Raw genomic sequence first — 64,229 nt, 5'->3', positions numbered from 1 at the left:
GGTTCAGTGGGTTTTGACTGGACTTTTTTCCCTTTTTTAGTGGAAGAGGACAATAATACAATAGAAAATATGAGAATGTAATTTTTTGACCTTTTTATTAAAGTGTGACATACATCCAGGGAAGTGTAAAAACATGCACATCTTACAAAGATGAATATGCCCAGCACCCAGATCAAGAAACAGAGCATATATAATGGGCATCTAGACAGAACTCCACATTTAATTTTTTAAGTAAGTGTTATGTTAATCTAGCATGCCCTTCATCCTCAGGATTTATTTCTAACTCTCTGATAACCCTCCTCCCTCCCCAAATGCACAATGATGGAGAGTTCTTTCTGCATTTACAGGTAGTAAAGGGGTTTTTCTTGTGACATCTTTTTGTTCCATTAAATATACACATGTGCTCTGCTCCTTGATAGTAAATCTATTTCTGTAGGTCACAGTCAAAAACTTGCGCTCCCAAAAACCCCTGCTCCGGCTTGACAGCATTGTGGAGGCTGTGATTCAGGCCAGGTGAGAGCGCGGGGGAGCAGCCAGGGTATTATGACATCAGCGCTTCTCCAACTTCAGTGTCATTCAGCAACCAAGGGTCCTGGGGATCTTGTTGAAACGCGTATTCTGATTCAGCAAGTACAGAAGAGGATGCTAAGATTCTACATTTCTATGAAGCTTGTATACTTTGAATAGCAAGGCTTTGGACCCAGAGATTTTCTTTTTTTTTTTTTTTTAAGATCTTATTTATTTATTTGACAGAGAGAAAGAGATCACAAGTAGGCAGAGAGCCAGGCGGGGGTGGGGGTGGGGGGGTGGGGGGGCAGGCTCCCTGCTGAGCAGAGAGCCGGACGCGGGGCTCCATCCCAAGACCCTGAGATCCTGACCTGAGCAGAAGGCAGAGGCCCAACCCACTGAGCCACCCAGGCGCTCCCCCCCACCTTTTTTTTTTTTTAAGAATTTTATTTATTTATTTATTTATTTGTCAGAGAAAGAGAGCACAGGCAGGCAGAGGCGGAGGGAGAAGCAGGCTCCCTGCCAAGCAAGGAGCCCGATGTGAAACTTGATCCCAGGACGCTGGGATCATGACCTGAGCCAAAGGCAGATGCTTACTCGACTGAGCCACCCAGGCGTGCGGGACCCAGAGATTTTTTATAATGCTGCTCATGAGAATCACATGAGAAGCTTTTTTTTTTTTTTTTTAAAGATTTTACTTATTTACTTGACAGAAATCACAAGTAGGCAGAGAGGCAGAGAGAGAGAGAGGAGGAAGCAGGCTCCCCGCTGAGCAGAGAGCCCGATGCGGGGCTGGATCCCAGGACCCTGGGATCACGACCTGAGCCGAAGGCAGAGGCTTTAACCCACTGAGCCACCCAGGTGCCCCAACATGAGAAGCTTTTAAAAAACACTGATGCCCAGGGGCGCCTGGCTGGCTCGGGGGAGGGAGGGGGTCTGTCCATCGGTAGAGCACGTGACTCTTAATCTCAGGGTCATGAGTTCAAGCCCCCCATTGGGTGTGGAGCCTACTCAAAACAAAAAACAAAACTAAAACACAGATGCCCAGGCTCTACTCCAGAGTCATTAAATTCTCATCTCTGGGGTGAGGCTCAGCATCCACAGTTTTCAAACATTGCTCAGTGATTCCAGGAGGCCACCAGAAAAGGCAGCTGCTTGATCTCCTGCACAGCCCCAGTGCCTAGGAGAAAGCTTGAGCTGAGGGAGGAGGGGAGTGAGGTGTGGGGTCACGACTGGTATCCAAGCAAATAATTCAATTTGACAAAGGGCAGAAGATTCCTTAGTCAGGAAGGGACCATCTGTCTCTTAGTGGAGGTGAGGAGAGGGATTTCTGAAGGAATTCTGAGGCATGAGGCTATCTGCTAACCCAGGCCACATCCTCCCAGGACTAAGAACATACCGTGCCTTTACCCTATCAGGCAAGTCAGAGCTCCCTGGAACTGCTCAGATGGGCGGGGCTCATGTAGCCCCAGGCAAGTCAGAGTTTCAAAACCTTACTGGGGCACTGGGAGGAGTGCTGCCAGCTGCTCCCACGCGCCTGCCCCTTCTGCCCAGCCACAGAAAAGGCCAAATGAGCCAACAGGTTTCCAACCCTCCATCAACAGTGGCTATTCACAACGGAGCACCGCAGCCCTGGGTTCTGACGCCCCCTGGTGGACACGTAGAATTAAAGTTTAGTAACCAACAAATGGACCCGTGGGTACAGGTCACTCACAATTTATCCTGTGCCCAGCCAGTGCCCCACACAGTTGTGTAAGACATGGCCCCATGGCATAATCCAGAAACTGCTACTGACTGGGCATATGAAAGACTGGCTCCTTTTATGCTCTACTACTCCTTTACGCCCCTGAAATCTGAATTCCACCCCTGGAATTCACTGTCCTAAGTTTAGAAATGAGAAGCTGTCAGGGTTTACCCTTAAATGGCAAGAGATTTTACCACTTTTGCATCTCTCTCCTTCTTTGTTCAGATCGCTCCACTGGTAGTGTAGACACAGCACAGTCCTTTGCTGCCTGTTCTCTCCTTCTGCTCCAACGATGACCATCCCGGAGAAACCCCTTCCAGCTGCTTTTTGAGACACCCTCTCAGCTTGGTAAACTCACGTCCACTAACCCACACACATCCGGGTTAATGAGGCCTGCATGGACAGAGCCTCCCGCATCTGCGGCTGCCGCCGGAGGGACAAGTGACGATGTTCACTGACTCCCAGACACTTAGATTTGGTCACACTGCTCCGAGGAAGTAGCAACGGAATGCAAACTCAAATTCAGCTCTGTCTCCCTTACTCCCCTAGAAACTTGCCCAGAAACCAGACTCAGGTCTTTGGCAACCTCTTTACCCATCCGGTCCATCACCACTCTCTGCAGATCCCCAACATTGTAGGGTTCCACCATCCCTCCTGCCTCCTCTCCTAGCTTCCTCTCAGCCACCACCTCAGTGCTGTTAGGGAGAACCTGGGCCCAGGGCCCACCTTCTTCATTTAAGTGATAATCAAGGACCCAGACATCTACCTACACATTGAATTCCCTGTGAGGTGAACAATTGCTTTCCTCAGTGGGCCTCTGTTTCTCCCTTCCCTGGAAGAGCGTATGGATTCAACAAGATGATACTGTGATATGTGTATCCCGTGGATGGTGTTTTACTGCAAATGTCCTTTCATGACCTTACCGACTTCAGTCTCTTTGCCTCCGTGTTAATTCTCTATTAATGTTTCTAAAATACCTGTTAATCATATTACTCCCTTACTCAAGAACTTTTCATTGCTCCCCGGTTCCCCCTAAGTAGTCTGCAAATCACAGCAGGTGATTCATCCTGGTAACAATGAGAAATTGGGTACAGATGGGCCAACAGGCTGAAACTAGAGGTCAAGACAGTTCTGCGGGTTAGAACACAAGAAAATTCTGTTTCCAGAAGACAAGGCGGTCAGCATGTTGGAAGTGAGAGGTGCAGCTAGAACAGCAGATACAAGTCGCCAGCCAGCTAAGACACTAACCTATAACTCCTACAACAGTGGGCTTGTCCACAGTAAAAGGGCAAGTCCTAGAACATTAGTTTTAGTTGTCTAAGACACCTCAGTATCAACAGCCTCAAAGGAGGTGATCAGATGGTGAGGCAAGGGGAACCCCCAACACACCTGGACAGGTGCCCGAGATAGCCTACAAGATAAGTTCAGATTAACACAGTCCCATCAATAGCACAACTGTACTCCTGGGAAGGGGAAGAAAGGATTATAATGGTACCCTTAAAGGAAAGAACTAAATCTGGGGTTGAAAGAGGAAATGCACATTCTCAGTGGGAGAAGGATTTTATGTGAGAGCTAGAAAGGCTATCAGAGAACATCAGGCCTCACCCCCGAAGTGAGGGAACTGAGGGGCATAGCAGGTCACCCAAGGACACCCAACAATTTAAGAGTGATAACTCCACTTGGATTAGAATTTCCATGACCCAGATACCAACTCTAATTTTCTTTCATCTGACTCCCTAGCCCCTCTAGCACATATATGTATGCCATGCCAAAGCTGAGTTGCAAAAACAAAGCTAAGAGAGTGAAAATATTTTAGTGGAGGAGCACCTGGGTGGCTCAGTCAGCTAGGCACCTGACTCCTGGTTTTGGCTCAGGTCATGATCTCGGGGTCGTGAGATTGAGCCCTGTGTCAGGCTCCACACTTATGATTCTCTCCTCCTCCCTCTATACCCCCTGACCCCCCACCACTGGCTTGTGTGCACTCTCCCCTTCTGAAAAATATAAAAAACAAAAAATAAATAAAATAAAATAAAAATATTTTAATGGAGCTGAGGACTTATATATAAGGATTAAATATGGTGGCCTGGTCTCTATACACTTGGTTGGGAGTGTTGAAAAAGCACTTTAAGGGATTTGTTGAAGGGACCAGCTGGATATCAAGAGAGGCTAGGACTGGATTCTAGCACAGGGACCGGTAAGAACATTAGGACCTCCCTGTTACCCTCCAACTTGCACATACATGAACATACCCACATACACTCTCTTCTTGAATACTGGTAGCCGACATAGATAAGAGTCACAGTTTGAGCTGATGAGGTTCCTGGTCCTTGGTGTGGGCACTTGTGTAGGACAGACTATTCAGCAGGGAAAGGAACAGGAAACAGGCAGCAAGTACAGAGAAAAGGAGGAGCCAGGGGAGTGATACTGTATCAAAAGCTACTATAAAGCCTCTTTAGGTATTAAGGAAATACTTTTTATTTACGTATTAAGGAAATACTTTTTATTTAGGTATTAAGAAAATACTTTTTATCAGTTTGTCAATTACCTTAGGATTGGTTTATGCTGTTTCTTGGCCATGCAACCATAATTTGTATAAAATTGGTTTATCCATCTTTGCCCACAATGCACCTGTTTTGGCTTTGTTTTTTTTTGTTTTTTTTAAAGTCCGTTTTGTCTGATAATAATATAGCCACCCAGCTCAGTGGGTTAAAGCCTCTGCCTTCGGCTCAGGTCATGGTCCCAGGGTCCTGGGATCGAGCCCCGCATCGGGCTCTCTGCTCAGCAGGGAGCCTGCTTCCTTCTCTCTCTCTGCCTGACTCTCTGCTTACTTGTGATCTCTGTCTGTCAAATAAATAAATAAAATCTTTAAAAAATAATAATAATATAGTCACCCAGTTTTCTTTTGGTTACAATTTACGTAGATTATCTTTTCCCATTCTTTTACTTTCAACTTTTTTGTGTCTTTACATCTAAAGGAAGTCTTTTGTAGATGGCATATAGATGGATCCTGTTTTTTTATTCCAATCTGCCGATCCTGCCTTTTGATGAGAGTTTAATCTACTTACGTTTCATGTTATTACTGATAAAATAGGATTTTCTTCTGCCATGTATCCTGTACTTGGTTTCTGTATGTGCTTTATGATTTTTTGTTCCTCAATTCCCCTATTTCTGCCCTTTTTTGTATTTATTTTCTGTACTGTGACATTCTAATTCCCTTCTTTCCTTTTCTGTATATTTTTAAATTATTTGTTTAAAATGTTATCTATTTATTTGAAAGAGAGGGCATGCACAAGTGGGTATAGGGGCATAGGGGGTGGGACAAGCAGAGTTCTCACTGAGCAGGGAGCCTGACCCTGGACCCTGAGTTCATGACCTGAGCCAAGGTAGATGCTTAACCAACTGAGCCAAGGTAGATGCTTAACCAACTGAGCCACGCAGGCACCCTTTAAATTATTTTCTTAATGGTTAGCTTAGGGATTACAATTAACATCTTAAATTTAGGACAACCTAGTTTGAATACCAATTTAGTTTCAATAGGATACAAACACTCTGCTCCTATACATTTCCAGCCTTCCCTCTTTATACTGTTGTTGTCACAGATTACACCTTTATATATTGTATGTCCATTAACATAGATATATAATTATTGTTTCATGCATTTGCATACTAAAACATGTAGGGAGAGAAATTACATACCATACCAGAAGCACAAGAATACTGGCGTTTATGTTTACCTAGTTACCTTTACCAGGGTCCTATATTTTTCCTCATGTCTCTCTGTTATTGTCTAGTGTTCTATCATTTCAGTCTCAGTGTGTCCCTTTAGCGTTTCTTGAACATCAGGTCTATTGATAATGAACTCCCTCAGTTTTCATATGTAATGTCTTTTTTTTAAAAGATTTAATTATTTATTAAGAGAGAATAATAATTTATTATTTATAAATAATTATTTATAGAGAGAATAAATATTGAGAGAGAGAGACCATGAGCAGGGGAAGGGGTAGAGGGAGAAGCAGACTACCTGCTGTGCCGGGAGTCTAATGCAGGGCTCCATCCCACGACCCAGGAATCATGACCTGAGCAGACACTTAACCGACTGAGCCACCCAGGCACCTTACCTGCAATGTGTTAATTTCTCTTTCATTCTTGAAAAAAAAAGAAGTCTTGCCAGACAGAATTCTTGGTTGATAGTTCTTTCAGGACTTTAAATATGCCATCCCATTACCTTCTGGCCTTCATAGCTTCCAGAGGGTAATCAGCTGTTAATTTTATTGAGGTTTTCTGGTATGAGAGGAGTTACTTCTCTTGCTGCTTTCAAACTTCTCCCTTTTTCTTCTGGTTGCGAAAATTTAAATATAATGTGTCATCTTTTGGAGTTTATCTTTTTTGAATTTCACTGAACTTGGATATGGAGATTTATGTCTTTCCTCAAATTTGGAAAAGGTTTTTGTTGTTGTTGTTTTGTTTTGTTTTTTGTTTGTGTGTTTGTTTAAGATTTTTAAGTAATTTCTACACCCAGCGGGGGACTCAAACTTACAACCCAGAGTCCAAGAGTCACATGGTCTACCAACTGAGTCTGCCAGGCACCTCAGGCTTGGTAAGTTTTAAACCATCATTTCTTCAAATGTGTTTTCTGCTGCATATGTCTCTCTTCTCCTGGGACTCCCATAATGCCTATGTTGGTACATTTGATGGTGTCCCATGGGTCCCTCGGGCTCTGTTCATTTTTCTTCATCTTTTTTCTTCCTGCTCCTCATACTGGATAATTTCAATTGTCTTGTCTTTTAAGTTCACAGATCCTTTCTTCTACCTGCTCAAATTTGCCACTGAAGACCTCTCATGAGTTTTTCATTTCAGTTATTTTACCTCTCAGCTTCAGAATGTTTAGTTCCTTTTTATAATTTCTATCTCTTTACTGATACTCTCATTTGTTCTACAGTTTTCCTGATTTCCTTTAGGTCTTTGACCATGGTTTCTTTAGCTCATTCAACATATTTAAAGTAGTCATTTTTAACATCATTATGCCCCAGTGTGGCTGTACTTTCTTTTTCCTGTTTTTTTTTTTAATTGAGAAATCGACATTCTGAGCATGATGTAGTGATTCCGAAAATCTAATTCTCCTCAAGGATTGTTAAATCTTGCTTGTTGAGAACTAGAGCTGTGTGTTTGTGATGTTTCCAAAATAGTTTTGCAAAGTGTGAATTGCTTGTTGTGTCATTCAAGTTTCTGTTCTGTTATTTCTGCAGCCAGCCAGTGACCTGACACAAATTTCCTTAAATGTCTGGTTCCCAAAGAGAAATATTGTCTTTTTAAATCCCTTGTAAGTCACTTCAGCCCATAGGGGTGCAAACAATCGAAAGTGATCAGGAGCAGGGGTGCCTGGGAGGCTCAGTCAGTTAAGTGACTAACTCTTGGTTACAGCTCAGGTCATCTCATGGGTCATGGGATTGAGCTCCATGCTCAGCAGGGAGTCTGCTTGAGATTCTCTCCCTCTGCACCCCCGTGCACATGCTCTCTCTAAAATAAATTAAGTCTTTTTTAAAAAGTGGTCAGTGGAACACCTGGGTGACTCAGTTAGTTAAGCCTCTGCCTTCAGCTCAGGTCATGATCTCAGGGTCCTGGGATGGAGTCCTGCATCATCAGTCCTGTGAGCAAGGAGCCTGCTTCTCCCTGCCTGCCATTCTCCCTGCTTGTGCTTGTTCTCTGTCTCTGTCTCTCTCTCTCTCTGACAAATAAATAAAATCTTTGGTTTAGAGGACAAGATCTTTATTGCCAATTCTGTCTCCAGGAAGCTTCACAAGGAATGTGGGCCACTGTCTCTCCTTCCAATTGCTTGTTGAGGCTGGAAAGTAGGGGATGGTAGCCACTATGTGAAAGGCCAATATTAACTAGAATTTACTGAAATATACTAGCCTCTTAATCAAAGTCTACCCTGGCCATTGCGAATGTTCAACTAGATTCGAGTTCCAAAAGTTACTTTAGACAGTTCTTGCCAGTTTGATAGCTACTGAGGCGAAGGAATGGCTTCCAACTCTGCCATCTTCTGGGATATTACTTCATTCCAGTCCTTTTTATTGCCAAATAATATCCCATTGTATGCTTATACCACATTTTGTTTATTCATTCATCAGGTAATGAACACTTGGGTTTTTATTTTTTTACTATTATGAATAATGCTATGATCTTTCATGTATAAATTTTTGCATGGACATATGTTTTCATGACACTGCTGCATACATTGATTTTGGAGTATTAACCCTACTTCTTGGAATAAATCTTACTTGGTCATGATATATTATCCTTTTATACATTGTTTTCAATTTGCTGGTATTGATGAGGATTTTAGCGTCTGTATTCATTGTAATATTGGTCTGCAGTTTTTGTAACATGTTAGCCTTTGCAATGTTGTATTAGCCTCAACAGTTTCCTTTTCCTGTTTCCTGAAAAAGTTTGTGTAAGATTGGTGGTATTCCTTCCTTGAATGTTTGGTAGGATTCACCAGTGAAACTGAGTCTTAAGTTTCCTTTTTGGAAAGTTTTGATACTTTTATTTGCTATAGGGCCATTCAAATTTCCTGATTTTTCTTATGTTTTGGTTAAAATGAATTATATATTTGCTGACTTTGTGTAAGTGGTCTAATTTGTTGGCGTAAGTTGTTCATGGTATACCTTTATTTTCCTTTAATGTCCATAGGACTTGTGATAACCTCTTTTTCATTTCTTTTTTTTTTTAAGATTTTATTTATTGGAGAGAGAGAGAGAGAGAGCACAGGCAGACAGAGTGGCAGGCAGAGGCAGAGGGTGAAGCAGGCTCCCTGCCGAGCAAGGGGCCCGATGTGGGACTCGATCCCAGGACGCCGGGATCATGACCTGAGCCGAAGGCAGCTGCTTAACCAACTGAGCCACCCAGGCGTCCCCTTTTTCATTTCTGATAGTAGGTTGTTTCATACATTTTTCTTGATCAGTCTAGCTAAGGGTTTTTCAGTTGTGATTTTCATGCCAAATAATCAGATTTTGGCTTTGTTATCTATTGTCTGATTTCTACTTTGATTTTTGCTATTATCTTTTTTTTTCTATTTCATTTGGGCTTACTTTGCTTTTCCTTCTCTACCTTGTTCAGATAGAAACTGAGGTCATTAAGATTTCTTTCTTTTCTAATATAAATATGTAAAACTAATTTTTGCTCTAAGCCATGACTAACAGGAGTTTCTACAGTGATGGAAATATCCTATTTTCTGCTGTCCAGTTCAGTGGCCACTAGCCACACATGCCTACTGGGCACTTGAAATGTAGCCAATGTGTCTGAGGAATTGGAACTTTTAATTCTAATTAAATCTAATCACATGTGGCTAGTGGCTACTGCATTGGGCAGTGCATCTCTAAGCACAGCTTCACCTGCATCAACAAATCTTTTATCATTAAATTCAGATTTGTCTAATTCCTCTTGTGATCTCATCTTTGGCCCATACATTACTTATGTGGGTTTAATATGTGGTTTAATATCCTAATGTTTTGGGGGTTCCTGGCTATCATGTAACAGATTCCTCATTCCATTGTGGTCAGAAAATACACTGTGTTTAATTTTAATATTTTTGTTAACACTTGCTTTACAGCCCAGGATATGTTCTATCTTGATGAATATGCCATGCATACCTGGAAAAAAAAGTATTTTTTGCAGTTGTTGGAGGTAGTACTCTATAAATGTCAAGTAGATTGAGAAAGCTGATAAAGCGGTTTAAGTCTTTTGTCCTCATTTGTTTAGTTGTTCTAGTAACTGTTCAGTGGGTGTTAAAAATCTACCACAGCAGGGTGCTGGCTGGGTCCATCAGTAGAGCTTGACTCCTGATCTCAGGGTCACATTGGGTGTAAAGCCTATTTTTTAAAAAATTTTAAATTTATGGCAAAATTGTCAGTTTATTCAGTTTCTTCATGTACTCTAAGGCTGTTAGGTACATACACATTTAGGCTTGTACTATCGTCCCAAGAATTGTCCCTGTTACCATTGTGAAATGCTCCTCATTTTTCCTATGGCAATAACCTTTGAAGTCTATTTTATCTGGGATTTATATAGCCACTCTAGTCTTTTGCTCATTTGCATGTTCTATTTTTTTCCATCTTTTGACTTTAAACTCATCTATAAAGTGTTCCTTATAGATAGCATATAAATGAGCTTTTCCCTAACCCAGTCATTTTTTAAATTAGAATGTTCCTAGGTCAATAATACATAATTATCGATATGGTTGGACTTTGGTATACCATTATTCAATTAGTTTTTTGTCTCCTCTATTTGTTCTTGCCAAACACTTCACGTTTTACTCCCCTACAGTCTGTTCGCCTTTGTTTACTTTTAAAAGCCCCTGAGTGGTTTTCTTTTTCTTTTTCTTTTTTTTCTATTTTAACCAGTTTTATCATTGTAAGCAGTGGTAGGTTGGGTTGTAGGGTTTGAGTTGTGATAATGGAACCAAACTCCCCATGAGTGCTTTCATGAAGGTTTCACGGACATTTTCACTTATGAAAATATACATAAGAAATTGAAAGTATACATAAGAAATTGGTGGCTGAGGGGAAAAAAAGAAATTGGTTATTGTGAATATAGGGAGAAATTGTGAAAAACAAGAGGAAAAGCTTATTTTTTTCATTACAGACCCCTCTGCACTTTGACCATTAGCACGCACATATTTTCAAAAAAGGTATTAACTAGTCAAAGCAGTCCATGTGGGATGGATTAAACATTAGACAGTTTAAAGGACAGATGTAGCAAACAGCTCTAACTTGATCACCTAAAGAAGTAAACCTATTGGTAGCCACAAGGAAGATATTGGTACCTGATGTGTTATATTCCAAGTGAAAGTGTTCTTACAGATAAACATGTCTTCAAATATCTGTTTAGGACTGCTGCCTGGCCCACCATCTTTCACATAGACACTATCCCCTGTAGAATACAGCAGTATAGTTTTTTTAAAAAGATTTTTATTTATATGACAGAGAGAGATCACAAGTAGGCAAAGAGGCAGGCAGAGAGAGGGGTAAGCAGGCTCCTGCTGAGCAGAGAGCCCGATGCGGGGCTCGATCCCAGGACCCTGAGATCATGACCTGAGCTGAAGGCAGATGCTTAACTGACTGAGCCACCCAGGCGCCCCAGCAGTTTAGTTCTTATCATGCTTCTCAGGAGTGGGCATGCAGCTACTCATTCTCACAGGAGCAAGCTTGGGCAAAGGTAAAGCAATTAAAAAGCTTCCCTATTCTAGGGAGGGCAATTCCTGTAATCCTACTGAAGAACCCTAGTTGGTACTTGTAGTGAGATTAAATAATAAAATTTTGATAACTGTGTAGAAAACCTGTTTAAAGAAACAAAACACAGGGGGCTCGGGGGTGGCTCGGTTCATTAAGCGTCCGCCTTCAGCTCATGTCATGATCCTAGGGTCCTGGGATCAAGTCCTGCATCCGGCTCCTTGCTCAGCAGGGAGTCTGCTTCTGCCTCTGCCTGCTTGTGCTGACAAATAAAATCTTAAAAAAAAAAAAAAAAAGGGACACCTAGGTGGCTCAGTGGGTTAAGCAGCTGCCTTCAGGTCAGGTCATGATCCCAGCATTCTGGGGTCAAGTCCCACATCAGGCTCCTTACTCGGTGGGGAGCCTGCTTCTCCTTCTGCCTGCCTGTGCTCTCTCTATCTCTCTGAAAAGTAAAATCTTTAAAAAACAAAAAACAACAAAAACAAACTTTACCAATCATGCCTTTCATTATATAGCGGCAGGGTCCACTAACCATAAGTAGCCATGAAGCACTTGAAATGTGGGTATTCCAAACTGAGATGTGCTAGAAATACAACAGATTTTGAAGCTTTACCCTGAAAAAAGAAATATAAAATATCTTGGCAACAGTTTTTAATGCATACATGTTGAAATGATAGTATTTGGGGTATATGGAGTTAAATATAGAAAAATTTCACCTGTCTCTTCTTAGTTTTTTAATGTGGCTTTAAGGACATTTAAAATTACATACATGGCTCATATTCCTGGGGGGAGTGTCTTACTAGAGTATTAACAAAAACTCAAGACCATTTGGATATCCACATGTTAAAGAAATGAAATCTAGACACAGACCATACACCCTTTACAAAAATGAGCTCAAAATGGATCACAGACCTAAATGTAAAATGCAAAACTTATTATAGAACTCCTAGAAGATAATGCAGGAGAAAATCTAGATGATGCTTGGTTTGGTGGTGACTTTCAAAAGCACGATGCGTGAGAGAAAGATAAGCTGGATTTCATTAAAATTAAAAATTTCTGCTCTGTAAAAGACATTGTCAAGAAAATGAGAAGCCAGAGACCAGGCAAAAATATTTGTAAAACACATTATCTAACATAAGACAGTTATCCAAAATATATAAAAATTTCTTAAAACAGTAATACCCAATTAGTAAAGGGGGCAAAAGACCTAACAGACACGTCACCAAAGATATACACTTGATAAACACATGAAAAGATGTTCAACATGTTATCAGCGAAATGGAAATTAGAACAAGATACCACTACAAGTACACCTATTAGAATGGCTAAAATCCCAAACACTTGACACCACCAGATGCTGGCAAGTATGCAAGGCAACAGGAACTCATTCATTGCTATAGAAATTCAAATGGGACAGGCACTTTGGAATAGAGTTTGACAGTTTCCTACACAACTAAACATACTGGGGCACCTGGGTGGCTCAGTGGGTTAAAGCCTCTGCCTTCGGCTCAGGTCATGGTCCCAGGGTCCTGGGATCGAGTCCCGCACTGGGCTCTCTGCTCAGCGGGGAGCCTGCTTCCCTTTCTCTCTCTCTGCCTACTTGTGATCTGTCAAATAAGTAAATAAAATCTTGAAAAAAGAAAACCCAAACTAAAAACTAAACATACTATTACTTGTATGATCCAGGATCTGCACTCCACATATCTTTATAGGAGCCTTATTCATCAACTGCCAAAATTTGGGAGCAATGAAGAGGTCATTCAGTAGATGACTGGATAAACAAGCTAAGTTACATCCAGACAACGTAAAATTCAGCACTCAACAGAAGTGAGCTATCAAGCCATAAAAATATATGGAGAAATCTTATGTGCATATTACTACTAAGTGAAAGCAGCCAACTTGAAAAGGCAAAAGTATGAAAGACAGTTAAAAAGACCAGTGCTCCCCAGGGATTAGGGAGAGGGAAGATGAAGAGGAGGAGAGCAGAGGATTTTCAAGGCAGTATAACTATACTATATTGTATTAAAAATGGTGGATACCTTTCATTACAGATTCGTCCAAACTCACAGAATATATAACACTGCAAGTAAACTTTGATGTAAACTATGGGCTTTGGGCAATAATGTGGTATCAATGTATATTCATCAATTATAACTTGTGTCCTACTCCGGTGGGGGATATTGATCGTGGGGGAAGTTGGGCCAGTGGGAAGCAGGCAGAGGGTATATGGGAACTCTATACATTCTGCTCAATTTTGCTATGAACCCAAAACTGCTCTCAAAAAATAAAATCTGGGCACCTGGGTGGCTCAGTGGGTTAAGTCTCTGCCTTCAGCTCAGGTCATGATCTCAGGGTCCTGGGATCGAGGTCCACATTGGGCTCTCTGCTCAGCGGGGAGCCTGCTTCCCCCCATCCCCCGCCTGCCTGTCTCTTTGCCTCCTTGTGATCTCTCTCTGTCAAACAAATAAATAAAATCTTTTAAAAAAAAATAAAATCTATTAAAAAAATGACAACTCAGTGTTCAAGCATTTTATTAAATCAGATGAGGAACTTCCACACTGTTGCACATACCAGCTCGGACACAATTTTAAGGGCATATCACTTGTTTACAAAGATATAGATGAGCAGTAAGTTGGCAACTAATTAAGCCATGTTTAGCCAACTGAAATTTCAAGAACATTCGAAGAGAAAACAGTAAAGGTCATACAAGTTCTAAAACAGTGAGTCACGATAGAGCTCACTTCTTTTATCCTTTACCTTCAAAATGCGCTTGACATCTATAACCAGATAGAATCTTATTACGTCCAGCAGGCTGTTGCTAGTCAGACACACATTTCATTCAGGAATAGCAAGCCTCTTACGACTTACTGGCTTTTTTGATTAGAAGTAACTGAATCCCCACCATAGAAAAGAGGTTTTTGAAGAGATTTACTGCTGTAAATAGATGCCCATTATTCATATTATGTCTTGAAGTTACTGAGCTTTCACTGAAGTATGATAAAGTGTGATACCTGACCCAGGAATCCAGCTATGACCTTTTCACTCAGCTACACTAAATACCAGTTGAAAAGAAAATGCTGTTAAGACTAAACAGACTGAGCAGTGAAGCAATTCAGTGAGGCTGTAAGCATCTAGATCTAGGTTAACTTAGGCAGGTGACACTAAGTTTAAGAACCTTAAAAGACCCTATGGACTTTTTCTTAGGTGTTGGTTTTAGGGTGAACTACCCTATGACAAACAGCTGATTATCAGGTTTATAATGATGGCTGACAAGAAAATAAAATTCTTTATTCATGCAGCTTCAAATTTATTTGTTCCCATCTATATTTAACAGAAAACTACCACATACTAATGGGTAGGTAGTCATGATCAAAGATCCTTTTGCAAGCTTCGCTTCGCTACACCTTTCACTCCCCCCTCCCCCTGAGGCTCCCTAGGCAGTTTCCCCTGATTTAAGCTAAAAGGTCAATTCTGGATTCAAACTTGTAGAATTAAGTTTACAGGAGAGAACATGCAAATAAGGGGATAAAGTTAAATTCATCTGTCAACGGCAAACATTATAAATGTATACTACTATCCCACTAAACAGAAGACCTGGAGAAACCACAAATATAACGAAATACTACATTAGGTTTAAAAACAAAGAATCTTGAAGAAGTAATTTTATTTTGTAGTGGTTGAATGCACCCACCAAATGCCTAATGACCATAATATGTTTCTGCAACTAAAACTAAAAGAGAATTATAGGGAGCTGGGAATACATGTTAGATACTAACGATCTTCAAGCTTTGAAGATGTCATTGCATGAAGAAAATTATGGGAAACACTGTTCCCGATAATTACGTACACCCTTAGTGTAACATATGGAGATCACTGTCTCCGATATAGACACTGTGGTAGGCAAAAACTACCTTGTTCTTTATACATTATGGAAGACACTGCTCCCGATAATGTGAGTTAGGTTTGTGACAAAGGTACTGGAAATTTTGCAAAATTCGAATTAAAGTTACACCTTGGGTAAACTGAGCTGTAAAACTTCACACACATCAGTACTATCACAGCCTTTAAGTGACATTAATTTATAACTTGGTTGCAATTCCTTCCCTTTAGGAGAACTGCCATTTTTATCTGGTTGGCTAAACAAAAGTCTAACTTGATTTGCAACCCCCAATTAAATGGAATTCTTCAGATATTTAGCTTTAAAATTTTATTTGGCTTGTGGCTGTTTTCTAAAACCCTCGAGTGTTGGCCATAAATGCAAAACTTCCAGTATCTGTTGGGTTTTATTAGCAGATGCTGCTTTTATTAAAAAAAAACGACAGTATAACTGTCATAATTATGGAAGGCACTGCTTCCGATAATTATCTTCTATAAAAAAAACACCATTTATAGTGAACTCTGTCACTGATAAATAAACAATAAATATCTCAGTGCCAAAATGACAGAAAGCTTTTCCCAAAAAATTAACACTTTGGCCAAAATTTGGCAGTGTGTTCTTTAACATCTGACAAACTGAGTTTGAAATTAAACACCTGAAGCTGGTTCTCTTTCAAAATACTTTGGGAAACACAAGAACGACAAAAAATAAAGGCTTACCGGGAAAGGGCAGATTAAAAGAAAACATAGGTCTTTGGCTTCTGGTCTCCTCTTTTCATAAATAATCTTGAGGTTAACACATTAAGGCCTTACTCCTGTGATAAACAGTTGAATCTTATTTTATCCAGCTGAAGGACCTCTGTTTCAGACCTCATGAGCAAGAAAACAAGTCCCTTCCGAAAGTTAACTGTTTCATTCAGGGATGTGGAAACCAGCTAAATCCTTAAAGAAGGCATGCATCTCATTTAGAGAATGAGGTCTTGCTACCTGGTATCTCCTATCCAGCATCAACTGAAGGCAGAGGTTCACACCAAGCTACTACTTTCAACCTTCAGCAGATAGCGCCCTCCTCCCTCCCTCTCAGAAGATACCAGTTCATGTCCTTAGGATTTAGAGCAATAATTCATGTAACTGGTTCTAACTTTTTCATAACTAACAAGAAAAAGGCAGTTACCATACAAAGCATTTAAAATTTTAGAGATGATCTGAGAAAAGATTCTATCATGAACATTTTTAAGTGGTTATTCACTTTAACTTGAAGTGCAGGTATCTACCCTGTATTAAAAGCTGCTGCCTAAAGACATCTAGGAGTACCAAGACGGTTGGGTAGAATTTTAACAATATTAGGTTTTGTAGCCCTATGAGAAATTTAGCACAACCAGCACAAGTCTAGAAATCACACTACCCTGATGTTCTTACAGAAGTTATGGACATCACATTTAAAGCTCATTGTCAATGTCCCATATATCACCAGAGAGGGCATTTGCAGCTCCTTGAATAGTCCAAGTTGCTAGAGCCAACTGGTTTCTCAACAGTGTTTCATTAAAAGCACTGTTATTTTTCTGACGCAGCTTCAAATGCTCTAGTAAAGCTGACAGAGTGTGAGAGCCAGAGCCCCAGAAGATATGCCGGAAAGGAGAATCTCTTGGAGATACGTAGGGTGAGAGGAAGTGATATTCCACCTATGGAAACAAAAACATGCGAGAATTTACACTGCTGGGACTTTCGCTTTGAGGGGAGGACCTGATGTAGTCGAACAACTGTCATTCTCTCACTTGAAATGTTAAAATTCCCCAAATTTGAGAATATGGAGAACCAGGCTATAATCTTCTAACATTAACATTATAAAGTAAACTGTCAATTCCTTTGTAAAAGTGGTATTGGTCTTTTTTAGTTGCAGCCTGATTATGGAAGATTTGTAAGTTCCCACTGTGATCAAGTCTCCTGCCTCTTCCAAGCAGATTAAGATAAAAGCAGCTAAGGGCTGAATTAGGAAAGGGAATACAGAGAAAATGACAGCTAAAAATCATTAATGATCCCTTCCTAAAATGTTTTTAAAACCTCAAAGTGTTAATACCAGGTCAAAAGCCTTTAGAACTTCCAGTTTGGATACGCCAGTTCTAGGTCTTGCTAATTAGAGTTAAAACTCTGGGCTCAATTCTAAAGCAACAAAGGATTCTAGGCTCCTGGAATTACTACTCTACTTTTTAGAAGTTTTACCAATGAAAAAGTAACATACTTCAGTTCTTTCTTTTTCAGACATGTACTTACTTTCATGATACGGTCATTGATCTCCCTCATGACATATCTGTTTGTTCTCTCCGCGTTCTTATAATCTGTTGTTAGTCTGGAGGTGGCGCGGAAAAAGTCCCCACGAGCAGAATACAGCCACTGTAGGTTCAGACCCATCTCCTGAAGCAGAAAGACATGAAACTCCCTATTAGATGTTCTATTTCTAAGGATATTACTCTACGTTTCTAATTTAGTGGTAGCAGATGAGATGGTTCTGATAAAAGGGGGTGACTCGCGGACAGAGAAATGCTAGACTTAGGCACCTTGCCCAGGAGGTCCCAGGCTTTATGAACTAGAGTAATACACTCACATCTGAAACCAGCAGATGGCAGTCAGCCATTCTTAATCTCCCAAGGAAGCCATCCTCATTGAGAATTTAAGGAGATTAACAGTCCCGTGTAATATAGGGTTTCCAGGCCAATCTGCTGATGGAAAATCTTAACCGTTTTGTCTCAGTGAACTTCAGTCTAGAGATTTTTCTCAAAAGTCCCATTTTCTGATCAGTTATAATTAGTTTCAAGTTTTGAGAAAGCCATAATCATTAAGATTTATCAGTGATTACTTCATTTAAGGGATCTGTTGACTTCTAGTACCGCAAAACCAATTAGAAACCACATATTGTTAATTTGACTTTATTAAGCATTTGAATACTAGACACGCAGGAACACTAAGACTGTAACTACCGGCTATGTTCTCTCTCCATCCGTGACATCCCTGAAAGGCATATATGATATACAGCACAAACTCACAGGTCCAACCAAGTCATGGTTGAGATCTTTATATTCTCTGGAACCTCTTTACAGGTTGCTTGGAATTACATAAATGTAACATATCTTAGGCTAATTATATTCTGAAATACTTGCTCTGTTATATCCTGGCTTTATAACCCACAGCCTCAACTTTCCTTCCAAATGAGTTATAAATTCTAAGAAAAATTATACATTAGTTCACTTTAAAATGTACTTTGGCTACCAATCATGTCCTTTGGAACAGTTAAACATTATTCTTCAAACTATTTCAGTAGTTAAGAACCTGGTATTAATTAGTACTCACCTTTATGTCTGTTCTGAATCGGTTCATATCCCTCACAAATGAAAGTATTTTGTCATTATACATCTCATAGTTCAGGTTCAATTCAAGATCATAGGTAAGTTTCATTATGAGCTGAGCAGCGACTTCTGCTGCTCCACGTGCCATTTTGCTCAACTGAGGAATTTTCTTTTCCAGTTCCTCATAGACATCCATGGTAGTACCCAAATAAGGATAATCTGTGTCCTGAAAAACAAAGCTAGGTAAATGTACTAACCAGTGGATCCTAAGAGCAGGAGCCACACATTCATTTTACAATCAAGGTTAATAGTAGTACCAATTCTTCCCTTGCTTCTAATGTATTTCTACTCTGATTTTATCTCCCATCCACTACTTTGGTACCGCTTTTGCTACTTCCTCTGAACCTAACGTCCTAGAATAACTTCTTTCTTCTAGGTCCTAGAGAATCCCTGTTCTATTGCATCATATACCCTGAAGAGAAGTCTAGCCAGATTTCTTGAGGTTGTATCCTTATTTTCCTCTCTCTGCTAAGTTTGACCCATTAGATCATGCATGAAGTGTGCTTTTGATATAGTGTCACACTTAAACTAAAATTGACCTCCTTTCTAATGATTCAGCACTCAATTCATTCATACATGCTACCCTTTCTAACAAAAGTTCCCTCTACCTTCATTAGACAATTTAAGTTAACTATTTCTTCAACTCGATTTCCTACCTTTGTCCTCGGTGATAATCTCACTGACAATCCTTTGATCTGACCTCATTCTTTACTTTTGGACTATATAATTCCGTATTACCCGCTAGGTTTCTAGTATCTTAAAAAGTCAGTAAGAAGTTTTTTAAAAACCTTCTGGAGGTCAACAGAAATCATCCTTAAATCTCAACCCTAGAACCAGACATTCAGTTCTTTCTAATGTACTAAACAAATACTGTGACCAACTATTTCAATGCCATCCATACTGCTGTTCTAGCAGGTCAAGAGAATTCCAGCTAGGTTAATCTCCAAATCCAGATCTTACTTACATCAGTCCCTTGCTTCAGACCTTTCCCCTCCTAGTCCCAGGCCGAACAACCAGGGATAAAAAATCACGTGAGGACCTGTCCTCCATGGGATCAATGATTTGATGTCAAAGTCAACAGCTCCCAGCCTGACCTCCTATACTAAAAACTCTACGATCTTCTCATCCCTTGGAGAGCCCATTCCAGGGCTGGCTTTCCAACTTCACCACTTCAGCACAGAGGCCTTCATCCTTCTATTTACTCAGAGTAGCCTTCGGTGCCTTCTAACTGGCTCCTGAAACCAGTCAATCTTACTTTCCTACAATTTGGTCTGTTCAAAGTTCAGTCTCGAAACAACCTAACATCTGGTTTTGTGCTTTTACCCATAATCCCTGTTTAAGAGATTAACATCTCTAGACAAACGTCGAGAACCATATCTTAACAGGTATCAAGTACAGCAATGTCCAGGTGAACCTTCTGTTTGGTGGAAATTTTCTTACTTGCACTGTCCAATAGGTAGCCTTGTTACTAAAACTCATCGTGTCAAATTGAAGATATTTTAGCAAATAAATTCACCTGCTAATTAAGCTAATTGAGAAAATTTCTATGTTAAGACTGATAATAAGGGAGTATGCAATAACTGCATGTGTATAACTTCTTAAAACATTTTAAGTACTCTAGGTCTCAAAATTGATGAAAGAAGATCGAAAATATGACTTCAGAGTTCAGACTTACCTCACAAAAACAGAAAGAAACTGCTGGGATTCCAGAATACGCAAGGAAAGGGAGAGCAGCATTATCCAAAGAAAATTCCTCGCTGAAAGGAAAGCAATAATGTGTCTCTAGAAAGTTTTCTAACAAGCAGACTGTGCTATCATGCAACCCTACCCCTATCCCCAAATAAATTCTTAAATTGACCCTAAGTATAGGTAAGCTCACTACAAGGTTAGGTTTACATTTCTACCATAGTAGGTGTCACTGGATAATTCTGCTTTTCTATAAGCTGTTCATTCATTTTTCTCAACTTACACTTTGTTGAACCAGTTGCTGTCCCGATAAAGAGACTGCCCAGTAACTGGATGTTTTACCTGTAAAATAAAGTTAATGTCACTAAAATGAATCTTTCTGAACACAGTTATTCAGCCTGGTCACAAACATTTAGATCTATATACATTTATTTTAAAAAATTTATTGTTATCTTCTTGAAAAAATTTAAGACTGGTAAAACAATCTCAAATTTCTAAAGTTATTCCTATTAGGCTCATGCTGTCATAGTTCCTTCAGTTACTGCGAGAAAAAAATATTCTCCTCCTTAAACCATTTTAAAGGTGGCTTCACCACAATTTTATTTTTTTTAAAATATTTTGTTTATTTATTTGATAGAGATCACAAGTAGTCAGAGAGCAGGCAGAGAGAGAGGAGGAAGCAGGCTCCCCACTGAGCAGAGAGCCTGATGTGGGGCTTGATCCCAGGACCCTGAGACCATGACCTGAGTCAAAAGCAGAGGCTCTAACCCACTGAGCCACCCAGGTGCCCAACTTCACCACAATTTTAAAAGCCCGCTGTAACCTTCATTATAGGCCTGCCTTGTTTCTGGTCCTTCTAGCTCATTTTATACTACTGCAGCCTAACCTGCAAACACATTACTGTCTTGCTGGAGACTCTACGGCAATTCCCAGTTTCCCATAGGATCAAGGCCAAGTTCTCTTGACCCTTGTTCTTTCTATCTTTAATCATTCTGAGGGTGCCTGAGTGGCTCAGCTGGTTAAGCGTCTACCTTTGGCTCAGGTCATGATCTCAGGGTCCTCAGAAGGGAGTCTGATTCTCTGTGCTCTCTTTCAAGTAAAATAAAATCTTTAAAAAAATTATTCTGATATATATGACCTCTAAGCCCATTAGCCAAATCTTATTCCTCCCTATAGCAAAACTGTGGTCATTCACATGTCTGTATTTACTCAATGAATATTTCATTTGGTCTTTTTATTTACATATTAGGTATATTTCAAGTTCTTTTTTTTTTTTAATTTTTAAGAGTTTAATTTTAAGTAATCTCTACATCCAACATGGGGCTCGAACTCACAACCCTGAGATTAAGAGTTGCACACTCTACCAAGTGAGCCAGGCAGGTGCCCCCTCCAGTTAATTTAAAGCTTCCTTAACATTCTGACTCTACAGACAACCCCCATTGGACACCCACAGTACAGCTTAGGCCTCAGGAAATTCTGCAGTATTCCCAAAAAGACTACCTATTTTTTGAGATCAGAGCCTTTCATATACCACATCCCTCACCTTGTATTTACTAAGTAAATAGTTTACCCTCACCTCACATGTTCAATAGGCAGAGCAAATAAGCCAGGAGCAGAACTTAAATAATGCTGCTATAGAATTTAAATTCTAAATTTAAATTCTAAATCTAAATTCCTCTAATTGGCTACTTATGATGGTTTAAATATTGTTTTCCATCTTACTGTAAATTAGATAAAAAACTAAGTTATGGAATTTGTAATTAGGTATACACTCACATCTTTCATCGTTTTCTCAATAAGCGAATACAACAGGGGGCTGGCAGAAACCTTGAAGCTGTTGGTACCTGCAAAGAGATTATTTTAACATTGCCCCTTCTCTAGTCAAGTAATTTTTACATGGCTACTTCTACAACCAAAAGTATTTGACATAAAGGGAAGACAACAACCTAGATAAGTGGCCAAATATAATTACCCTCTTTAAGAACTAGACAAAGGTGATTAAGAGTCAACTTCTTTAGTAACTGCTAACCCTAATTTGACTCAACTGATGCTCATACCCCCTCAGCTGGCAGAGTTTATTATTTGTTTTTTGGTATCTTTCTAGTTCACCTAATTAGGACAATCACCTGCTAGCTACCATCTACTTGCTACACTCCAAACATTCTGCTGTACAGGTAAGACAGCAATAATGATGAATCTAATAAAAATTTAGCTCAATTTTATTTAACTCCTTCCTCTTTCCAATGAGATACTTTACTATTCAATTCATCCACTGGCTACATCTGCACTTTTAACAACACTCAAACTCTTTTAGAATTTGATTATCTGGTATTTCTATTCATGATGCCACCATCTAGCTCGATGTGAATTAGTCTCTAGAAGTACCATTCTATATGGTACGGTTTAGTTCCTTTTGGTCTAAAAAAATAGTCCAGACTCATGGTTCTCAGACTTTAGTGCATCAGAATCACCCGGAGTGCTTGTTAAAACAAAGTATGCTGGACTTATGCTTCAGTTTCAGACTCAAAAGGTCTAAAATTTTACATTGCTAATAGTTCCCAAGTGATCCTAATACTGCTAACTGAGGGCCACACTGGGAACCATTGCACTGAAAAAGGCAATCTGTACCCATTCTATAATTTAATGGATTACTAAGACAAAGCTGCAGTCAGTCTTGATTAGGGAATGATATAAATTGTAAAAAAAATAATGAATGTTGCTGTGAAAGACTTTCTTCTGTTTTACAAGTTTATCTAAATTCATAAACAGCTAATAAAAAGGATACTTACCAAGAACAGCTTTATCTAGATTAATGTAAGTGAAAGCCTTTAAATGCAAGGAGGAAAGGTATCCCTAGAAGAGAAGGAAAAATACTAAATGTACTAACATATATTAATCTGTCACATGGAGCAGCTATTATTAGGGACATCTTTTTAAATTTAGTCTTTTGAGACTAAAAATACAAAGGCAAAAATGATATACAGTTGACTCCCCTAACGTGGGGGTTGGGGCACTGACCTCCTCCCACACAACTGAAAACCCACATATAATTTTTGACCCCCCAAAACTGAACTACATAACTTAAAGCTACGGGAAGCTTTACCAATAACATAAACAGTTGATTAACACGTATTTTGTAGGTTCTATGCATCATATATTGTGTTCTTACAATAAAGCTAGAGAAAAGAAAATGCTAAGAAAATCATAAAAGAAAATACTTAGAGAATGTACTAATATATATTTACATATATTGTATTTATAAATACATTGTATTTATTTTTTTTAAAAGCCACATATATGTGGACCTGCACAGCTCAAACCTGTGTTGTTCAGGATCAACTGTAATCAAATCTAAAAAGCATGGTTTCTGGAGGACAAATTAAGCCCATAAGTTCAGCTGCCCATTCTGGGTTATGGGTGATGTACAGTAATACCTCTAGCCATTCAGTGGCACCAACTGCTCCAAAGTCTCCAGCACTCCAGCTGGCAAAGACAATGCTTCTGCTGGGTCTAAAGCCATCTAAAGGATAACAAAAAGTTAGTTTTATCTTAGGACAGGTTAGAGATAGGCAACTGACATAAGATGAAACCAGAAATTTCTAATTCAAGACAGCAGATTAAAAAATATTTCTCTTCTGAGGCCCCAAGTCAAAGAACAAAAATAAAAATAATTTTTTAAAAGTAATCTACAAAGAACAGGGTAGGAGATCATTTGCAAGATTTCAAATACACGGCAGGGACCAATTTTTATAGGAAGTCACTTTTTTCCAACTCTATTCTTTGAGCCCCTTAACTTCTAGACCAAAGAATACTTGAGATTATGGTGTAGCTATAATGTGTACCTTCTCTGAAAACAATCTGCATAGAGGTCAGTCACTTAAAACACTGGGTTACTTTACAAACCAGTTATGAAATAGAAAAATTCAGGGGCGCCTGGGTGGCTCAGTGGGTTAAAGCCTCTGCCTTCAGCTCAGGTCATGATCCCAAGGTCCTGGGATCGAGCCCCACATCGGGCTCTCTGCTCAGCGGGGAGCCTGCTTCCCCATCTCTCTCTGGCTGCATCTCTGCCTACTTGTGATCTCTGTCAGTCAAATAAATAAATAAAATCTTTAAAAAAAAAATTCACACATTTAAGTTATAGAGTTTTCAGAGAAATTACATTAATGACAGCTCCTTTTGTGACTATGTGCTGCTGCCCTCCATTCCTCCCCTTTCCTTGTGTATGTATTTTTCTGTATATGTACTTCTGCATAAAAGTTAAGCATTGCAACTTACCCTATGACCCAAAGATTCAAGAAGGTAATGGGGGTTTGTTTGTGTGGGGGTATGTGCAGAGAAATGGCAGCAAGTACCAAGGGAGAAAGGCTTGAAAGTGTTTACATATTATAAACGTATAGGAACATATCTAGTACTCTAAGTATAATACAAAATTACATATTATAACTTTTTTAAAGATTTTATTTATTTGGGGGCACCTGGGGGGCTCTGTGGGTCAAAGCCACTGCCTTCGGCTCAGGTCATGATCTCAGGGTCCTGGGATCGAGCCCGACATCGGGCTCTCTGCTTGGTGGGGAGCCTGCATCCCCTTCTCTCTCTGCCTGCCTGTCTACTTGTGATCTCTGTCAAATAAATAAATAAAATCTTTTTAAAAAAAAAAAGATTTTATTTATTTGACAGAAAGAGACACAGCGAGAAAGGGAACACAGGCAAGGGGAGTGGGAGAGGAAGAAGAAGCAGGCTTCCCACTGAGCAGGGAGCCCAATGCGGGGCTCAATCCCAGGACGCTGGGATTATGACCTGAGCCAAAGGCAGACGCTGATGACTGAGCCACCCAGGCACCCCTACATATTATAATTTTATTTTATTTTATTATTCTTTTAAAAATTTTACTTATTTATTTGACAGACAGATCACAAGTAGGCAGAGGCAGGCAGAGACAGAGGGGGAAGCAGGCTCCCTGCTCAACAAAGAGCCCAATGTGGGGCTCAATCCCAGGACGCTGAGATCATGACCTGAGCCGAAAGCAGAGGCTTAACCCACTGAGCAATCCAGGCGCCCCTAAAATTTTATAACAAAATTACAGAAAATTAGTACAGAGGTATATTATATACCACTGCTTCCTTTAAAATAGATTCCTTAGGGACCATGCTAGATTTGCCATATCATTCTGAATATGTCAAACTAAGAATTGGGGTCCAATACATTTTTTTGGTGTCTCAAAAGAATTGATTCCCAGTGCGATGAAGACACTGCATGGAAAGCTGTTTCAAAGTCAAAAGCAGATCCAATAAAAGTCGATCTGCTTTGCACCTAAGAACTCAAGAGTCTGGCACAATTGAACAATAATATAGGCAAAAATAAGAAAGCACATAATATTTAGAAATATATATAGCACATAGATATTCAAGTTCTCAAAATTTGTACTCTACCTTTTAAGACCATATCAGAAAATATCTGGGCAAGCTCCAATAGGAGAGTTGTTCCTACACTAGACTTCGCAGCTCCAGGACCCCAGGCATCCCTCTGAGCCCCTATTACAACATAGCGATCTTAAAAAAAAAAAAAAAAGATAAATTATACAATAACTTTTAAACTGTTTTCTAATATTGAACTCTACAATAATCATGTTAGTCAAAAGAGTAAAAATACAATATATGCTCTAAGAGTAAGCTATTTCATCTCTGACTTAGGACTCTGGGAATTAAAAGTTCATGTGACAATACTAATCTTTTTCCTTATTAGTATTGCTACTCTTTCCACATTACCAATTAAGTTTACCTATCAGCCACCTATTAGTGCCCACTAACTGTTTAATAAGCAACCAAAGTCCAAGGGCTTTCCTTACTAAATGAAAGGACTATTAGATTTCACTTAACTAGATGGCCTATTCAAGGGGTCAGTAGTAAATCACAGCCTATGTGCACATTTATTACATATCATTCATGGCTGTTTTCATGCTGCAATGTTGTTGGAGTTAAAAGTAGTTGCAACAGAGACTGATAGCCTGCCACATGTTTATTATCTGCCCCCTTCAAGAAGCAGATGTGCTTATGGCTGATCTATTCAGTAACTTAAGAGAGATTTTCTAGTCATAATGGTCAGTTTTGACAAGTTAGTTTCCTAGGGTCTTATTATCTCCCAATAAAACTGTCACCTTAAATAAACAGCTTTAGGACAGACAGACAGGAGTTAGCACTCTACAAAATCAAGCCAAAGCCAGCCTTCCCGCATTGCCTCTTCTTGGCCACATTCTGAAGAACTAGGAAAACACAAACAAAACAAAAACAAGGGTCTTTACCAGGTTCTTCAAAACCTTTAATAACTCCAAAAACGTTAAAAATTCTTATCTCTTTCAGCACATTATTCACAGTGAGCTTCACATTCCTGTTCTGGGAAGTCTCCAGCCTGCACGAGGAGTCTATTTCCCAGGCAGAAGGACAGTCTCCTTCCATATTTCTGGAAGAAAACAGACATCAGAGTTACTTTTGCTTCCCGCAGGCTTTCAAAATCAGTCTTCCTTCCCAAAATCAGGGAAGGTCTAGGCTAAGAGGACATATGAAGAAAACATATACAAAATTTGCTCCTTGGTGGCCAACCATTTCTGTCTTACTCTGACCTGTAGGCAATCATTTGCAAATCAGTTACCTCCAAGTTTAACCAATGTTTAAAATCTTCTATCTATTCTCATCTGACCCGTGCCTTTCTGCCAGAGACAGTTATAACTTACATTTTAAGTAGATACCAAGATGGACTCAGAATGAAGTTCTTACATACAAGCCCATTAGATTCCCATGTTTCCTCACTCTCTCTACTAATCAGTATACATTCTTATCTTAGTTATAAAAGAACATTTTCATGCTGCTGAGAGGGGAAGATTCCTATTGAATTCCTCATGTTATCCAAACAATGCTCTACTTATAGAAGTATGTCAAAACATTATTACCCCCCCACTACACAAGGATAAGATAGGGGGCTGGTTTGATAGGTTAGGGAAGACTTGTAAGTGGTGATAAGAACATTAAAATTGCCTATTAAAAATGCCTCGCAGATAGCATGGTTAATAGTCACATAGTATTATACAGGTCCCCTTACATGTAGATGCTCTTCATTTGAAATGAATCACCCTGTTAAGTAGAATATATTTCAACTATCCAAGTCAGAGAAACATGATCAGTGGGGTTAGAGTAACTTGTTCTACATCACACAGCAAATAAATGCTCACGTAAGTGTCTGAGACTAGATCGATATATCCTATGCCAATACCAGGTGGGAAATATGTCCAGCTCAAGATAAAAATTAATGACAAGTACTCTAATCAGACTGGGTTCTATTATTAAAGAGGGATACTACTACATTAGGGAGGATATCCAGAACTAATCATGACTGTAAAGCATCTGGGAACTATCATGAGAACTAAAGATAATCAATCTACAGACTAGAAAATTGGAATTGTTCTGTTGCTAAGAAGAAAATCTAGAAGTAATGCATGCTAAAGGGAATAAGATTTCAGCTCAACAACAATTTCAACAGATCTACTCCAATAATTGAATGGGTTGCCACAGGCAGCAAAGTGCTTTACCTCAGGAAGTCCTCAAGCAGAAGGCAGGCCAGGAATAGTATAAAGGAATTCACTGGGTACACTGAACAAGGACTGGCTGAGTTTATAAATCCAATGTCTAATTATTAAGATCACTTTATGGAGGAAAAAATTCATGTTTATCTATAAGTTAACCACCCCACAATATGCCAAATATGGAAAATTATAGCCAATTGTTTTAAATGTTATCAAATTAAAATGATTATTATTCCTTTTTATTCATAAAACCGGTTTTCAAATAAGAGCTTTCCAATAAGAACTTACTCAAACAACTTTTCTGCAGCAGCTCTGGAAATTGTTTGGACAGGAATGCTGGGCAATCCTGACGACTGGGATGGTGGAAACTGAGTGTGATTGAAAGAAGGGAATCCAGGTGTGTACGGGTCACCTGTTCCCAAGTGAGCCTGGTAAAACAAAATAATGCGCTCTGTCAGGCATTTGTTCAAGAAATCCCTAGAAGATTCAGATTTAGTATGAGGGTAAAGCTTAAATTTAGTTTAATGCCTCAAAGCCTAATGGTCTGAGTGGCCTACAACATGTGACTCTTGTCTTTATATGGCATGTGCCGAATTCCCAATTCAAGTCACTGTTGAGAAGGTTCCATTAGCAATTAATAACTAGGTCTCAAAAGTCACATCCATCTTCTTGTTAGTGCTACTTTCACAGAAAAGAAGAGCATTTAAGGAAGGCATGTTGTACTTCTACTAATGCAGACAGAACCCAGCAACAATTTGTAGAACCCAAAAACTCATTACTTAAGAAAAAACTCACATGGCCAAAGGCTGGAGTCTTTGCATTAATAATGGGAAATCTAGACTGGTCCATGTATATCAAGACACCAATTGCATTGAATCTTTGAGCATTTGCAACCTAAAGGAAAACATGCAAAGATCAGAAAATGAAGAGGTAATCACACAAAATCAGAAGATATGTATTGGGCTTTATGCTAAGACAAAGGGTTACAGAGGACAGCACCAGAACTCCCCAAAATGTTTCAAAAAGCTTATACATTGAGACAAAATTCTTGCCTCAACTAACTCATCAAGGAGTTTCTTTTCTTTTTTTTTTTTTCATCAAGGAGTTTCAAAGACAAATAATAAAAACCCATCCAACACAACCACTGTCTTTTGCTATGTTCCATTCTAGGCTCTTATGGGGCTTTGACTTTTAATTTTCCTTGTAAAACATAGTTATAACTGAATTCTCTATATACATAAAACTTGGTTATACAGAATGTAACAAAGCACCTTAATTTAACAATTTAACAATCCTATATAACAGAATATTGTTATTTTAAATTTAAACTCCCTTCACTTAAGCATTTCTGATTACTTCTTTTTCACTGAAAGAATGACTGCAGAATACTCCAAGTGGCTATGCCATAGTTTTACAAGTGTCCTACAGTTTAGAGAATTACAACTCATTTAATTTGTTGAACACTTTAATAAATTATTAGGTATGAGTTTAAGACTGACAGTTTTCAGAATGTAAAAAAAAAATCAATACTATTTAGATGAAAAACAGTATACCAATTTATTCAAGAACTTAAACTCACCTTTTCAGCAAAAGTGATTTTCCCTGCTCTAACGATCACTAAAGATCCATTCACAGGAGAGTTTAAATTTTCAAAGTCTTTTTTTGTGCCAAAATTAGCATGGACCAGTCTACCCTAGAATAAAGACATTAGAGTTAACAAGCATTAGGGTAATTAGAACAACCACAGAGTCTAAGACAGGATGATTTTACAGATGAAACCCAAGAGAGAAAACAAGAGACAAAAAAGGATGCCCAAGCCTAGAAAGGATGTAAGAGATTTCTAGTTGAACTGGTCACGGTTATCTGGAGTGAATCAAGACTTCTGGCCCCCTGTATACACGTCTTGTATCATCGCACGCTGCCTTTAATTTGCACTGACTTACTGACATTTAATATCTTTTACATCGCTTCCAATATCTGGGGGAAGAGAAAAGCTAACAGAATATGATAAACAAAGAGACAACCAATATAAATACTGTAGGCTAGCCCTGGCAGCACCAATTACATAAAGTTCCTAACAAGTGAATGCTAGATAATTAAGGACATACATAGGAACGGGTCTTAACCAAAAGTTCTGATAATAAACCTGTGTGAAAACTGTTAAATACTATTACAATAAAGTGACTTCCATAGATCAACTTTTCGGTGTTTATAAAAGCTGTCTCATAATGTTCCTAAATTCTATCAGAGCCATCAACTGACTTTGACAACCAAATATCCAAATACGAGACAGCCTGCGGGTGAACTAAAACCCTCAATGTTCTTTTCTCTTTTTAATTAATTTGAGAGAGAGAGAGAGAAGGGGGAGGTGGGAGGAGGGGGAGAGGGAGAGAGAGTGACAAGCGGACTCCATGCTCAGTGTGGAACCCCACATGGGGCTCAATCTCACCAGTCTGAGATTGAGATTAAGACCTGAGCGGAAACCAAGAGTTGGATGCTTAACTGACTGTAACCTCAAAATCTCAATGTTCTTTGCCAGAAGTGCACCCATCTCCAACCCCTAGCTTGTAGGCAGCCAGGGAAAGTGATATGGCACAGGTAAGACTTCATCTGGCTTGGAAGGCACCCACTAGATAGACTCCTGACATACAAACATATGTTTTCTCACCTGAAAAACCTAGATAGATCTGTTTTGTAATTTCTGTAGTAGTTTGGCCATATTTGCCTAAATTTAAAAAATGATCAAGCATTAAAGAGTCAAGCTAAGACTAGACTCTAGCCAAAATGGTTACTTTTATCTGTCCCCACACAGCATCTTGATTATCCACATTCATTCAGCATACACCACTATGTCAGGCACTGTCCAGGGCTTTGTGACATAGCAGTACAGAAAGCCAACCTCTAGCTCTCTGTGTAGCTTACATTCTAGTGTGGAAACAAGTGTCAGGTGTGTTAAGTTCCATGAAGAAAAATAAAGCAGAATAAGGGGAATTGATTGAAGGAAGGCCATTTTTACCAAGATAAATAAGGAAGACACTTCCTAAAGAGGTAACAGTGGAGAAGAGACTTACACAAAATGAAGAAGAGGCCATGTTGGTTTTTAAAGGGAAGCGTGGGGCTGACAGAAGGAAAAGTAAGTTTTATAAAGGCCTTGAGGTGGAAGCATGCCTGTGTTTTAGAGTTTGAGGAACACCAGGGAAGCTGGGGTGGCCAGAGCACAGTGAAGGAGGAAAAGAGCAGTTGGGTAACTTAGGGCCCTTGCTGTCCTATTTGAGAACCTGGGATTTTACTTTCACTGTAGCATAGGAGGGTTGAGAACAATAGTATCTCACGATCAGGGACATTTTACAAGTAATTTACACCAAAATTCCTACAAAAGTAACAGTGAGTTTCTGAGCTATTCGGCAGGGAAAACAATTTCATGTACTGTTTTGCCTTACTTACTGTAACAGTCGCTGCCTTACTGTATGCCACGTAACCCTCAGGACTCTCCACCAGGTATACCACAGCACTGTCTGTGCCCATTATGGTCACCGAGTTCTGAGCACTGCTAAAAAGATTAAGTTAAAGTGAAACTAAAGGTAAGGACAACCTTGGGGGAAAAAATTAAATGGTTTTAATACATTTAGTATTTGACATGCATTATTTACTTTGAAAGTCTCTGCTATATTAGCAAACCTGAAAATAGTTACTTATATAAAATCAGTTTACCATCTTTCAACATACCTGCTTTTGACCTGAATCTTAACAAAATGTTCATCACGCCAAATTTTGCTAAGTAGAAATGCACGGAATTGATTCTCAATGAAAAAAGCAAGGCTTTCATCTTTTTGAGATCCCGCCTCACGAGGGACATACGTATTTTCATTCAGCAGCCTAGAGGAAAAACCATCACTGTTAAATGAACTGAAATTTAATTGAAAATAAACAGTGAGGGGCGCCTGGGTGGCTCAGTGGTTTAAGCCTCTGCCTTTGGCTCGGGTCATGATCCCAGCGTCCTGGGATCAAGCCCCGCATCGGGCTCTCTGCTCAGTGGGGAGCCTGCTTCCTCCTCTCTCTGTCTCTGCCTGCCTCTCTGCCTACTTGTGATCTGTCTGTCAAATAAATAAATAAAAAATCTTTAAAAAAAAAAAAAAGAAAATTAAACAGTGAACTCAAATATCAAGCAAATTGTTTTAAAAGCATAACTCAATACTAGTCATAGCTAGGATAAATTAACTGTGACCCAAAATTTCTGGATTGACTAAAGGAAAACTTAGGGAAATAAATGGCCAAATATCTGAAGGTATTTAGGTCTTCAGCTTGTTAAAACCTCTTTATCCAAGTAAAGTGGTCCTTCAGGAGCTCCATCCTAAAGGGGTACCTGCTTAGGGTAGCTTTAGGGGAAATGAGTAGTTTCCAAGAAATCTGTTGTAAGTAAGCAAAATGAAAGATAGTGTTTCTGTTGCTGAACTCAAGTACAGCTTTAATTTTCACCTACTTTGAAGCAAAACTACTCCTTGTGCTTATCTCCTATGTCTCATTGTAAATATATGTAGATCATATAGATTTTTTTCTTTTGTAAACTACACTCTCATTTTATCTCTAAGGCCTGGTATACAGTATACACTAAAGTATTCACTAGATGAAGTAAAAATGCCAAGATTCCTAACCTAAGATTAAGAGAATTACTCTATCACTGAAACTGTAGGAAGCAAGCTAAAAGGTAAAGGATGAATATATCCTTTACAGAGAGTTAGATAAGTTTCTAAGGAAGATCTTAAAAACCAAAGGACAGGAACCTTAAGGACACTTCTTAGGTTTATTAATGAGAACCAGAAGAAATCAAGGAGTACTAAAGACATGATATGTCTCTGTATCAAGTCAGGAAGTCAAATTAGTCCTGATCTCAAAAATAAAGGCTACTGATACCTTTGTGGATAGTAGCAAAGCACAGCATGACTTACAAGGGGTTAAGATGCAAAATCAAAGCAGAAGAAAGTCTGACACAAGGAACAGACTATAAAGAGAGCCAGATGACAAAAAGATCAAAGACCTACGAATTTTTTTTAAAGGAAAAGGGAGTGTCTTCACAAAAGTTCTTTTTCCCATCTGAGGGTTTGAATTCCTTACTAATTGCTTACCCTCCAGCTGAACACAGAGGGAGGCCTGCCCTAACTCTAAGGCTTTCCTCCCAGATTGTCACATTTGTTTTGTTGAACTGTTCTGAGTAATTGATATTTGTTTAGATACTGAGATTAAATTTGTGAAGTAGCTCAAGCTTACCTCATGGTGGTGAGGAACTCTGTGTTATGCAGTCTCTCTAACAACTTTTCTTTGAGGTCCGCCCAAAATAAGCGAGAAGGTGTTTCAGGGAAGTACTCTTCTGCCTCTGAAGGTTCTGTTCCCTCTGTCTCCAGAGACTCCGTTCCTGATGGTCTCTCACATTCAGCTTTTGGTTCCACACGCTTACAATAGCCCAAGTAGCCAATCATAAATCCTACGGATAAAGTTTCACAGCTGAACTCGGAATTTCCTTTATAATATATTCCTATAGGAACTGTTGATATTTTCAGCTAAGCCTTGAAAATACAGGTTTATTCAAACTGTAAGCAAACAGTTTGAAAGTAAATAATGAAATCTCAGTTTTATATGTTTTAAACTAGACAATCTAATAAATCATATAGTTGACTCTTGAACAATGTTGGGGGTGGTTTAGGGTGTAGACCCCCCCACAGTGAAAAATATGCATATAATTTCTGACTCTCTAAAAAACGTTAATTGCTATTAGTATATTGTTGCCCAGAAGCCTTATGATGACATAATTAACACATATTCTGTACATACACGTTATATACATGCATACATACGTGAATACAGTATATTCTTACAATACCTATCTTTTTCTTAACTTTTTCAGTATTTCTAGGCTATGCAGTTGGTAAATTCTTTCAAATTGTCACAAATCTCCAAAAAATTTCCCAATATATTCATTGAAAAAAATCTGCATGTAAGTGGACCTACACAGTTCAAGCCCATGTTGTTCAAGAGTCAAATGTGTAAGAACTTTAAATAGTTAGCTTTTAATTTTTTTTTCATTTAAGTAATCTCCACACCCAACATAGGGCTTGAACTCATCACCCCAAAATCAAGTCACATGCTTTACTGACTGAGCCAGCCACATGTCCCTAAATAATTACCTTTTTAAGACATAGGTAACTTTTCTTCCCAGAAGCCTTCCTTAAAACCTTAGGGCAAGCTTGTATGCTACAAATATCCTGTGTGTATTTCTAGTATAACACTGGCACATTTCAATGTAATGATTCCTGTGTCTCACCCCCCCACACAAGGCTCAACTCAAGGCAGGCTTAGAATCTCAGTCATCATTGTATTCCTTTTGCCTAGCATAATGGCACATAAGAAGGTACAAAATATATGTTTCTTAGCTGAATTAACAGACTTCCTAGAGTCAGTGACAAGGAACATTTAAGTTTAGAATGGCCACTCTTACCAATCAAGAAAAAGAGGACTACAGCAATAGTCCCATAGCAGATAAATCCATTCAACCTTTTTGGTTTTGTGACACTGGCATGATTACCCCTCACGTTATTGTCAACATTTTCTTCTTCATCTGCAGCTAGTTTCATCTCCACATGACTGTTATCACCATCTACTTGCCGTGCCAGACTAAACCGGGTATAGGACAATGGTTCTCCACCAAACTGAGATTTGAAAAAAAGAGAGAAAGAAAGCATTATGAAAGAGAAGAAAGGGAAGAGGAACATTTACAAGAAGTTTGGTTAGGTACTATACTTATTATTGGGCCATTATTGGGACTTGCTATATATTCTTAAGGAAAAAGAAGTTCCTCTTTCAAAGCTACATTCTTCCCTATGCCCTGTTCTGTCCATGGCAGATGAGGGCTAGATCACACACTGGCCTTTATATCATTCAGCCTTTTCATTCGGGGTGTCTATTATGTATGTCTAACATAGGTATACATGTTATACAGTGCTTTCTTCAGTTCCTCTCATCTACTTGGCTGTTCCTCTCGTACCACACTCAAAAAATACCCTGAAAGTTCTTTAAGAAATTTTCAAGTTCACTCTACTCAAGACTGAATATACCCTTCCTTTGCGGGAGCAGTTACATCTCAAGACTACCACTTCAAGATAAACAAATACTTTATGATACCTTTGGATATGACTTCATGATTACTGGGTAAGAGTCATTCTTGTATACTTCATATTCTCACAAAATGGTGACAAGAAATACAACTTAAAATATCTTACCAAGGTAGAGAACGCTGATCTGGCTTGATCCATCATTCTGAGCTGCCACACAGAAGAGCCTAGTATTAAAATAGAAAATTAATGTGAAATAGATACCACTGTATTATTATACATCAAATTTACTTTTAAATATATTATCACCTTTCTAGAAAGGGTCTTTAACAAAGACACTTAGTTTATAGGACAACTAAATTTAGTGTAATCTTTGATTAGATCCTGAATTGAGGTAGGGGGTGGGGTGGGGAAAGGGACAAACTATATCATTGGGAGAAATAAATCTAAATACAGACTATATACTGGATAACAATACTGTATCAGTGTTAGATTTGGAGAGTACAATAATGGTATTCTGTTTTTGGAGGAGAAAGCCCTTGTTTTTAGGAAATTAATACTGAAGATTTTAAGAATGAAGTATCAGGGAGCCTGGCTGGCTCAGCTGGAAGAGCATGCAACTCTTGATCTCAGGGTTGTGAGTTCAAGACCTATGTTGGATGTAAAAATTACTAAAATAATAATAATAAAGAATGAAGTATCATAATGTCTATTTTTATTTTTTTTTACATATTTTATTTACTTATTTGATAGAGAGAAAAAGAACACAAGCAGGGGGAGCAGTAGAGGGAGAGGGAGAAGCAGGTTCCCCACTGAGCAGGGACCTCAACCCAGAGCTCAATCCCAGGACCCTGGGATCCCGACCTGAGCCGAAGCCAGATGCTCAACTATTTGAACCACCCAGATACCCCACATCATAACTTCTATAATTTACTCTCAAACAGTTCAGTTTTAAAAAGTGTGTAAGAAATAAAGCAAATGTGGCAACTATTAGCAACTGGTGAATCAGAGTAAAAGGTACATGGATATATACTGTACTCTTCAATTTTTCCTGTAGGCTTGAAAATTTTCAAACTTAAAAATATGGGGGGGGGGCACTTGGATGGCTCAGTGGGTAAAGTGTCTGACTCTTGGTTTCAGCTCAAGTCATAATCTCAGGGTCATGGGATTGAGCCCCGTGGCAGGATCTACACTCTGCGCGTCTGCTTGAAATTCTCTTCCTCTTGCTCTGCTCCTCACCTCCCCACCAAAAATAAATAAGTAAATCTTAAAAAGCATGTGGGGAAAATCAGTTAGAATGTCACCCATGTTAAGCAGATTTAAGTAACTGAATTTAGTAGTCAAAAGAACAAATACACAACATAACAGACTAGCACCTGAAAAAAGAACAAAACTAAAGCAGAATTAAGCCAAGAATGGTCATGCTACAAAGGCCCATAACAAAGCATCTGCAATGAAAATGACCAAAAACCTGATCCTTCTGATTAAATGAACAGTTCTTACAAATTATCTAGCAGATCTTTGATGCAAAAATAGACCAAAAAAAAGAAAAACACAGTATGCAGACAAAGAAACCAATTATCCGAGATGTTAAGTGTCTTGTTCAAGGCTGAAAACTGATCATCTAAAACTGAAGTTCAATGGGTTACTGGGTTATAAAAATTGTGTTCTCATCTCCAGAAATTTAAAAAATTAATCTTAACCCTTGAATCACTATGTTGAATGCCTGAAACTAATATAATATGGTATGTCCACTATATATCAGTATATCAATTAAAATAAATTTTAAAATAATTCAATGACAACAGCTTAGTAGTTTTTTTTTTTTTTAGTTTTTTCCCCCCCAGTAATCTCTACAGCCAACATGGGGCTTAAACTTACAACCCTGAGGGTCAAGAGTTAACATGCTCTACCAACCGACTGAGCCAGCCAGGCCCCCTGACAGCCACTTCAAGAGTAAAAAACGGGGTGCGTGGGTGGCTCAGTGGGTTAAGCCTCTGCCTTCGGCTCAGGTCATGATCTCAGGGTCCTGGGATTGAGTCCCACATGGGGCTCTCTGCTTGGCAGGGAGCCTGCTTCCTCCTCTCTCTCTCTCTGCCTGCCTCTCTGCCTACTTGTTATCTCTCTGTCGAATAAACAAATAAATTCTTAAAAAGAAAAAAAAAAGAAGAGTAAAAAACACCTCTGTAACCAAGAGAATCCTATATTAAGTGACAGTACAGGTATTAACTGAAATCTGGATTTTCTAATTAATTTGGTTTGAATGCATCTAGATGTTTGAAAATGGTATTATGTTGAAATAAATAAAATGGTCACTTAATTCATACTATCTATTTTAAGGCTTTTCCTATATTATAATTACACTTAAAACACATTTAACACCCACATACCACAAAGCAAACTGTGAGATATATGAAGATTGTAAAAGACATTATATAAACTGGCATTAGAAAAGTCTCCTATCAAAATCTATTAACAACAACAAAAATTTAATTACCAAGCTTTAAAGCCCAGAGCTAAGAAGTGTGAGATCGTTTTCTAAGAAGCAGTCTCTTGCCCTATCTGGTACAAAAAGTTTATCACTATCACTGCACCAGAACGGTAGAAACCCAATCACTAAAACCAGAACTAGAAGACTCCACCCTGCACCAATTTTAATCACCCTTTTCTAGGAAAGAGCAGCTTTCAAGTTTAATATTCTTCTGAACCAGCCATTCCTCAAGGTTTCTAGTTTTAAATTAATTTTTAGACTAAAGGGACAACACTTTTAAATTCTAAGTAAAGGATTTATATAAATGACGAGATTAAGTGATTCCGAGTCTGAGTAAACAAAGACATTCATTAATAGAAGTAATTATTTTATATAATTAAAATCTAAATACATTTTTATTGAGAAAACCAGTATTTCTATTTCAATACCCAGACACAAAATATTATAACATAAAAGAAATAAAGTTGGAGGAAAAACTGTGACCTAGGCAATTCCCATTTTAATCTCATAATTTAACCCCACACCTATGAAGAATACAATTGTAGATATCTATGTTATTCCTTGTTTTATATATAACAAATTGAATCAAAATGACCTCACACACAGTAAAGCTCTGTATGTAAAAGAACCCCTTAATAAATTTTCTTCCAATTGAAATCACTCTAACTTATGTGCTCTAAAAGCATGGGAGAACTTTCCATACCAGTTATAACTGTCTATAAGCAGGCAGTTATGTTAAAAGACAGCATCTCAACGCCAAACAACTTTTATATGGCTTATTTCAAGACATCACCACTGCTGATAATTTATAACAAGAGACAAACCAAACATCACCTTGATTTTTATACATATTAGCACCTTGTATATACTTAGTCCTCTCAGATAACTGGAAAACCTGTTCAGTTTCTCACATTAATAATGAAAATTAAGGTAAGTAAAACAGAGCCCGTTCATGTTTAGGAACATAAAATGGAAGGAGGATCTGAAATGTCTTCTAATTGAGCCATGGGATAGAAGACAGGAGGTAGGTAGGCAAAGGTACTAGCTAGACTACAGTCCTAAACTTTACAATTCAAATCATTTTATTCCTACTTTCTGGAAATGTGGCATTGATTTTTATTTAATTTCTTAAAATACAGTAATTACTTTGAGGTCTTAAGCTACTTTGGGGTGTCTCAAAACCAAGAGTCTGTACACAATACATATAGATAAACAGGGCTGAGCGGATCATGTACCAAAATACACTGTCATCTATGTCTAAAGATGCCCAAGGCTGTTACTCCATTTTACCTGAAATAACAGTAAGCCACTTTTTTGTTATTATTGACAAGCTCAATTCCACTTAGAAAATGGACCACAGTTTCAAGTTCTTAGAGTTCACATAAAAGGAATTTCCTCTACCTGTTTTTGAGGCTCTGTTCTACAGGACTTCATTACCTAATAACCACTGTCCTCTACTTTCTCCATCCCAAATGGGACAGAATCCAGACCCTGCCTCTACTAACATTCTTCCTTTGTTCTGGTTTGACACTTTTCTTCCTGACTCAGTTCAGGGAACATCTTTTTGGAGCCTTCTCTGATTTCCCTGCCCTACTCTTAATACAGAATGTATGAAGGATAAGGGATGCCTGGGTGGCTCAGTCAGTTAAGTATCTGCCTTTGGCTCAGGTCACAATCTCAAGGTCCAGGGATCAAGTCCCCCATCTAGCTCCCCGCTTGGCAGGAAGTCTGCTTCTCCCTCTACCTCCTCCCCTTGGCCTGTGTTCTCTCTTTCGCTCATGCTCTCTCTCAAATAAATAAATAAATAAAATCTTTAAAAATAATTCACAAAGAGTAATTAAGAATAAAGATATTATATTTCTTAACAGTAGTGGGACATGCTTAATGTATATGAAGTTCATTTTTCTTATCATTTGGAAATTACATAGAGAATATAATGAAAACCTTAGACCTGGAATCTTCTCCCATCCCTGGCACTTTTCTGGTTTATCCTGTAATCACTGGGCAAAGCATGGATAGTAGGGAGATTTTATTTATTTTTTTTTTAAAGATTTTTTATTTATTTATTTGACAGAGAGAGATCACAAGTAGGCAGAGAGGCAGGCAGAGAGAGTGAGAGTGAAGCAGGCTCCCTGCCGAGCAGAGAGCCCGATGCGGGACTCGATCCCAGGACCCTGAGATCATGACCTGAGCCGAAGGCAGCGGCTTAAACCACTGAGCCACCCAGGTGCCCCAGTAGGGAGATTTTAAAAAGCAGAAAAACTTTAGGGGCGCCTGGGTGGCTCAGTCAGTTGGGCCTCTGGCACTTGGTTTCGGCTAAGGTCATGATCTCAGAGTCGTGGGATTGCAAAGAACATCCAGCAGTGGATCTCTTGACCTCTGCCAAAGAGTTGGCTTGAGATTCTTTCCTCCTTCTCCCTCTGCTCCTGCCCCCACTCATGTGCATTCTTTCTCAAATAAATAAAATCTTTAAAAAAAAAAAAAAGGGCAGAAAAACTTTAAAGGTTACCTGGTAGGGCTCCAAGTTCTTAAGCAATTGATTATGGATACCCATTTTGCAAACTGTTTCCCTACTCATTTGCAGGGGAAAATGAAAAGGTTACATGAATACAAAACTTCTGCAGAGCCCTCAGGACACATAACTGTGTACACCTAGTATGACTTGTAAAGAGATGGTCAAAGTCTTTCCTAGCTTTAAGGGTCTAAAATAAAAGGGCTGTGAAGTGCTTGGGTGGTGGCTCAGTCACTTGGGCGCCTGACTCTTAGTTTCGGCTCAGGTCATGATCTCAAGGGTGGTGAGATCCAGCCAAGAACAGACTCTGCACTCAGCTGGAAGCTGCTTGAAAATTCTCTCCCTCTGCCCCTCCCCTCAAATAATCTTTTCAAAAAATACAAAAATGAAAAGGCCGTGGTGGAAAACAAGGAGAATCTTCATTCCCATTCAGCTTTCTGTAAAAAGATTGCCCTACTCAAAGGTCAGGACCACTTGAAGTCATTGCTATCTATCTGTATGGTGTTCATCTGAGAGAGCACACAAGCAGCACAGAGAAGAGCTCCAAAATGTCTCAGAGGATCACTTTTAACTAGCTTTCACTGATTCAAGTTCCACCAGGAACCATGCTCCATTATAGACAAGTACATTATCAGAGGCAAATAACAGCCACCAACTTAGGGCAGAGTTAGTAGAGTTATTGTCTCTACCTAACGATCTTCAGCACAGGCTAATTTCACCATTACTTACCAAAAACATTCCATTAAAGAAAAGATCAAGGGTGCTACGCTATATAAACCTTTAGAAAATATTTCATTATCGATAAAATGTTTTAAATTCTAGATCTTCTTGTGAAGTATATTGAGTTTATTATAATCCAAAAGGGAGAAAAAAGCCCAGCAGGGCCAACAAGTACTGTAGATAGTCTCACTTGAGTTTTGCAATAGAAACCAACTTCTGGAAATTACCTTAAATGTCTTTGTCAATAAGGTCAAATCCCCCAGCTCAGCAGCAACTGAGTAAGCATCTAGTATTCCAACTCGTATCTAAGCCGTGAATAAAGGTATCAGGTATCCAAATACTTCTTTAAGAGGACAACTATTTCCTACTTCAATTCTCTTCCCCAACCTCCCAGAAAAGAAAACAGAAGCAGTTAAGGTCCCTGGTCTACCCAAGGTCGCTGAAAGCAAAGGAAAAATGTTAACGGAAGAGCCAAGTCACAAAACATTATTTTCTTACTCACCCTACCCACTACTACCTTAGAAAGCCATCCACCAGAAACAGTAATACAATGGGTCTCTAAGACATTTATCAATATAGCACAGCCTTTTAGCCATATCACTAATTTCCTGAAAGCAAAAGCCAATTCCAATCCGAACAGCTTTCACTTAGCCTCCAGACCATAGCTTCACAAACCAGAAGTCATTCCTGCGTCTCCCACCTTCCAACAAGGAGAGCCTAGCAATCAGAATATTCTTTCAGTCAATACCCGCGGTGTTCAAGCGGCTTCTGCCTGGGGAACACTGAGAACCCATACGCAAGGCCAGCGGCAACGCTAGAAGATCAGGGTGTACCAGGGTTCACACTCAGGGCTTACAGAAACTCCCATCAAATTCCCAAGGCACAGTCGTAACCGAGTCGAAGACAGCTCTGACCCTTTCAGCAGTGAGACCAGGGCCCGAGTAGGCCCTGGGAACGAAGGGCTACAAGCTCAAGGTCACCCATGTACCCCGACAGCAGTTCCCCGAGGACACTTCTCGGAGCAGCCACGTGCTCTCAGCAGAGCAGGTCGCCGCTGCGGCAGCGTGGCTCGCACTCCCGCGCCCGCGGCCTAAGGCTGTTCCACGAGCTCCGCATCTTTTAAGGACGAGCTAGGGAGGACAAGGGATCCGGGTGGCCCGAAGAACCGGAAGCAGAATGGCGGGGCTCAGAGCTACAGTGGGTACCCCTCATTTCGCCCTCCATGCCCTAACGGAAAAACCATTTGCCGCTCCGTGACCGAGACAAGGCGCAGAAAGGCAAAGAGGACAGCCTTTTGCCCAGCGGCTCCAGCTCGCTGCACCTGCAGCCAGCTCCCCGCGCCGCCGCGGCCCCTTCCTGACCCACAAGCGGACCCCGCTCCATCCCCCTCGCCCCTCTCAGAAGCCGCCGGAGCCTCCCCGCGCCCCCTGCGGCTCCCGGACACTGCTGGACAGCACCCACGGGGCCGCCGCGGAGACCACTCGGACCCGCCCTGCAGGGTGAGGAGAGGCCCGGAGGGCCGGCAGTGTTCTAGCATCGGCGCGACACTCACACGGACACCCCCTCCGGCCGCTACCTCCACAGCCGCCGCAGGCCGAAGCTGACGCTCTCTGGGAGATGTTCGCCCCCAACCGGCTGTTTATAGCTTGGCTCCACCCTCTTCCAAACCCCCCCCCGGCTTTGCGTCACTTCCTGTCTCACGTACACCCAAGAGGTGCCCTGGCTGTGGACTGCCTGGGGCGAGCGGTGCGCACGCACAGGGACGCGGACCCTCGGCTAAGTGTGCGAGGCGGGGCGGGGAGGGGCGGGGCGTGGTCGGACAGAAAAGGCGCCAAGACTGCAGGTGCCGGGAGGAGCGGTGGGATCCGCGTACTAGCTTATTTCTTATTCGCCGCTTTCTGCTGCGGCACGCGCGGGCCGCATTCCGGCTCGGTGGATCCAGCAGTCTAACCTTGACCGACCTCCAGGCCCTGCAGTGCAAAGGCAAATGGTGTTGGCGTTCACTCCTAAATGCTGGATACACACGCGGAAATAATTCCTTAAAGTGTATGTTCTTGTTAAATATTAGGGAGCCACTAACGCCATATTGTGTATATTTTGCAACCTCAGAAATATTTAGGATAAGCAAAAAGGAAAAACATTTAAAAGCAAAATACAATTTTGTACTTAGGATGCGTAAAAGCTGCACATGGACCCAAACTGCCACAGTGCTTTGCATAATGTTTAATGCAAGAAGAAACGAAAGGGAAAACAGAAACAAGTGAGACTTATTAGGGGGATAGGATTGTAGATGAACTTTTATACTCATCGCCATTATTGTTATTACAGACTTGCGCAGTGTATAACAAGATAGGATTCTGGTCGCTTTTTAAACTCATCACATCCACAACCTCTCCCCACCTCTAGGCGGTAATTTGCAATCGGGGGAGGGAGATTAGAGGAGTTTACAAACAGCTACAACGCGAGAAAGGGAGCCAGGGCCATAAAAGGGTTACAGATAAAGCGCTTTCCAGGTCAGTCCCGAGGGACGCAGAGCAGTTCTTTTAAAATGCAAATCTGTTTCCTGGCTTCGGGATCCCGCTCTTTCCCCTACTCTGCGATATTTTAGAGGAAATAGCACGGGGTTTGCACGCCGCCCTTTACTTTGGCCCCGTTCTTTAAAAATCTCTCCGCAGGGAGAAGTATTCTTAAATCTTGTAATCAGGAGCTTCGCTGCATCTCAGTGGATCCACACAGGAAAAAGTGAAATCGAGGAACGGGGTGGATATGGATTAGCTGTGGAGGGTCTTGAAATTCAGACAATGGGGGAGCTGAGTCTCTTCTTTTCCTGGACTGATGGGATCTTAACAATGCTAGGATCCAGGTGAAAATCTTATAACCATATGAAGAAATGGGCTTAGGAGAACAGGGTCAGGAGGAAACCTATGAAAATTCAAATTAAAGAATTTACATTCCCCGGTGCAATCACGTAGAGAAGAGTATGGGGGTTCCTCAAAAAATTAAAAATAGAACTACCCTAGAGCCCAGTAATGGCACTACTGTTATTTACCAAAAACTATAAAAATATTAATTCAAAGGGCTACACCCACCCCTATGTTTATTGCAGCATTATTTACATTATTTACAATAGCCATATTATGGAAGCAGCCCAAGTGTCCACTGATAGTTAAATGAGTGAGGAAGATGTGGTGTATATATACACTGGGATATTTTTCAGCTATAAAGTGGAATCTTGCCATTTACAACAACACTGATTGAGCTAGAGAGTATAATGCTAAGCAAAATAAGTCAGAGAAAGACAAATACCATCTGATCTCACTCACATGTGAAATTTAAATGCAAAATGAATGAGCGAAGGGAAAAAGACAAACCAGGTCTCTTAACTATAGAGAACAAACTGTCGGTTACCAGAGGGGAGGTGGGGTAATGGGGGACAGCGGATGGGGATTAAAGAGTACACTCACCATGATGAAAAAACTAAAATGAAAAAAAAAAAAAAACTAAAATGAAAAAAAAATTTACTTCACTAAAATGAAACAAAAAAGAAGACACTAAAGAGCATGTCAATTAAATTTTTAATTTCCTACCTCTTATTAATAGTAATGGACACCATAATTAAATTCCCTTTCCTATCCCTTTCTCCCCAGAAGCTTTGCAGGATCTCCCTCTTCCGCGATTTCAAGTAGATGAACATAAATTTCTCTTCCTTTGCTGCAGAATCTAAGCATACTGAGAGACCATTCTGCTTTGTCTGCTATTCCATACAAATGTTCAAATATTTTATTTTTTTATTCTGATCTTCATTGTGGCCATTGTTATTACCATTATTACATAGCATTATCTCCCGCTTCTGGAGACCCAATAATTTGGATGCTTGCAATGAAATACGTTTCTGGTAACTAACCTTTATTTAAACTCTCTGGCACAACTGAAATGGCTATTATTCAAGTTTCAACCCTCCTCAGAATGTTACATAAAACTTACACTAGAACTAACATTCTTGCTGCTTGGGGGAAGGAACATTTTTTCCTCTATCCTTCTAGGTTCTTTGGCTGTTAAGTTGATATAAAACAGTTTAACCAGAGAAAAAACAAATGTAATTACAGATATACGGGAGCCCCATAAGAATTTGAGACCCAAGGGCAAGCTGGACAATTGAGGCTTATTTACCATCGGGAGCTAAGGAATAGGATAGGGGCCTGGGGCTTTAAAAGGGAGAAGGATAATTCACAGGACTATAAGAAGAGCAGATGTTTAGTAATTAAATGTTTGCCCTGCCATACAGATGGGTAATTCAGACAAAATTTTCTCTGGTAATAACTCCTATTCTGGGGGTACCTGGGTGGCTCAGTGGGTTAAAGCCTCTGCCTTCCGCTCAGGGTCCTGGGATTGAGCCCACATCGGGCTCTCTGCTCAGCAGGGAGCCTGCTTCCCCCCACTCGGTCTGTCTGCCTCTCAGCCTGCTTGTAATCCCCTCCTGTCAAATAAATAAAATCTTTAAAAAAAAAACAAAAACCCACAACTCCTATTCTGGGTAAGAGCCCCAGTTTAGATTCTTCACGGTACTTAGGGGAGCGGCAAACCTATCTCTTGAGCTTGCAGGTCTCAATTGCCTTCAGCTCAAAATAATCCACAAGCCCAAATAGTATATTTTGGGGTCACATATCTGCTTCCCTTCACATTCTTCGAAAAGATACATAGAAATGTTTTCTTAAGTCATGTATATGAGAATTTTGTATAAAGGAAACTGGAGGTTGGAGAAGAATGTACAATGTACTTAAAAAAAAAAAAAAAACCCTTGGGGTCTGGGGGGAAGAGCAGAGTCAAGGAACAGGAGTTTTCAACTTTCATGAGCCTGGGTATCGGTATTAAATGGAATTGGGGTGCCAGTTGGTTAAGTGACTGACTCTTGATTTCTGCTGAAGCAGTGATCTCGGGGGTATGGGATTGAGCCTCCTTCTCCCTTTGCCCCTCTCCTGCTCTCTGTCGCTCTGTCTGTCTCTCTGTCTCTCTCTCCCTCTCTCTCGCTGTCTCTTTTTAATAAATAAATAAACATTTAAAATGGGATTAAAAATACCTGTCTTGCAGATTTTCTGTGGGTTTAAGTGCAATAAGACAGTTGCAAGCCCCAGGGCGCCTAGGTGGCTCAGTCGTTATGATGAAGTTCTAGAACCTGGGTGAGGTTCGGTGGGCTGAGGTCCGGAGCCGATGACCAAGAAAGAATTCTTGAGACATCTTTGGTGCAAAATGGTGGTTTATTAAAGCACGGGGACAGGACCCGTGGGCAGGAAGAGCTGCTGCTCCGGGTTGTGAGGGATGGCAGGTTATGTACCCTGCGGTTGGGGGAAGGTGAGGGAAAAGGGGGAGGTTTCAACGGAGCTTTCATATGCTAAAGGAGGCCTCCAAGGCGCAGGGATACCAGAGGCTTGATCAATGCTGTCTTTTGGCAAGCCATTAACATCAAGATGGTTGGGAGATTCCTGGTGGAATGTCATAATCCTGCTATCAAGCATCTTTGTTAGTGAGATTTAGGTATAGAAGAAACTTAACTTCACTTACATTTCCTTCTACCCCAGCCTCCTTCAGTTTTGTTTATGGAAGGGAGGGTGACATTAAGGCTTGAGGAACTGAGTCATTTGCCTCTGGAAATTGTGCTATTGATAATGTAACTTCTTTGTTCAACCAAGGGAGACTCCTGTCTTGCGGGATTGTGATCTCAGCAAGTTAACTATTTGTTTTGGCAGTCAGGGGTACCTGAGGAATGCCACACACATCACCGAGGGGAGCGGATGGAGATGGGGTGCAAGGTGCCAGCTTTTGCTTTGTCCTCAGCCAGCCTCCCGCTCCCTCATCAGTTATAAGTGTCTGCCTTTGGCTCACCTCAAGATCCCAGGGTCCCAGGGATTGAGCCCCGCACAGAGCCCTGCATCGGGCTCCCTGCTCAGCTCTCTCTCCCTCTGTCTCCCGGCCCATGCTCTTACTCTCATTCTCTCTCTAGCTCAAATAAAATCGTTAAAAAAAAAAAAAGGACAGTCGCAAGCCCCTAAAAACACACAGGAAACTGGCACATTGGTTGAGTCTACCTGGATGGGATGGAGCAGAGTCTGGCAGGAAAGTAACATGGAAGATGTCTGCAGACCAGTGTAGGATTTTAGGTTAATGAAGAGGAAGAAATAAGACCTTCACCCTAGGAGAATGGCTTCCCTGAAGACTTCGAAATGAGAATGAGCCTGTGGCATGCCATAGTTAAAATATTCTACTCTACAGAAATACCTGACAGCTACTTCCAGCAAGTTACTGGTGGAAGAAGGGGTACAGGAGTCATTGGCTGTAAAATTCTCCCCCTTTCCCTTTATTCTTCACCTGGAGATAAAAGCCAAAGTTGTGCTATTTGCTGAGGGAGAAACTGCAGGCAAAAAGAAACCAGAAAACCCATCTCAGCCTAGAAGTCAGCAACGGGCCTCGGGGTAGTTACTAATTGTGATGCAGAAACCGTGGGCTTAATTGCCTCAATTTCCCCACTGGCTACATGGAGATAACAGCCTTTTATTTCCTTCGCCAGTAAATGAAAAAGTAGAAAAGTTCCTGAACCCACATGGTTAGGCAAATATAAGGTGCAGCTAGTTCAGAGCCCAAGCCAAGTGAGTAAATGTGGCCAGAGGGGGAGAAGCCTGGAAACGTAAAGTTCTAAGTAGCTATTGCTTAAGAAAAGGAAAACTGTCTTTAACGGCTTTCAGTGCCCTGATTCCAGAAAAAAAATGACTCATTATTAATAATGGTTGAGAAGAAAAGGTCATTAATTACCATCATTAATAATGGTTGAGAAAGAAAAGGTCATTAATTACCATCATTATTGACATTTATTGTAGTGTTGTGTGTCAGGCAGAGGCGTGTAGGCAGATATGAAACAAATCTATACCCTTGAAAAGACAAGGTAGCTGGGGAAACAGTTTATACTTAAAGGACAGAGAACAAGGATGCAAATGTTAAATACAAGTAAAAATAAAAGTAGAACTATTTTTTAATAATCAATTTTTAATGTAAAATTACAATTGCATGTAAACACATTCTCCTCCCTAACTCAGACCCAGGTGCAAGAGGGAACTTAGGCTGCTTGGCCCACAAGATCAAAGTCAAAACATACACCTCTCACCTTAGTTACAGATCAGGATCCTAGGAAGAAGAAAAAAAAAAAGGTGAGTAGGGGAACGGGGTGGGGGGAGGCTGGGGGGGAGGCATTGTAAACCTAAACCTACAAGATGATGCAATTTGGAGGTGGGAGGTTTTTAGTTTTTGTATTATGTTCCTTCCATTTAAAAACATTGATCTGGGCGCCTGGGTGGCTCAGTGGGTTAAAGCCTCTGCCTTCAGCTCGGGTCATGATCCCAGGGTCCTGGGATGGAGCCCCACATGGGGCTCTCTGCTCAGCGGGGAGCCTGCTTCCCCCCTTTCACTCTGCCTGCCTCTCTGCCTACTTGATCTCTGTCTGTCAAATAAATAAATAAAATCTTTTTAAAAAGTAAATAAAAATAAAAACATTGATCTGTTTATGTTATGTATATTTTGTTATGTTATGTATATTTTGTCACAATTAAAAAACACACATTAATATGCCAACTCAGTAATAGAAGATCTAAAATCATTTGCTCTTCCTGGAGTCCTATCTGTGGTCCAAATGCTAAATGGGGTCTCTTACGGTCAAATATTTTTGATAGCACTCGATGGTAAAACAGCCATTTTACTCCACAACTCAGTATATGTGTGTATATGCATGTGTGTGTGTGTGTGTGTGTGTGTGTGTGTACTCACATGAAACAAGAGTTTCATGAAATAATATATTTGCCATGTGCAAAACACTCTGGAATTTTCCATTTAATTTTTAAAATGCTGATTTCAACCCATTCAATTGATTTCTCAATGGGCTGTGAACTGTGTTGGAAAACTACAGTTGGAGGCCATCTCCTGTCTCAGAGCACAATTCTTGTTAGTGAACAGGACAAATGACTTGCTCAAAGTTAAATTTCAACTCCCAAGGTTTCTCCCTGTTACTTTGCCCACTGTTTCAACTTCTAACACCCTACACTTCAGCAAATATTGATTGAGGTTTTATGAGTTGGGAGGTAGAGTTAGAAAACACAGATAACATCTTTTCACATGCTGGCCAATCCTGGCACACACTTCGGTCAGTCACAGCAGAACTCTGCCTGTCACATAGTAGGTCCTCACAGCAACCGCCACAGAAGCCACTGGACCCCCACATTCAACTCTGACCGCAACTCCCATTTGACAGACTGTATCCATTTTCTTTACCTTGGAATCCCTAAGGCTAGGGCGATCACTTTAGGACCAGAATCATAAACTAAACATGTGGACCTCTGCACATTGAAACAGGATGCTTTCCACAGAATGGAGGTGGACTGTCAGCTCACATATTTGAGGTTGGTACTATTTTCCCTTTTCTTTTGCATTTTTTTTCTTTTAAAAAATGTACTTGGGAACCTTCAGTTTCCTGTCCTAATACTGCTGACTAAATTATTTTTGGTTTCCCCTGTACTAAAAGGAAGCTTACACCGGAGAACATTGAAAAGGAGCAGTATTGAAAGAAGTTGCAAGAGTTTGCCCCTAATTTATAGCAAGTTGGCAAAAGTTACTCATGGCAAGGAAAGAAACATAATTAATTTTTAATTAATTAAAATTAATTTAAAATTTAAATTATTGTAAACTTTAAGATTTAAATTATTTTAAAATTTAAAATAATTTAAATTAATTAAAATTAATAAGTAAGGATCCTTATGCCAATGAGTACAATTGTCTTAGTTGGAGTTTTGAGCAGGATATGAGGTTCTATTTCGTTTCATCTGGACAAAATAAACCTCAAAGTTTATATATATATACACATGTATATATATGTATGTACATGTATATACATATACATGTATATGTATGTGTGTGTGTGTGTGTGTGTGTGTGTATACACACACACACATATATATCTCAAAATTTGGAAGGAACTTTAACTCTTATACCATCCCTGCCCTGTAACAGATGTTCAGTAAATTTACGTTGAATTCACTGAATGAAATCCCTCTACTTCACCCTACCAAGTGCTTATCTAACTTCTCCTTAACCTTTCCAAGGAGAGCAAATCAATCGCTTCCCAAAGCAGAGAGCTTTGAATAGTTCGGATGGTTAGAAAGCTTTTCCTTGTATTATTAAGCTGAATTCTTTCTACCTCTCCTTTATGAGTTTGTTATTGCTTGAAGATTGCGCTCCTGTCCACAGCTGTCTTCTCTTCTTTGACTAAACGTGCTAATCCCTTGTAAGGACTACCACAGGACAATTCCACATCTCCCCACCCACTGGTCACTTTTGGAAGCGTGGTTTGTCCAATCTAGGTGGAACTCGGTCACATTCTTCTGTTCTGGAGGCTCCAGCCTTTACAAACGCCATCTATCTGCCACCCCATCCACTACCCTAACAGTCACTGCACATTGTCACCTAATGTTGAACTTTCAACAGGGTTCAATAGGAATGGATTGGCCATTGGGGCAGAAAGACCTGAGTTCAAAATCTAGGTTTGCCGTATACTAGCTGATTAGTAGGCTGTATTTCCATGGATAATGTGATATCCAGATGTTGTTGCAGTCTGATACACTGTGCATAGACTGTGTCCCAGGTTATCACCAGGCTAGCCAGCTCATGATGAAAAAGAGTCTCACCGGCTTGGCTGGGAACACCCTTGCCATTAGCACTAAATGATAACAGAAGATAACCGCTAAGATTTACTGAGTATCTACCTAGGCTGGGAACAATTCTAATCCTTTTACAGTATTAGTTCCTGTGATCCCCACAACAATCCTTAAAAATAAGAATTAATATTATCCTTATTTTCCAGGTGTGAAAATTGGCATTATACAGAAGTTTAAAAATTTGCCCTAGGTCATAATGGCTAATAAGTGGTGATAACCTAGCCAATCTAGCTTCTGAGTCCAGTCCAAAAAACCCCACTCTACTATCTCTTTATGAATCTAATCATGGCACATACTGACTATCATGTGGCACTGCAGACTTCTACCTAAGGCAGAATCTTTATTAAAAAAGGTTCAGAGGCGGGACACCTGGGTGGCTCAGTTGGTTAAGCAGCTGCCTTCGGCTCAGGTCATGATCCCGGCGTCCTGGGATCGAGTCCCACATCGGGCTCCTTGCCCCGCAGGGAGCCTGCTTCTCCCTCTGCCACTCTGTCTGCCTATGCTCGCTCGCGCTCTCTCTCTCTCTGACAAATAAATAAATAAAATCTTTAAAAAAAAAAAAAAAAAGGTTCAGAGGGGCACCTGGGTGGCTCAGTTGGTTAAGCGTCTGCCTTCAGCTCAGGTCATGATCTGGGGGGGGGGTCCTGGGATCGAGCCCTGCATCAGGCTCCCTGCTCTGCGGGAAGCCTGCTTCTTCCGCTGCCTGCCTCTCTACTTGTGTTCTCTCTCTATCTCTCTGTCAAATAAATAAATAAAATCTTTTTTAAAAAGATATTATTTACTTGACAGAGAGAGAGCTCAAGCAGGAGGAGTGGCAGGCAGCGGGAGAAGTAGGCTCCCTACTGAGCAGGGAGCGTGATGCGGGGCTTGATCCCAAGATCCTGGGATCATGACCTAAGCCGAAGGCAGCCGCTTAACTGACTGAGCCACCCAGGCCCCCCAGTAAATAAAATCTCAGAATGAAATAAAAGTTCTGAGACTGTCCACGTAGCACAATTTGAGAAGATTCAGTTGAGGGGGGATCCATTTATTTTTCATTTCAGCTTTAATTACATTTCAAAATTTGGATTCATATTCAGGTTGAGAAAGAAATCTCAGATATTCTAAACATGATATTTTGTAGTATAACTGCTTCTCCAGACAATCAGGTACATGTTTAACAGAACAGCAGTGTGCTCACCCACTGTCCTTCCAAGATCCTGGTTTCTTTCTTCCCTCTTTCCTTCCTTCCTTCTTTCCTTTCTTTCTTTCTTCCTTCTCCCCTTCCCTTCTTTCCTTTCTTCCCTCTTTCCTTCCTTCCTTCTTTCCTTTCTTTCTTTCTTCCTTCTCCCCTTCCCTTCTTTCCTTTCTTCCCTCCTTCCTTCTTTCTTTCTCTTTTTTTCTCTTTCCTCCTTCCTTCCTTCCCTATTCTTTCTTTCTTCCTTTCTTCCCTTCTTCCTTCCTACTTCCCTCCTTTCTTCCTTCCTTTCTAAGATTTTATTTATTCATTTGACAGAGAGAGAGCACAAGCAGGGGGAGCAACATGCAGAGGGAGAAGCAGACTCCTGGCTAAGCAGGGAGCCTGATGCGATGTGGGGCTCCATCCCAGGACCCTGGGATCATGACCTGAGCAGAAGACGGACGCTTAACTGACTAAGCCCACCCAGGCGCCCCAATCCTGGTTTCTTTAAATTCTCTCAATATATACTACCTTCGATGAGGAGAGTTAGTGAATTAAAAGAATTATATTAACTTTGTTTCCAAAATATCAGTGAGTCCGTTTAGTTTTTCTTATTTCCATCTTCCTCTTTTCAACATCTGTAGTTTGCAATTCTTTCACACGTGTTTGAGTTTCTCTTCCTCTCTGGCATACATCTGGCATCTTGGACAATAATACTTCTGATAAACTGTATCCCATAGGGCCAACATTGCCTAAATTGAGGATTTTTTTTTAAAAGGCTAAAAAGAGATCTCTGAAAGAACATCATGTGTACTCGTTGGCCACTGACGTAAATAGGGGGAATGAACATGTGTGTAAAGAAAGCGCTTGCAATCAGACGATTCAGTCTAAATCCCAAGACAGCAAATCCAGAGTTTGGGAAAAGTGCCATATCATCAGAAACTCTTTGGTTTCTTCAGCCTAATAGACACAAGTAGACAAGTGTGCCCTTGGTTTGGAAAACGTCTCTTCCAAAATTTTTATTTCTCGTACATGGAAATGTGGTCAAGGAGGTAACCTTTCGGTGGTTATAATGAAGGATCTTCGGGAGAAAGGCAGGCAAGGACAAGGGCCCCCTGTCCTAAGAGGAAACTACCCTTAAAAGGAAAAAGAGCCCATCCTGTTATTCTAGGCTTTACTCAGTGCCCCAGCTTTAAGCCTTCTTACTGGGAAGACTTACAGAAAACTTGAATGTGACAGAAAGGAATGGAATGGTCTTGGGTGTCCTAACCTAGGCTGGGTGGGGTGGTGGGGGGTGTTGGAGAGCTCAACAGCCAGTGGGATCTTTAAACAAAGAGCTTTGGGTGCCCGGGTGGCTCAGTGTGTTAAAGCCCCTTCCTGCGGCTCAGGTCAAGATCCCAGGGTCCTGGGATCCAGCCCCTGCTTCCTCTCTGCCCCTTCTCTCTCTCTGCCTGACTCTCAGCCTACTTGTGATTTGTCAAATAAACAAATAAAATCTTTTAAAATTTAAAAAAAGAAAGGAATTATATTTAAAAAACAAACAAAGAGCTTGATCTCGTGGCCTGCTGGCATGCCTTAAGGCATGGCAGCCACCGCCCCTTATATCCCGCTATAAAACACCACCCAGAAAAAAGCCTTCTACCCTTCCCCCTTCCCCACCTAGGGGTAGATGACAAAAAGCTGATGGAGTGACAGGCTCAGGGAGGGTTAATCAGATTAAAACAGCCACGCAAAGAGCCCATAAAACCCTTTAGATTTAAGTGCCACATTGGCAGCCCTCGGGGGTCCCCTCCCTCTACAGGACCTTTGCACTATCACCCAGTAAACTCTGCTTTGCTGCCCACCAGTCTTTGTCGGGTCTACCTCTTCATTCTTCCAAGTGGCGTGACCAAGAACCACAGGCACTAAGGAAGAGAAATCCCACAACAGTTACACCTGTGAAGGCTGGCCTGGCTTTCCCCAGTTCATCTCACAGTCTCCTAAATGGTAGGGAAGCTGTGTCCCCAAGCCAGGACTCCAGAGCTCCACGTGTCTGTCAGTCTACTGGCATTCACTGAGCCCAGGGCCCGTCCAGGGGCTGGGCTGGGGGCTTATGCTGTGTCACCATATCTCAGCCTCCCAAGGATCCTGTGAAATACACACCAAACCCATTTTGTTGGTGAACAAGCGGAAGTGCGAAGAGTACAGAACAACTGTCTTCAAGTGCCAGACATGTTATCGTTATTATTATTTAAGATTTTATTTATTTTTTAAAAATATTTTATTTATTTACTTGACAGATAGAGATCACAAGTAGGCAGAGAGGCAGACAGAGGGAGGAGGGAGCAGGACCCCCGCTGAGCAGAGAGCCCGATGGGGCTCGATCCCAGGACCCTGGGATCATGACCCGAGCTGAAGGCAGAGGCTTTAACCCACTGAGCCACCCAGGTGCCCCTAAGATTTTATTTTTAAATAATGCTCTACACCCAACTTGCGGCTCAGACTCACCACCCCAAGATCAAGAGTCACATGATCCCCAGACTCAGGCGCCCCAGAGTGCCCCAGTGTTTAAATGGCATAGCTTAGCTTGAGATCTTTGAGGTCTGCCAGCTTAAAACCACCTTTCACTACATCTCAGGTTGGAATTTTGAAATACAGTCCAGCAGGCAGCTGGTTGAAGCTTTGCGCCCCGAATTATTTATCGCCAGGCTCCAGCCTGGACTTTACAACCATACCCATCTTTGGAAGGTTTGAGTCCAGTTTATAATTGAATTTGATGTTACTGGCACAAAATAAAAGACCCCCAAAAATTTTTTTAAAGATTTTATTTATTTATTTATTTGAGAGAGAGAGCGATAGTAAGAGAGCGCAAGCAGGGAGAGGGAGAAGCAGGCTCCCCACTGAGCAGGGAGCCCGATGTGGGACTTGATCCTAGGACCCCAGGATCATGACCTGAGCCGAAGGCGGATGCTTAACCATCTGAGCCACCCAGGTGCCCAGATCACTGCTTCTGAGATGGGATTCAAACAAAGACGCATCTGAAGGGACCCAGTGTTTTGTGTAATTAAGTCCAACACAGGACTCCAAGGTAAGCAACGGCAGCGGCAGCGGAGAGCTCCAAAGGCAAACAGAAGCTGGGGAACAGGAGGCATTCCTGCTGAGCCCAGGGCTATCCACATTTCAGGCAGAGATCCAAGGTCCTGCCTTGACTTTATGAAAGGAAAAGGCAGGTTCCCTGCAGGTGCTGAGATGAATTGAACTCTATCCTGGGGCTTCTGAGACCTTAAAGTGCAGAGGACTCTCCTCCCGGAGGGTCTTTTAAAATGCAGATTCTGACTCAGAAGGTCCCAGTGGGGGGGCCGTGACTTGGCTGTGTATTTCTAACAAGCTCCCTGATGATGCCCAGGCGCAGGGTTTTAGAGCACATTGGAGTAGATGGTAGAGGAAAGAGAGGTTTTCATTAACAGCTTCCCCAGCGCGCCCCACAGGCCGGCCACACTGTGTGACCAGCTGGCTTGAACGTGGTTTCTGGTTGGCAGCTCTTCTGGTTACTGTAGTGGCCTGTATTTTACAAAGCTTGTCAGTGGGCAAGGGCAGTTCCTGGGACTACCACAGCTTCCATAAAACAGCCCTGAAGACCATTCAGCTCCTTTGCTGAGACACCACGATCGCCAAACAACCTGTTCATCCTAATTCTTGAGTGGGCATGAGACTTAAGTTCAAAGATTCGACCTTGCCAGCTCTGCACAAACTAATAAACAGGCCCGGTGGCTCAGTGGTTTGTGCCCTCGGGCAGCGGATTTCCTTACCACTGTAGGTGAGCTGGTAAAATTGAGTAATTCTGGAACTGAATGAAAGGAATGCCCTCTTGGGAATTTCACTGAGTACCCCAAATCCCTGCCCCAGAGTAAGAGCAAGGATTTCACCTGGGCCAGGCTCCACCATGCTTAGCCTACTTGTGATGGTTTCTCTCAGCAGAGCCCCAGGCGAAGCCGTGGGGAGGAGGCTGAGACACACCAAACGTGTTTCTGGAAGTATGCTGATGTGTAAGTAAGTGCATAGAAAACAGCCAAGGGGGACATGCACTGCACTAACAGGCAATAATAGGGGAAACAGAGTGTGGGGGCTAGCCAGGAACTCTGTACTGTCTTCACCATGTTTCTGTGAAGCCAGAACTGTTCTAAAAAATAAAGTCTAGGGGCACCTGGGTGGCTCAGTTGGTGAAGCATCCGACTCTTGATCTCAGCTCAGGTCCTTTTTTTTTTTTTTTAAGATTTAATTTATTTATCAGAGAGAGGAGAGAGAGAAAGAACGAGATGCGGTAGAGGGAGAAACAGACTCCCCACTAAGCAGGGCTCCCCATGTGGGGCTCTATCGCAGGACCCCAGGATCGTGACCCAAGACCAGGGCAGATGCTTAACTGACTGAGCCACCCAGGCGCCCCTCACCTCACAGGTTTAAATGAGATAGTGAAGTAAAATGTTTATGGCAGGCATGGATACCTTGGAAGGGCTTTTAGTGTGTTAGTTGTTGCTGATGCTGCTGTCAAAACTTAAGGTCAGAATCACTCCTGAACTAACTGAAGCCCCGGGTTCTTCTCCCCAAGCTTCTCACTCTCAGCTTCCATTCAGGTCAGACCCCAATTTTGTTCTCCCCTCCTGACTTTCTAGACTGACTTCCTGTGTCTCTCCTTTTCTACCCCCTCATTGCAAGCCAAGGGGGCCCACCCCACCATGGGTTCCTTCCCTATTCCCCAGGTAAGCATTTATTCTTTTTGTTTCTCCCCATCACTGATCATCCTGATCCCCTTTCCCCCAAATTTGTCCTAGTACCTGTTAGGTACCCTGGATACTATATTTATTTGCCCCTGTATCATAAGAATCATCTCTAGTTGGAATTCAAAGATAGTAAGACAGGGACCATCTTATCCTAAGACATTCAACCCAAATGTATACTTCTCATATTATAAACAACAAAATCAAAAGGGCTAGCTAAAGCATTTTTTGGGAGAAATATATTATCTGTAGTCCCCTATAGCATGGTACCATCAGGATTATTGGAAGGGGTGCAAAATATACATGGCCTGGGGGAAATCTCACACAAGAGGTTGAGATTATCAGTTTAGCGAAGAAAGTACTTTTCCTCTCCCGTGACTATAGCCCTTTACCCTTAGCAGAATGAGATATCCTTGGACATCTGGTATTTATAAGGTTAGTCATTGGCCAGGAGATTGATAAAATTAATCAAAGGAACCGTATCTCCCTCTCAGGCACACCCTTACTTTCCAGCCGTTTCCCATGGCTTTCAATCCATCAAAGCAGTAAAGAGCAAGATTAACAGAGGGCCATAAATAAGGATTTGGAGTCGTTTTAGCTGAAAAGTCCTCTGGCATGGTGTATAACAATTCTCATTCAGTGCTGGCAGGAATGAAAATGGTAGAGTCACTCTGGAAGACAGATTGGCAGTTTCTTATAAAGTTAAATATAGTCTCAGATGCCTGGGTGGCTCAGTCAGTTAAGTGTCTGCCTTCGGCTCAGGTCATGATCCCAGGGTCCTGGGATGGAACCCCGCATCTGGCTCCCTGCTCAGGGGAGTGGAGAGGATTGAATAAGTGAATTATGTTTAGGGCAGTAAAACTATTCTGTACGTTATATGAGGCTATGCATTTTTTAAACCTTAAACTCATAGAACTTTATAGCACAAGAAGTCAGCCTTAATGTACACAAATAAAAAAATAATAATAATAGGTCAGGGAAATCCCAGAGCAGAATGTAGACTATGATAAAAGAATCTAATTGTTATTAAAATATATGATATAACTTAACTGAAGAGAGTGTATGTTTACCTCAGTGACATTGAAAATGAGTGGAAATTAGAAAACTAAAGGCAAAAGGAACTGTACCTAAGTACTGTAGTCTAATTGGTAAAGTTATTTCCCATGGGGATATGGGCTAACAATTCTGAAGCCACCACACACATATACTGGGACTGAACAAATAAGTAAATAGGTGGCAGATAATGGGAGCCAAATTTATCACTCTTGGAGTGTGAAGTTACAGATAAACAGGGGGAAAGGCTAGAATGAATCATGCACTACTAGTTTGAAGTTGGAGACATCATTACAAAAGATGTTTCGCTTAATATAGATACAGATGGATATAATATAGTAACAGTTATGATCGAATGGATATGCACAGATTGGTATATACATATAAAAACAATAAAGTTAACCAAACCAAAATTAGTCCTTTGAAAAAGATCAGCAAGATTGACAAAATTTTAGCTGAACTGAAAAAGAGAAAAAACTCGCTCAAAATATGAAAGTCAGGAGTAAGAGAACATCACTACCAACATTACAGAAATAAAAATTATTATCAAGCTATACTGGGAGTAGCTATATGCCAACAAATTAGACAATTTAGGTAAAATGGACAAATTCCTAGAAAGACACAAACTACTGAAACTGACTGAAGAAGAAATAGAAAATCTAAATAAACTTATAACAAGAGATTGAAGTAGTTATTTTAAAACTTCCCACAAATAAAATCTCAGGCCCAGGTAGCTTCACAGGTGAATTCTAACACATATTTTAAAAAGGATGAATAACAATTCTTCACAAACACTTCCAAAAAATAAAAGTGGAAGGAACACTTTCCAACTCACTCTATGAGGTTTGTATTACCCTGATACCAGAACCAAAGACTTTACAAGAAAAAGACAGAGTAATATCTCATATGAATACAGATGTAAAAATTCTCAACAAAATACTTGAAAACTGAAATCAGCAACACATAAAAAGGGTTCAACACCATGACTAAGGAGGATTTCTCCCAGGAATGCAAGGTTGGCTTAACATCTGAAAATCAATTAATGTAATACACCATAACAAAAAATGAAGGACCAAGCCCACATGATCATCTCAACAGATGCAGAAAAAGCATTTGACAAAATCCAGCACCCTTTCATTATAAGAAAACACTCAACAAACTAAAGGAAACTACCTCGATCTGATAAAGAACATTTTTAAAAAACTCATAGCTGACATCATACTTAGTGATGAAGCACTGAATACTTTCCCCTAAGATCAGGAACAAAACAAAGATGTTCACTTTCACTACTTTAGTCAACATCATGTTGGAGGTCCTAGCTAATGTGATTAGGCAAGAAAAAACAAATACATAAAAAGTCTCTAGATTGAAAAGGAAGAAGTAAAACACAGTTTTGTATGTAGAAAATCCTAATGAATCCACTCAAAAAACTATTAGTATATACATGTATATTTCTCAGTTCTGCACACTGTAGGGGCCCAGAAGCAACAACACCCAGGTACATTGAGCACACCCAGTGCCCAGATCTTGGTTTCTAATACCATTCCTCAATAAAAAGAAACTAGGCTTCTTGGAGAAACGGTTGGGGCAGGGAATATACAATATATATATGGAGCATCTTCTAGTACCAGAAAGTAAGGAAGTACTCAAAGAAAAACCTACAAGAATATGTCCATGGCACAGGAGCCAACTGAAAGAACTCCCAATAGACCAAACTGGAATGATGTCAACAACAAAATAGCATAATACTGGATTATAACTCAAGGTATTAAATAAATACCCATGAGATCCTACTTCTGACCTCAATAAATTATTGACTAAATAAATACGTAGAAAAAAGTCAAACCTCCTATACAGAAGAATTCCAAAAAATGTATGTAGATGTTATTTCATTAAGGAGTTGGAGCAAAACTTCCTACTCCCAAAGTCCCGGATGTGCAGAATGACTTTCTTTCAAAGAATATAGAATGAGGGGCGCCTGAGTGGCTCTGTGGGTTAAGGCCTATGCTTTTGGCTCAGGTCATGATCTCAGGGTCCTGAGATCGAGCCTCACATTGGGCTCTCTGCTCAGCAGGGAGCCTGTTTCCCCCCACCCCTCTCTCTGCCTGCCTCTCTACCTACTTGTGATCTCTCTCTCTCTGTCAAATTAAAAAAAAAAAAAGAATATAGAATGAAAGGGCAGAAAAAAAGAAGACATTGCAAATAATACCTCAACTGGTGATCAAGGTCAACATCTGTACCGATAGTACCATTGATATGATGTGATATAATGGCTCTTTACCTCTGTGGTTTTCCTCCCCAAAACCCATGACCCTAGTCTAACCATGAGGAAGACATAAATACCAAAGGAAAGATATTACGAAATACTTAACCAGGACTCCTCAACACTGTCAAGTTCACTAAAAACAAGAAAAGTCTGAGAAACTCTTACATTCTAGAGTAGCCTAACAAGACACAATTTCTTCTTGTAATGTGGTATCCTGGATGAAATCCTAGAACAGAAGTGGAATATACATAAAAACAAAGAAATCTAAATTCAGTATGGACTTCAGTTAAGAGTAATGTATTGGGGCACCTGGCTGGCTCAGTTGGTAGAACACAAGACTCTTGATCTTGGGGTTGTGAATTCAAGATCCACATAGCGCATAAAGCTTACTTATAAAAAATAATGTGTCAGCGTTGGTTCGTTAGTTGTGATAAGTGGTGCATTTATATACCACAATGTACCACAGCAATGTAAAGTAAGAGTAGGAGAAACTAGGTGTGAGCTATATGGAAACTCTCTGTATTATCCTTGTAACTTTTCTGTAGATCAAAATATATATATTTTTTTATTTTTTTAATTTAAACTTCATTTTATTTTTTCAGTGTTCCAAGATTCATTGTTTATGCATCACACCCAGTGCTCTGTGCAATACATGCCTTCCGTAATACCCACCACTAAGCTCACCCAATCCTCCATGCAAAATATATTTGTATTTTTTTAAGTAAAAAATTTATTTAAGAAAACATATATGAGGGGCACCTGGGTGGCTCAGTCGATTGGGTGTCTGCCATCAGCTCAGGTCATGATCTCAGAGGTCTGGGATCGAACCTGTGTCTGGCTCCCTGCTCAGTGGGGAGTCTGCTTCTCTCTCTCCTTCTGCTTCTTCTCCACTCCTCCCACTCATATTTGCTCTCTCTCAGATAAATAAAATAAAATCTTCAAGAAAAATTAAAATAAATAAAAAATCATATATGGGCAAAGGGGACGAAAAGATATAAGCCTCTAGTTATGGGGCGCTTGGGTGACTTAGTCTTTGGGCATCTGTCTTCAGCTCGGGTCATGATCCTGGAGTCCTGGGATTGAACCCCACCTGGACTCCCTGCTCGGCGGGAAGCCTCTCTCTCTCCCACTCCCCCTGCTTGTATTCTCTGTCTTGCTGTATCTCTCTCTGTCAAGTAAATAAATAAAATCTTTAAAAAATAAATAAAATAAAATAAAATAAATAAACCTCTAGTTATAAAATAAATTAGTCCTGGGGATATAATGTGCAACATGATGACTATAGTTAATAATAATAACTTGAAATTTGCTCAAAAATACACAAATACATATGCACATATGCACATAATTGTTAATAAGGAATAGAAGAAAAAGATACTAAAAATTTAATGGCAGGTAATTTTTTTTAATTTTTTATTTTTTTATTAACATATCACAGCACTCCCCATAGCACATACCTTCCCCAATGTCCATAACCCAACCACCCTCTCCCTACCCCCTTCCCCCGGCAACCCTCAGTTTGTTTTGTGAGATTAAGAGTCTCTTATGGTTTGTCTCCCTCCCGATCCCATCTTGTTTCATTTTTTCCATTCCTGCTCTCCAAACCCCCCACTTTGCCTCTCAACTTCATATCAGGGAGATCATATGATAATTGTCTTTCTCTGATTGACTTATTTCGCTCAGCCTAATACCCTCTAGTTCCATCCATGTCGTTGCAAATGGCAAGATTTCATTTCTTCTGATGGCTGCAGAGTATCCCATTGTGTATATATATATATACCACATCTTTATCCATTCATCTGTTGATGGACATCTAGGTTCTTTCCATAGTTTGGCTATTGTGGACATTGCTGCTATAAACATTTGGGTGCACGTGCTCCTTTGGATCACTACATTTGTATCTTTAGGGTAAATACCCAGTAGTGCAATTGCTGGGTTGTGGAGTAGCTCTATTTTCAACTTTTTGAGGAACCTCCATGCTGTTTTCCAGAGTGGTTGCACCAGCTTGCATTCCCACCAACAGTGTAGGAGGGTTCCCCTTTCTCCGCATCCTCGCCAGCATCTGTCATTTCCTGACTTGTTAATTTTCGCCATTCTGACTGGCGTGAGGTGGTATCTCATTGTGGTTTTGATTTGTATTTCCCGGATGCCGAGTGATATGGAGCACTTTCTCATGTGTCTGTTGGCCATCTGGATGTCTTCTTTGCAGAAATGTCTGTTAATGTCCTCTGCCCATTTCTTGATTGGATTATTTGTTATTTGGGGGTTGAGTTTGCTAAGCTCTTTATAGATTTTGGATACTAGCCCTTTATCTGATATGTCGTTTGCAAATATCTTCTCCCATTCTGTCAGTTGTCTTTTGGTTTTTTTTTTTTTTTTTTTTTTTTTTTTAAAGATTTTATTTATTTATTTGACAGACAGAGATCACAAGCAGGCAGAGAGGCAGGCAGAGAGAGAGGAAGGGAAGCAGGCTCCCCGCTGAGCAGAGAGCCCGATGCGGGGCTTGATCCCAGGACTCTGGGATCATGACCTGAGCCGAAGGCAGAGGCTTTAACCCACTGAGCCACCCAGGCGCCCCTGTCTTTTTGTTTTGTTGACTGTTTCCTTTGCTGCGCAAAAGCTTTTGATCTTGATGAAGTCCCAATAGTTCGTTTTTGCCCTTGCTTCCCTTGCTTTGACAATGTTTCTAGGAAGAAGTTGCTGCAGCTGAGGTCGAAGAGGTTGCCGCCTGTGTTCTCCTCAAGGATTTTGATGGATTCCTTTCTTACATTGAGGTCTTTTACCCATTTGGAGTCTATTTTCATGTGTGGTGTAAGGAAGTTGTCCAGTTTCATTTTTCTGCATGTGGCTATCCAATTTTCCCAACACCATTTGTTGAAGAGGCTGTCTTTTTTCCATTGGACATTCCTTCCTGCTTTGTCAAAGATTAGTTGACCATAGAGTTGAGGGTCTATTTCTGGGCTCTCTATTCTGTTCTACTGATCTATGTGTCTGTTTTTGTGCCAGTACCATACTGTCTTGATGATGACAGCTTTGTAATAGAGCTTGAAGTCTGGAATTGTGATGCCACCAACTTTGGCTTTCTTTTTCAACATTCCTCTGGCTATTCGAGTTCTTTTCTGGTTCCATATGAATTTTAGGATTATTTGTTCCATTTCTTTGGGGAAAATGAATGGCATTTTGATAGGGATTGCATTAAATGTGTAGATTGCTTTAGGTAGCATAGATATTTTCATAATATTTGTTCTTCCAATCCATGAACATGGAACATTTTTCCATTTCTTTGTGTCTTCCTCAGTTTCTCTCATGAGTAATTTATGGTTTTCTGAGTAGAGATTCTTTGCCTCTTTGGTTAGGTTTATTCCTAGGTATCTTTTGGTTTTGGGTGTAATTGTAAATTAGGTTAATTCCTTAATTTCTGTTTCTTCTGTCTTGTTGTTGGTGTAAAGAAATGCAACTGATTTCTGTGCATTGATTTTATATCCTGACACTTTACTGAATTCCTGTACAAGTACTAGCAGATTTGGAGTGGAGTCTTTGGGTTTTCCACATAAAGTTTCATATCATCTGCAAAGAGTGATAGTTTGACTTCCTCTTTGCTGATTTGGATGCCTTTAATTTCTTTTTGTTGTCTGATTGCTGAGGCTAGGACTTCTAGTACTATGTTGAATAGCAGTGGTGATAACGGACATCCCTGTTGTGTTCCTGACCTTAGCGGAAAAGCTCTCAGTTTTTCTCCATTGAGAATGATATTCGTTGTGGGTTTTTCATAGATGGTTTTGATGATATTGAGGTATGAACCCTCTATTCCTACACTTTGAAGAGTTTTCATCAAGAAATGATGCTGTGGGGGCACCTGGGTGGCTCAGTGGGTTAAAGCCTCTGCCTTTGGCTCGGGTCGTGATCCCGGGGTCCTGGGATCAAGCCCCGCATCGAGCTCTCTGCTCAGCGGGGGGCCTGCTTCCTCCTCTCTCTCTCTCTCTGCCTGCCTCTCTGCCTACTTGTCATCTGTCTGTCAAATGAATAAATAAAATCTTAAAAAAAAAAAAAAAGAAAGGATGCTGTGCTTTATCAAATGCTTTTTCAGCATCTATTGAGAGTATCATAGGGTCCTTGTTCTTTCCTTTATTGATGTATTGTACCACACTGATTGATTTGTGGATGTCGAACCAACCTTGCAGTCCAGGAATAAATCCCACTTGGTTGTGGTGAATAATCCTCTTAATGTACTGTTGGATTCTATTGGCTAGTATTTTGGTGAGAATTTTTGCATCTGTGTTCATCAAGGATATTGGTCTGTAATTCTCTTTTTTGATGGGGTCTTCTCTGGTTTTGGGATCAAGGTAATGCTGGCCTCATAAAATGAGTTTGGAAGTTTTCCTTCCATTTCTATTTTTTGGAACAG

The 64,229-nt window shown here is 40.4% G+C and overlaps 1 protein-coding gene across 2 annotated transcripts; it reads right to left on the bottom strand.

Moving 5' to 3' along the window:
- Nucleotides 1–15,781: 15,781 nt before the first annotated feature.
- On the bottom strand, nucleotides 15,782–42,495 carry TFRC (transferrin receptor). 2 transcript variants are annotated; one of them, XM_080824260.1, is made up of 19 exons: nucleotides 42,396–42,495; nucleotides 35,289–35,347; nucleotides 34,508–34,718; nucleotides 33,283–33,496; nucleotides 31,744–31,893; nucleotides 31,462–31,567; nucleotides 29,597–29,710; nucleotides 28,813–28,911; nucleotides 28,306–28,445; nucleotides 26,743–26,900; nucleotides 25,874–25,993; nucleotides 23,879–23,964; nucleotides 23,234–23,297; nucleotides 22,221–22,288; nucleotides 20,728–20,786; nucleotides 20,434–20,515; nucleotides 18,703–18,924; nucleotides 17,629–17,769; nucleotides 15,782–17,039 (listed from the first exon to the last, which is right to left on the bottom strand). In XM_080824260.1, the coding sequence occupies exons 2-19, from the start codon at nucleotides 35,322–35,324 to the stop codon at nucleotides 16,797–16,799; spliced, it is 2,313 nt and encodes a 770-aa protein (XP_080680386.1). In that variant the 5' UTR covers nucleotides 35,325–35,347; nucleotides 42,396–42,495; the 3' UTR covers nucleotides 15,782–16,796. The 2 variants fall into 2 exon arrangements, with proteins under 2 accessions (XP_080680386.1, XP_080680387.1); XM_080824261.1 differs by having other exon boundaries at nucleotides 31,462–31,564.
- Between the last annotated feature and the right edge of the window lie 21,734 nt (nucleotides 42,496–64,229).

The sequence above is a fragment of the Martes martes genome (assembly GCF_963455335.1).
Source record: "Martes martes genome assembly, chromosome: 1".
Taxonomy (NCBI): domain Eukaryota; kingdom Metazoa; phylum Chordata; class Mammalia; order Carnivora; family Mustelidae; genus Martes; species Martes martes.
Note: the sequence above shows the minus strand (reverse complement) of the source record. Positions and strands in the feature narration are given on the sequence as shown.

Coding starts and splice junctions, on each gene's coding strand:
- TFRC (XM_080824260.1), bottom strand. CDS start 35,324: ATGATGGATCAAGCCAGATCAGCGTTCTCTACCTTG. Junction 29,711..31,461: donor GTAAGGCAGCGACTGTTACA/GTAAGTAAGGCA, acceptor TCTTTATTCTAG/GGTAGACTGGTCCATGCTAA. Junction 17,770..18,702: donor GATTCAGAACAGACATAAAG/GTGAGTACTAAT, acceptor TTTCTGCTTCAG/GAGATGGGTCTGAACCTACA.